We start from the raw sequence: 70,085 nt of genomic DNA on the forward strand, positions 1-70,085 counted from the left end.
AATAACAGCAAACGTGATAACAATAGCAATGTGATAGTAACAGCTCATGTGATAATAACAGCAATGTCAGTGATACTCAGATTTTTTTGAGATGGATGCCTGGCACCACTTTAAATGACTTTAAATGCATTAATGCAATTATCACATAAATCTTGGGATAACATTTATCATTTTTCCCACCTCACAGTTGGTGTCCTATTATTATGTTGAGTTAAAGGCCAAGCCCATGAGAAGTTATATTAAATTCCAAATATATTTTTCTAGTGAAATTGACTTATGGATATCTCCAGTGAAGTGAAGGAATATATGTTTTATATAAATAAATCTAAGCACCTATAGAAATATTTTAAATATAATTTACAGCTGCAGGAGACAAAAAATATATACACGTAGGTATTAGTTGTTGCACATCAACACAGTAAAAAATGTATCACAAGATATACGGCAAGTCCAAAAAGTCATAGAATTATTGATCAGATAGTCACTGAAACAGAAACTATGTTACTCCATCGGCCTTCAAGGACAGGAAATAGGAGTCTGTGCCATGAAGCATTTCTACAAATACTCTATGAAGTATGGTGTTCCTCTAAGTAGCAAGATGCTTCAATCCAGAATTATCATCTTAAATCACCACAGGGTCTTTCCTTCCCTCTTTTTCCATCTTTTAAGGCATTAAAATTTCAGAAATGAGAAACTGCTTCAATGGACACAATAGGAAAGGGGTGTTCCTCCTTACAGCAAAGTGCAAATAATGTTAAGGAAAATAGTGTTGGTGTCATCAAAGACCAGCCAGTGAGAATTAAAGCAATTGCTAGCCCTGGATTTTTTTTTTTTTTTTTTTTTTTAGTAAGAGGATATGAGTTTTGTTTCATTAGCAAAAACCGTATCAGAGAAGAAAACATCAGTTGTATAAATTGCAACTTGTAAAATTTCAAGTCACTGGAGGGTGGGGGTACATGTTTGGAGTGAAAGATCTGGCAACATTGCTATGCAAGCACTGCAACAAGATGTGGAAGTCAGCCATGGTTTCAAAAAAATACATGTATACACATAAAGATTGATAAGCATGATCTCGCTCTTTCCCTTTCACACACGCATGCATGCGTGCACACACTTATAAACATACTTAGTGTACAAACAAAGGCAGCATATGAGAGTGGAGAGGGCATAGGCAATACAGACATATGGATACTCATCTGGCTCCACCATTTGCTACATTATGTGCTAAGTTACTTTCCGTGTTTCGATTTTTTTTTTCATTTTTAACATGAAACTTTTCCTTATAGAATTATTGTGAAAATTAGAGATGCTTAGGAGTTTCTTCCTTATACTTAATGCATTTTAGACCACCATTGGTGTCATTATCTTTAATAAGGAATATTCAATATTAATGTGTATGGGCAGAAAGAGCCAAAAACAAGTTCCCTAAAAGAAAGGTAATGGAAAACCCCAAGCCCACACGACAGAGTAAAAGAACCAACGTGCAAAAAGGGGACAGGAGTGGAGCGAGAATGTTTAATGGTGGTCGATAGCACTTGGCAAAGATGTGAAGTAGGAAAGCTGGCCTTATACCCCATCCAAGCACTTTTGAGACACACCTGCTTCTTCCTTACCTGCTTAGAGCCCTTTGGCCTTTTTCTCTAGCCCTTAACACACTTGATTCACACAGAGATGTAAATAACCAATAAAGGAATCTTACTTCTCTGTGCTCTTTGCATTTCATTGTGGATCAGAGCCTTGGGTTCTTGTACTCACCGTCTCAAGATCCTCTGTGTTGGCAGTATAAAAACACGGAAGTGTCAGGCAGCAAAGGGTGATTATTGTAACATTAAAAACACTGCTGTGCTCATTCTAACCTGCAAAACTGTCACATACAACTCTAGGAACACAAAACTTTACCAGGTATTCCTAAGCAGATAATGCCCTAAGTATCAAGACCCACTGGAGACATAACATACAGTGATTTTGAATTTTAGACACTGCCCTACGACATTTCTTGAAAAAATAATAAAATACCCCTTAAATAGCCTGGGCAAAGAACAGATAAAGTTACCTGCAAAGATTATGTAGAAAAAAGAAAAAACAAAAACAAGGTAATCAAGGTAAGTAAAAGATGAAAGGAATGATAAAGAATAAAAGAAAAGAAAAGAAGTACAGTGAGGTTAAATGTTATACTGCAAATAAGTTAATAATCATGTATAATAAAAAATGCCTTTCATAATGCCTTAGAAAGGTACATTTTAGAGAGAAACTTGCCAGGTCTCAGTAAGTCTAACAACATCAGTTTTGTTTTGTTTTTTTCCTCCAGCATTGGGACAAATCAAAGCTTACTTGAGTTAGCTTGAAAGTGGGGCAATATAGTATAAAAAACATAGGTCTTTAAAACAATAGAAGCAAATTCAGTGTGGGGAGATGGTCCCAAGAAGAATCAGGGTAGTAGTACTCCTTGAGTGGAAAGGCATGTGTAATCAGCCATGCTATCTAAACTCCTTAAACTCATATTCATTCTCTCTCTCTTCCCATTGTGTACTTGTAGTTCAATTTACCTAAGTTTAAAACTTCTATTACATCTAAGATAAAAACTGAAAAAAGGAAAATCAGAAGGTCTACAATTTACACATCCTCCAAGAAATCCCAGAACCCTGTACCTGCCTTAATAGGACTTATTTTAGCCTAACTTTCATTATTAGTATTAAAATTTTTACTCATTTGCATATATAATAGATTGTAGAGCCTAGGAACTAAGGCATTGAGCATGAGCACTTATTTGGGGAGTCCTAAGTGTTGAATCTCTGCTAATTCATTTAACAACACTCTAGACAAGTATTTTCCATATAAGGAAGCTCTGAGGACGAGTGATTTCCTCCAGGTTAGAGCTTGCAAATATCAGAGCAAGAATCAGAATCCATAGCTGTTTGACTCCCAGGTGTACACTCTTCCCATTCCCTGAGTCAGTAAGGCAACGAGCCCCCCAAGCTAGGCTCATAGCAGATACACATAATTGAGCAGATCATTCTTTCCCCTTATCACAAATGTGGCTCAAGAAATCTCCAAGCCTCCTTTAATGGTGCATCTATAAAGCCAGAAAAACATGAATCCTGTGGGTCATGCTTACCACCATGCTGGAATGGTGTTCATTTTGGTGCCTTGCCATGCCTAGGGATGCTACAAATATTTGTTGAAAGAATGCAGTACTAATACCGAAAGAGAGAAAAACAAGTTTGGGAATAAAAATGCAATAGAAAACTAACAATGCATACAAATAGAAAGGAAGTCTTTTGTTCATTTCATGCACATTGGGATTTGCATGAAATGAATAAGCTGAATAGACCGGCAAGCTAAATCTTAGCACTGGGTTGGCCTCCTCACAACAGAAACACGATGAATATTGCAAACTAAGGCTCACCACGTTTACTTGGAAGATGGCTCTTCTTAGATCACCTCACTTTCATGCTAAAAAATGGAAAGGTCGGAGTATTTCTGGAAACATTTTCCTCTAGGGACACAACATTTCTTAAAATGACAGCCCAGGAAGACTGCATAGCATCCCAAAGATTTGGCAGCACCTTAAGTCCCCTTTCAGCAATAGGTTATTATAATTTGCTTCAAAAGATCTCTGTACATTTGCTTATTGAGTCAGGATAAATATCTCTGAAAAGTATGAAGTTCTTTGATTTTTTCTTTCCATTTGGACCTGATGCTAGATATGGAGGCTTGGGGGGAAATGGAGATAAAGGATTGAAATAGGTTGGACAGTTTTTTGTACATAACTAAAATGAAATAGCAATAATTATCAGTGCAACTAGTAATTATCTACCTTGTAGCTGGTATCATATATATTACTATCACTGGTTTCAGGATCAATATAAAAATAAATGTGTCTTTCCAAAAATGGAGTCTATAGTAAAATTTCTTCTTCCTTTCATAAAAGGATCTCTGAAATAATTCCAGAAAAAAAATGCATATTTCAGTCTTTTGCCTTAGGTAGGTCTCAATCAATTATAGCCATTAGCTGTTATAATGATCAGGAAAGCTTAATACATGATCTAAAGGACTTCCTTTACTCCAGGTCACAAGCAAGTATGGAAGAGATACAAAATGCATGCATGATATATGAAATTTTATCGTTTTTGAAGCTCTAGTAAATATACTGCTGACTGCAATGAAATATTCTTCTCTGTGCTTACCATTCCAAGGTATGGAACAGATAAATGGGAAACAGTAACTTGTGGTTTGCTGGCCCCTCCCCACTGTTGGTACCCCTCTTCTTCCCTACCTCACTCGCCCTGCGCAATTAGCCACAATAGCACCTGTATCATCATTGTGCTTACTCGCTAATGTCTCTTTCTTTCTCTACTGTAAATACCACAAAGGCAAGACTTTGCCTTAGTCATCATTTTATTCCCAGCCACTGGTCCATAGTTTATTCTCAAAAACTGTCAGTGGAATGTTGTTTGTGCAATGGCTGCTATACTACTGAGGTCCCTAATGCCACCTGTCAATGGAAAGTAGTGAATAAAAAGTCTGAGATATTCTCTGTCCCTGGGTGTGAATATAGAACCAAGGTCCCTAAGTTCTACCCTATTCCAACCTACCATAATGTCCCCAAAACTCCTTTCTGCTTTAGATTCTCATGAGAGGAAGGTCATAACCACAGTAAAGAGTGGGTTCTTCTGGTGTCCTGGGTGGAGAAGAAAAGGGTGGATGCATGATCAATCTTAGGGCTGCCCTGGGAGTTGTTCCTTCTCCAAGACTCACTATCAGAGATCAATTCTGCTACATTCCAGTGTCACCTATGACACTCCAGTGTCACCTATGTTCACGCGTTGAACAGCGCCTTCTATTCTCTTTCCTTCTATATGCCCATCCCACATACAGAGAGCACAAGATCCAAAAATCTCATAGATTACTGACAATCCCAGCACGGTAGAGTATTTTAACAAAGGAAACAAAATCTGACTCTTAACCTATTTACTGAAAATAATACTCTTTCATTAAATTTCCTTAAAACCCAAAGCATACTATTTCCAGAAACCTTTTCCCACTCATGAGTATTCTATATTCATTATATCACAAATATTGTATTTATATTTCAGCAAACAGGGGAATATTTCTTTTTAGGGTGGAAGAGAAATAGTTTTATCTTTACGGCTTTATTGTTTTCCTACCAGATGATTAGAAAACCCAAGTATGAGCTTTATAGATGTCGGAGGCAATCCTGTTCTGTCATTTTTTTATGCACATGCTGACTCAATGTCATAGAATAACTGTGTTGCTTTCTGCCTTCCCTGACAGTCCAAAGAAAGAGTAATGCATACAAATCATTTTACTGTTTAAAAGTTTTGAATAAAACATGCTAACCTTGTCATACTAAGTGACAGACAGAAATGTCACCATTGTTTGCCAGGGACAAATAATCCATATACTTCATGTATAATTCATCTGATCTTTAAGAATGCTTAACAATATTGAATTTAGATAAATTCCAATGTTATGATGCATCAAACTTCCTTTATCAATTTACACATGTGCCTCATCAATTTAAGTCTTCATTTGTATTGCTCTGTTTTTGTATTAACTCTGACAGACTAGAGAATATACTTATTTCCAGGAAAAATTTATAGGTGCATTGTCCGTATTTCAGCTGCCTCTCCATGTCCCTCTTTCCATAAGGTCTTAACTTGGAAACCTCAAATAACTCAAGGGTTGTAAATCTGCCATAGAACTCCCCGTTGCAAGTACAGGTATCTACAAGTCTTTTGACATAGAGCCTTTGGTCTCCAAACAGAGATTGAAGAACTCAAAGAGATAAGATTTCAATCCTTTCTAAAATAAGATTGCAGTGGCTTCTAAAGCCTTTCTGTCAGTCAAAGCTAACCAAGGGCAGGTCTGAAAATAAGATGGACAAGAGTATTCTTAACAGGCTTCAAAGTAAGCTGGAATTCCCCGTGCTGTGAATCAGGAGAAATGATGTGGCGCTCTACTACGAAGTAGGATCTCCTTGGCAGCTGTCTCTGCAGATGATCCTTTGGTTCCCCTAAGTCCGAAAAGGCTTTGCTTATCCTCACCATGTGAAACCAATGCCTTGAAACCCATTCGGTTGATAGAGTCCTCAATATGGTTAGAAAACAAAGTACTACAGCATCATTTAAGAAAAGATTCACAGAACTGAGGGACAAAGTGAGCAACCAAATGTAAACAAGATTAGTTTCTAGAAGCATCTACTGAAAACCTATTTCCTGTCTTAGGAAGAGTAATTTCTGTACAACTTAATTTTGCCCAATATCCTACCACTGTCCCCTTTTCCCACTGTTTCACAATGTTTCCTCCCCTGTGAGGATTAAAAAGTTCTTTCTGCCCTTGGATATCATTTTACTTCAATTAAGAATGTTTGCTAAAATAAAAAATTTCATGAATCAGAGGTTAAGAGGCTTTTTTTTTTTTTTTGAGGCTGGGGGGACTGAGTGACTCAGTCAGTCGAGCTCCAACTTTGGCTCAGGTCATGATCTCATGGTTTGTGGGTTTGAGGCCCGTGTCGGGCTCTGTGCTGACAGCTCAGAGCCTGGAGCCTGCTTCGAAACCTGTGTCTCCCTCTCTCTCTGCCCCTCCCCCACTCACACTCTGTCTCTCTTCAAAAATAAGTAAACATAAAAACTAACAATAAACTGAGGGTTGATGGGAAGTGGAAGGGAGGGTGGGTGATGGGCATTGAGGAGGGCCCCTGTTCGCAGGAGCACTGGGTGTCGTATGGAAACGAATTTGACAACACATTTCATATTAAGATAAACACATAAACTTAAAATAAATAAAAATAAAATAAGAAAATAAAAAAATTTTTAAAAAGAGGCTTTTCGTTCCCAGAACGAGATAGGGGAAGGGAGCTAGCATACCCACATGGATTACATTTCATAAATTAATAATGCACATGTTCTGTCAGGTTCCTACCTTCTCTGCATTACACATAAGTATGCACATGGGCACATACATAGAATTATTTTTTCCTTTCTTTGTACATTGGAAAAAGCAAACCATTTTTCACTAGTTAGGCTGTCTCCTTTGTGGCCCATTCATAGAGTAGTAGAAAATTATGAGAAATTCATTTAAATCTTCAAAGGGGAAAAAAGCCAATAATATAAATAGAGTTGGTAGATAAACCTAGGGGAAATTATTTAAATTTATATGTTGGACTCAAGAAAGATCTTCCTCCTCAGAAATGCTAAATGCATTAAGAGACTCTGTAGAACCCCTCTTTCAAAAAACTATTTGGAATATATTTTTTTTAAACCACCCAAGTTGCTTCTAATTTTTTTACATAGCATCTCTCTCCTGGGATGAATGTGTATATTTTTCATTTGATGTTCCAAAGGGTCATGATACTCACCAAAAATACTGAAGAACCACTTTTGCCAACGTGGGAGCTCTTATTTCTTTTGAAACATTAGAATTACTTCTACCTGGAGGTAGGAAATTACATCAGCTATAATATAGCAACTCAAGTTTTATTGGTCTAGAGGAGTTAACACTGGTCTTTAAGTCAGTAATTCACACCAGACACCATTGACACATCTCCCCATTTCAGCCACAGTATACATATGTCCATAGGTTTCCATTATTTTCCAATGGTTCTAATTTCATTGTGGAACATTTACCAGATGGAAAGGGGCCATTTAATGGGCTTTTGGCAGGTAAAGTTCTCTCTGCTGAATGAAAGCCCCATGTTTGAAAAGTCCATGAAATTGGCAATAATTGACTTTTGAACACAATTTTAAACTCGGTTTTATTTTCAACAAGACAAGAGAATCCTTTGAAGAGATATTTGTTAGCCCTTTAAACTTTTTGTTTTTATTGTTAAATCTTGACCTCAAACTGGCAACAATGTGGATAGAAGATTCATCAGTGAGTTCCAGCACAAATTCTCATTAACAGGAACATTGCAATCATTATTTTGCTTAGACTATTACATGAATATTTAAAGGACGGAAACTGCAATTCATTACATGATACTTTAGAAAGTCCCCATTTTCCAGAGTACTTTAGACAAGTGGCAGGATGAGTGAACTAATTTTACATTGTAGATCATATACATGCAATGAGTACTTACAAAAGTTATTTAATCCTACTTAATAGAGATATTATTTCTTCTCATTTACCATAATTTATTTTCCTTTCTGCGGGTTTATGGGTCTTTTAAAAAATCCTGTTATTTTAAAGCTACCTCTTCCTCTACTGTCATTTTATTTGGGGGATCCCATAAAATATGTAGCATTTCTTCAGGATAGTTGGATTTAGGATTTAGATTGGTATATTGGCCTTATGGGATCTTCCCCCATTATTTTCTACTTAACACACTTCCACTTAGCATTATTTTTTTCTGCTTGGAACTCGCCAGCTGGTGAAAAAAAAGGGAGTGAAAAGAAATATATTAACCCTTAAGTTGGGGACAGGTGGGAGGGCAGATATACCAGACCAATGCCAACCATCCAGCAGAAGGTTGGATGGCTTTGACTCTGGGTTTTTAGCATGTACTGTATGCAGTCAACACGGCAATGGGGAGAAAAGTGTATTACAGTTATGATTCTGATAAGTATAAACAACATTAATACTTTTTAGGACATCCAAGAGCCAGGAGGATAAAGGTGGTAATGAATGCTTCATAGCATTCTGTTTGTCATTTTAATGGTAAAATAAAGAAAAAGCGAAACTTCTCCTTGCATTTGAAGGAATACTTCCTATTCATCAAATTCTAAGATAAATATTTACAGGAGTGGTTACATCAAGAGTATGAGTTCATCTACTGTTATTAAAATAAAAATTTTTGAAACCTCATGCACCTCAAAATTTACAGTATTCATTAGTTAAAGCCCATCATTGTTCATGCTGTCTCAACAATGTCATGAGACCAATTCACTCAGTGAATTTCATAAAATGAAGAATATTGGTCAAGAAACACGGAGCATGAAGCAGGCAACCCTGCCTGTCTTGCTCAACTCCATCTTGGAAACCCAAATGTTAAAGCTACATTCCCTATGCTCACATTCCTTTTGGTTTGGTTTAGCAAATGGTCTTCAGAATACCCTAATGAGATGAGACTACTTGAACAGAGTAGGAAAGTACTAAAATAATCATCAAAATCAAAATCAGGAAGACAAGAGAGGAGGAGGCTTATAACCAATGTAACAGTAAGTGGGCTACAGAAGACGGCAATGTTCAATGTAAGTTTGCAGTGCAGTGTTGCACGATCCTGCAGCACGGAGGGGCAAAACTATTATTTATAGAAAATAACTACACAATGAAACAAAAGTTGACAACTTATTTTTGATGCACAAAACACATCGATGTGTAATTCGGAGGTGAAAAGATCAGCTCATGGAAAGGACTGGATGGTAAGGAAGAAATGAAAGAAATCTGAATGACTTTAGATACAGAAATGAGCTAGACTTGGAACTTGAGGCTTGGGGAGAGTCGTAGGAATTCTTAGCCAATTATCAGGGAAGATTTCTCCTTGACAATGCCCTCTAAAGTTAGTTGGCTCCTTTTCAAGGGATTGAGTAAGAGATTTAAAACTCTAAGGTACAAACACCAGTCGAAATGTTTTTTTTCAATAAAGTCTTTTAAATTTTCTACTCAGAGGAATATTAAAGAATAATCAGATACTACTTGGACAGCTGTTCTAATAATATGCTGTTAAGATTTGTTCAGTCTCTCCTCAGTTGCAATTTATGTAAACTCTTTTTTTTTTAAAGTAGAACCATCTCTGTCCTAGGAGCATTAATGATAGCAGATCAAATCTGTCTGTATATGAAGGAAGACTTGTCAAGCCATAAATCCTAACAGCCTTCTTTTCCAAGAATCCACAAATAGACGACTAAAAAATAGGAGGAGAAATGAGAATTTGGGTAGCTGTGACACAATCTAAAAAGAACAGAAGCTGCTTGTTCAGGAAGAAGGTTGAAGCCCCTGAGAAAGATGATGATCATTGAGAAACACCTGTGGTGGTAATGCCTGGGGACTTGAATAATAGTAATGTCTAAAATGTAAACATACTTCATTTGCAGTGCTGGGAAACGACATAACAAACTTCTGATACCCTCAAACTCTCAGAATCTTGACGTGCAAAAATGCCTTTGCTAAGGTTACTTTGGCAAAAGCGCCTGGATAGACTTGATACAGATAAGAAAAGTTACAGAAAATGAGGTGCATAAGAAAGATATAAAAATTTAGAGGGAAATAAGAAATCAGGGCAAGGATGTGTAAAAAGAAATTTACACTGTCCAGGAATTCTCAAGGGGGTAGAAGCAAAGGATGGGATTTCCATCAAATGGGCATGTCGCCACTTGCCGATGGCCGTGGCAGGATTTTGTTGATTTGGTTTCCTTGTTTGTTTGTTTATAACATTAAAGGGCATAGGATAACTAGCAGCTGAAGCTGGGGTAAAGAATGTAAAACGGGTCTCTTAGTCTGGTGATCATAGCAAGCTCACAACAACATAAGACAGATGACCAAATTGGAGATATTAAATATGACTATATTATGTGCTGGAAAGAAATGCATAAAGATGGATACCTTCTGTCACATTGTTTTGGCTAGATGTCACACAGCGTGCTTGGTTGGTTTTTGTTTGAACTTTCTGTATTTTTGCCTGAGGTGCAAAGTAGAAAAATAGCACATGGAAAGAAGAAATTGAACAAGAAAGCCAGATGTCTAAAAGGAGATGTAAGCAGAGACTAAGAATGAGGGCTACAGGAGAATATATCAGGCCACTAATAAACTTAAAGCACTGACATCACAAGTATTGTTTTTGCAATTCTATAACAACTGTTGCATTTGCCCATGCCTTTGCTTTAAGAAAGGAGCATCCTTGAGAGGCACATTAAGGAGTCATGTGATCAATGTCCAGCGATCCTTGTATTCCTCAGAAAGCAGTTCAGTCTTTTATCCATCTATACACAAATTCTGAAGGACACTCTAAATGGACACCCAAGTCTATTATTTAAGAAAGTAGTTGAAAGCAGGGACGCAAGGAGAGTGCATTCTAAGAGGTATCTAAACTCAGCCATTATTTAGTTCTGTGATGCTAGACCAAGTCACATAACCTGTCTGGGTCTCAGTTGGTTCAGCTCTAAATGTGGAACTTCATAGTCTCGACCTTGCAAGGTTTTTACAAGGACTAAAATAGTTAATACATATAGGATACTTAGAAACAGTGCCTGACATATTAGAAAACACCATAAAAGTGTTAGGTATTACTATGATTTTTTAATGTTTTATTTATTTTTGAGAGAGAGAGAGAGAGAGAGAATGAGTGGGGAAGGGATAGAAAGAGAGGGAGACACAGAATCCAAAGCAGGCTCCAGGCTTCGAGCTGTCAGCACAGAGCCCAATGTGGGGCTCGAACTCATGAGCTGTGAAATCATGACCTGAGCCAAAGTCAGATGTTTAACAAACTGAGCCCCCCAGGCATCGCTATTAATAGTATAGTAAAATAATTGTCACACAGTAGCGACTCTAAGTAAAAAGGATCATCCCATCTTTCCCACCACCTCTCTCACCTAATTGTGAACAAATACAGGGATCCCATGGTCTTCTCTTCCATTTACACGGTGCTTGGCACATTCCCCATCTCTGACAACCACACTAATATAGTTATGCCAGAATTCAAATGTACATCCTAGTTTGATGGAGACAGGTGGTCAATGAAATGGTGCAGAGTTATTGATGTCAGTGCTACTTAGAGACTTGGAGTTTTAAAGATCACAGATTTCAAATCTATTGCCTTTCTCATCCGGTCTTCAGGTTGTCTCTATTTAGTTTAGTCCAATGATCCCTACTAGTCTATACTTTGCCCCCATCTAACTTCCCAACTGCTATCAAGTAGTTCTCATTCCAGGCTGAACAGTAGAATCGTGAAAGTTTAAAAATACCAAACTCATGCTTATAATGGTTTTCAAATGCAGCTGATCACTAAAAATCATCAGGTAAGCTCTTCAACATTACTTGTTCCAGCCTGACCAACAGCATTCATGTACTTGGTGTGGGGCCCTAGAGCTCTCTCCCTCCCCCTCCCTCCCCCTCTCTCTCCTGGAAGCACCTAAAATACTTCTTGGAAGCATCTAAAATACCGCTGTTCTGTTGAGACACACGATGGTGCCATCCATCTAACATCAAGTCATACCTAACCCATGAGTCTGGACTTAGGGAAATGAGCAAAAAAACATTATATTCAGGGGGGAAAAAGACATTTTTTCATGTAATTTTGGAGTCTTAGATAAGAAGACATATTTAAATATACCTACTATCTGCTTGGAAAAGGTTACCATCCCTTCTGGGGTAGTGTTGGAGTGATTCTGACTTGTCTAAACTTCTCCTGGAATATCATCAAGTGATCAGACTGTTGCCAATTCACAGAAACCCATTAAACAAGTAGAATTCCCCTTGCTCAGACAAGAACACCTATAGACAGAAAAAAATGGAAAACACTGAGCATGAAAATTTCAAATCAATATGCCTAGAGCCATGATACATATGCAAACATGTGGTATGAAAAAGGAAAGCAGGTATGACAATCATCGAGGGATGTAGCTATACTAAAAAAGACCTTTTTTCTTTAGACTCTCCCATCTCTTACCTCCTTCAACGTTTATTTGTGTACATATCACATTCTGAAAGGAAACCAACTATCTTGCCAAACAGGTACGTGGTAGCTGGCTGGTTGCCAGAAAATAATACGTACACACATACTATGTAAGATTTTACCTTCAATTAGACTGGATAAGTGCCATTAGAACAGATTTCTTCTTCTTGTGGATATTCACTTATTATTTTAGGGCAGTTAGTAGGGAAAGACTGGTGAAAAACATCTTAATATGAACCATGAAAGACGTTAACTTCTGTCATACAGAGTCTCATAGCTATATGGCTATTTCTCTCACTTTGTCTAAAGATATTCAACTTAAAATACAATGAGTCAGATTTGCCCACCTGCATTCTGTCTCGGGCATACCGGACCTTCCTCACCTGGGTCTGAATGGCAGAGTATCAAAGCTCTCCTCCCTAAGGTTTCATTTGATCTACAGATCATAGTCCATGAAGCAGCCCCTCTGATTTCAACAATTCAAAGAACCAAGTAACAGAAAAAAAGATATAAATATGAGACTTCGGAAATCATAGGCTATTTAGGGCCTAGTTCCTGAACCTGTAACAGGACTTCTTTTCAATTATTTAATTTCTATGGCATCAAAAAACAGAAGAAATTCCCCCTTGCAAAGAACACTCTTAAAAGAAAACCTGCGTGTACAGGAAATAAGTTTGTTCTCCCACAGCAACTGTGACTGCTGGAACGCCAAGGCTTGTCATGCCGCTCGCCTGCTGCCTACCTCCCCCACGAGACAGAGACTCCCTCAGGGCAGAGACCACATCTTGCCTGGCGCACTGACATCACCTACAAGCATTTGCTGAACCCGTGAATGTAATCACCCCCCTTTCAGTTTAGAAAAAAAAAATCCTCCACTTACACAGGGGGGAAATAAATGAAGAAGGCAGTGCTTAAACACATCTGCCTGGATTCAGGTCCCAGTTCCTCCACTTACCAGCCATGTGAACTTAGGCAAGAATAATACAGACTGAATACCTCCTGTGCCTCAGTTTGTCCATTCTAAAAATGTTATAATAATACTTATCCCACAGGGCAGTTCTAAGAATGAAGTGCAAAATATGTATGTAGCACTGAGAACAAGAGCCAACACATATCACATACCAGAGTACCAGCTATCAGTATATGCTGCTTGTATATATCTTCCCCACAGTCATCTGAGATAGACACTATCAGCCCACTTTACAGATATGAGGTCTAATTCATCTCTTAATTGGCAGGTATCTTATTTAACTTGATTATACCTTTTCCCAAAGTTTTCGCTCTTTGCTCTCCTCCAGAGTGTCTCTCTTTGGACCGTCTATGTAACTAAAAATCATTTTGTCAAGATTCTACTAGATATAAGGTATTATAGGTCTATGTGGTGCTACTTAGAACATAAAAAGATGAGCAAGACATCATGTCTGTCTTTAAGGGGGACAGAGTTAACAATGGAAGAAAATGTGGACACAACTAATAGAGTGCCAGGAAAACATTACCAGTCATATAAGTTTTTGAGGTTTTAGTAATGAAAGAAGATTCTAGCTAAAGGCAGGAAAGACTTCATGCTAGAGGTAGTTTTCCACTGGCCATTTAAGACTTGTGCATGAAAATGATGGACAACAGCGGGAGTACAAAAGGAAGACCTGGCAGATGGAAAGCATAATGTGAGCAATACTAGAGATGCAAAACATAGATATACACACACCTTGCTCAGGGAGTGAGACTAGTTAAGTTTGCTGCCCTGAAATGTATCTAAGCTTGGAGAGGTAGTACATGGCCACTTTGGGGAGAGTCCTAAAAGTTATGCTAAGAACTAAAACTGCTTTGTAAGTCATGGAAGGTTAGTTTCAGTTCCTGGAAAAACTTACGAGAAAGAGTATGGAGGTGGTCATATGACCAAAGCTACATTATAGGATATGTAGGACATGCAGGTAAGGGAACGGACATGAAATGCTAAGAGGCAGAGCCAGGGAAAATGATTCAAAGAAAAATAATGTCCTAAATCAGGGCACTAAGAAATCTAAGAAGAAGGCTAAAAGAAATATAAAAGGCAGGAATTAAAGAATGACTAGAAGTAAAGAGTGAAGAACAGGATGGCCAAATAGGATGCCAAAATAGAGCATTTATATAGTGGTTGGAAATATACTGCATTATCTCATTAAATTGTTACAACACCTTGCAAGAGAATTTAATACCATTTCTCACAAAGGAAAGAAAGAGGTCTCACTTTGGATATTGACTCTTGGCACTCTATGAAATTGGAATTACTTAGCCTCTCCAAGACTCAATTTATTTTTATTTAATACATATATGACAATATCTCACCATGGTATTATGAAAATTAAGCTAGATAATGTTTATAACTTGCCTTAAATGATCACATACTGTCTGCTCATTAAATTAAAGCAATATTGTGAGTAAAATTTAACTGTACAAGAAGGTTATGTAGTCGACAACCACATTTCTAGTAAGAATCAAATGTAAAACTCAACCTCATATCCTTTTAATCCCAGTCTCTTGATTTCTAACATTCCATGTTTTACCTCATAGGAAAATGAGATCACCTGAGTCCTCAAATTAGTCCCGAATTAACATTTAATTAGAAGATAGTGTGTTTCGTTCTAAATCTGGGCCTGACCCTTATTTATCAAATAGAGTCTTTATAAATTACATACCATTCCCTATGTAAAAATTATAATTCACATACTGTATTAGAAAATTGGGATTCACTGCGTTATATATCTCGCCAATGATAGTTTCATGAAGCACAGAACATTTTGGGGAACTCTTTTATGGGAAATACCCACTCATCAGAGGTTGCCTTGTTTTTCAACCCCATTAGCTATATAATATTTAGAAATATTTGGCACGTTTTTAACTTTCTATCCCAAGAGGTCATCAAAATATTAAAGCTGGTATTCACTATGTATGTCAGGTTTTGGAAAGGGAACACCTGTCTTTTAATGACATCTGGAATTTTCTTTTTTGTAGACGTGCAATATTCAATCAGATTAATTTTTAATTTTCTAATTTCTTAAAGGGCAAACCTTAAAACTGGATTTTCTCTTCACAATACTGAAAATGTAAAAATGTCAAGACCATTGATCAAATAGCCATAATTACAGAAGGGTAAGACTTTCGCTTTAAATCTAAATCATTTCGGGTGAGTAATTGATGTTTGTAGAATAGAACACCAGCTAACCACTCGAACACCAGAAGGTAAGGGCAACCATAGTTTTAGGCAATTCTGATTAAAAAACGTAATTTTTCTGCTTCAGCTTATTTGGTCTCATTCCCATTCCAATGTTCAAATAAAAAAAAGGGGGGGGGATAGCCTGTTGGAGCCACAAAATGGATATACTCAACAACAAAAGGAACTCAAGAGTACACTGATGGTTATCAGACATCAGAATAGCCAAATAGTTCACCCTATATTGAACACTGCCATGTTGTGCTTTCTTTCTCCATATGAGCACTGGAAACGAGGAAGATGCACATACAAATCCAAGAGGAAAATCATTATCACCAGATAAAGCCAAACACCAAGTAAGAATAGAAGAAAGCCACTCCCCCACAAACAGGTCATCCAATTGATAAATCTGCCACCTGTGGATGACAAACAACCAAAAATAAAGGAGAAATGAACCAGGAAAATGGATTCATTAGGAATAATTACAATGTCCTTTCAGAGAGGTGATATGAGGGCGCTTCCATAAGAAGCACTATTCACAGGTGACTTCCATACAAATCCAGTCCCGCTTTCTAACCTGGTTCCCACTGTAATACACTAAGCACAAAGTGGCTGGCCAGGGTCAAGATGGGAGTCTCCAATTCCAGAAAAGAAAGCAAACTGCCATAATCAACATCAGTCAATGGCTAACCGGGTGTTGAGGATGAAAAGCGGCAACTTCTCTTAGAAGGGAGAGAAAGCCAGGCTGAGGTGCTGCAATCACGAGTAGCAATACAGAGAGAAAAAGTTACTGAAGGAGCATTCTTAGAATTCAAGCTAATATAGAAAATAGTTTTGAAAATAAAGTTCCATATTTAAATTGAAAACTTTTCCTCCAATAACCATATTTTGGTAGTTAAATACCACACCTTCCCCTCCATAAAGAAAAAAAGAAAAAAAAAAAGAAAGTAAAAGAATTCATTTTCATTCTGACTCCATTTGCCTGAAACCAAAGATTTCTATACAGAACATAAAGTAAAAAGCTGAGGTGACAATTGTCTGAAACAACAACCAAAAAAAACCACTAGGTTTCAATGTGGGTTAAAGTAACATAAAATAAAACATTTTGTTTTACTTAAATATTATATACTCACTGCTTTCTGCTTCTCACGTATTTCAACTGCATGGTGTTCTCTTTTGCTTCAGGACCAGGGGTTTTGTCAGTACCACAAATGGCCAATCTGGAGGAGACCGGGCACAGACGTTAGACCGTCCCACTGGAGCCAGAATGGACAGATGGAGAGGCTGTTAGGAAAAGCCTCGAAGCGAACTAAAGGAAGACTGGACTGATACTGAAGGAAGTTCAGGCAGGCAGGCAGGTGTTAAGCATTAAATAGGTCTAAAAGTAGAAACAGGTGGATAGCCCTACAGGTGAACAGAATTTCTCATCCTGTGACTGTTGGCCGGCAACAAGCAGAGGTTCAATCAATCAGATAGATAACATCTGGGGATCCAGGCACTCCTGGTGGAAATACAACCACAACAACCAAAGATCAGTAGCAAAACCCAGCTCAAACATCCCGGTCCAAACCCAGAAGCAAAACTGACTCAAGGCTGATTTCATGAGCTCTGGTTCCAGAAAGTCTAAAGTTTCCACCCCTAGGGCAAATATTTCCCAGAACTAAAGCTAAGGCTAACATGCAACAGCACTAAGAGTCTCCATGAGAGTACATGAAGCATCTGAACAGTATCTAAAAGATAATCCCTAAGCAGAAAATAATTTCAGGAAATTTATATGTGTGCACATATTTGACCAAATAAGAGTTAAGAAAAAAAAGAGAGAGAGAAAAGAAAAAAAAAAATACTAGTCTAGAACAGGACTTAACTAGAGGAATAAAAGCCCATACTTTTTTAAGGCTCACCAATTGTTGACCCCCAATACCCAACAGTAAGAAAGACTAGCAAGTGTCTATTGATTACACCTACCGTTCTGGAATCTGGCCTTCAACAGCCAGAGGAATCAGTATGGGACTAATGAGCTGTCTTTTATTTGAACCAAATAGCAATGGCCTGCAGTGTTATGACTTCAGCAACCCTAGGAACTCTTAACATTGAAGACTCCCCCCGCATAATTTTAAACATAATAAAGTATAGCCACATATCACCATAAATAAAATTTATAACATTTTAAGAGTTCAGTGAAATTTCATTTGACTACATAGCATTGTTACATTTTCTAGATCTATTTATTAAACATTTATCAATTTCGATTCTATAGGTTTTAAATTATTTTCAGGTGTTCTCCTTTTCTCTAATTGCAATTACTTATGTAGGCTCTAGGCCTAATGATGTTTTGTTTGCTTTATTTTTTTTCCAAGTGGCAGAATTATGTCATCCTCCAATGAGGTATTTTAATGTTATAGGATTCTTATTATAGGAGAGGGATTTAATAGATAAAAAAGGACTCTGAGTAACTTACAAGTAAGCTTAGTCAAGCCTTAGTGAATAGTTCTGATGCTATAGGTAGCAAATTGCTATGAAAGAATTGGTCAGCATTTGGAGATGGGCATCCAACACGCAGTGAATGTCCTCTGTGAATACTATCGCACAAGGTTAGAAATGTAGCTGTGAACACAAAGGCATGAATTTTTGGTCATGAAGTTTTCAATCTAGCCGTGCAGAAACCCAGAAATATATGATCCATTACTTAATTGTATCCAGTATTTCTCCTTAAGTGATTACTGTTTCTGCCGAGTTCTTATTCACCTGATGAAATAGCATGTATTCACTTCAATAAACAATGAGAGTGGTATTTAAAATGTGCACAGCATGAAGTTTTGGTTCTTCTGAGGAACACGGTGAAAAACTGTCCATAATTTCAGAGAGTCCATACAATTAAGCTGTAAAGTGCATCATAAGAGTAGGGCTTAACATCCAGTTCTACCATTTTCCTAGTGTGACCTTAGGCAAGTTACCCAACCATCTTAAACCTTCCTTTCTTCATCTGCAAAGTAGGTGCAATGGTAATGTCTACTTTGTGGGATTATTATAAGAATCAACTATCATAATATAAATGAAGGGCTTGGCATATTAACATAGATACTAAGTACAGAGTTGTGGCTACTGGTAGTGATGTTTTTACAGATGAAGTTGACTTACCTAGTTCCAAAAAAGGGAAAATAAGAAACACAACTGAAAGGGTATTTGAAACTATTCAATGGATAAAGCTCTTATAGAACTATCATGTGAGCTCACAGTTTCTCCTTCTGAGACTCCATGGCAATTCAAGAAGAAGAATGTTATTAATATCAACCCTTCAAAAGTCAAGCAGTGATAATACCACTCTGTGAATTTCTTTTAAGAAAATAAATCAAAATATCTATGCAAAACTATTCATTACAATGTTATTTAAAATATTGAGGAGTTACAGGAAGCCCAAATGTCTAAGAATAGGACATGTTTAGGCAAATTATGCCATATCTATTAGCTAGATAATATCATATTGATACTTTAAGACCTCTATCTTATAATGTAGGAATATTTCTGAAATGGTATCAAAGAAAAATCAGTATACAAAATTGTGAATACAGCTACTTAAAAATACATGTACAAATAATTTAGAAGAGTCCACATCAAAATGATACCAGATGTGTTAGAGCAGCAGTACAATAGTAATTTTCTTTTTCTTATTTTTCTCCCATTCCATAAGGTCTTCCTGGTACTGCTACACTTAAGACAACAAAAATGATATTTAAAAAGTAGCACCTGTACATCATGGCCCTTACATTAAAGTTTGGCAACCTATTACAGGGTTAAGGAATCTTTTGAATATTTGAGAAGCTAAGGAGGGTCGTAATTACCTCCAACATCACCTCATCCAGTTACTGCATATTCCTTCTTAGCACTGATGGGGGTGTAAGACCAACATATTACCCAGACTTAGCTCTGTGGGTTATACTGATTCCAGAGAGTAGAGTGAGCTGGAAACAATCAGATTAACTACACGATGGAAAGATGTATTCCGTCTCCAATAACATTCTCATGCACACTGAATCCTAATTAGCAGAAGTGTAACTGATTTGCCAGTACTCTGAAGATTAATTTTATTCCGGTCCGTGTTTCATGAAGTATTGACTGACTGATAGCACTCATACCAAATTTGTCAAAGGAAATTCTCCCCCCAAAAGAGAAAAGGAGAGATCTCTGAGCAGCCTCTTTACTAGTCTACTGAGGACTTATTCATCCTCTGAGTTAACTGGGGTAGCAAGGAGAGAATGAGGGAAGCAAGCTCTGAACGCTTTGGAGCTGAAGGTGCAGAGCTGAGCAGATTTGGAAAACAAATGCACTTGTTAATTCCCAAAGTGATTTTAAGAGCAGAATCCTGGAAGAACTGCCAAAGAAAATTAATCCTTTAAAATGATAATGCAAATTTTTAAATCACAATGGAGAGCTGGAAGTTTAAAGAGAATATTTCAATATTGCATGTGTCTTAACTTTGAGCTAACCAGGCCACCAATGGATAGATGCTTCCATCGTTTCCTACAGTTGTGAGTTCAGATCAGGAAGTGTATATATGGGGGGGGGAGGGGGAGAAAGGGAGGAGGAGAGAGGGAGAGGAAGGAAGCAGGATAGAGAAGGAAAAGAGGAGAAAGAAGATTTGGAAAGCCCATAGTTAATATCATTCTAAAAAAACAGAAAGGAAGTATTTACCTCTGTGTATATGTGCCCTTGTGAATTGATATACAACCTTAAAATGTTTTATAAAAAGATTAATTCTAAATATCAGTAGTTTGCAATAAACGGTGCAGACAACAGAAAGCAGTAATGACTAATTCCTATGCTTGGTCAATGAAGGCAACAGGAAAATCCAAACATGAAAATTGTTCTTCAGCTATAATGTAATTAAGAATAGATTATTGCACGTTTGCTGTCCTTTGCAGATCAGATTTAAAAAACTTAAAAATAAAAACTAAATGTTAAAAGATAGTAGGGTACTACAGACCATATAAATTCTCAGTGTTTATGAAAAAAATTACTTATTCAGTCAGTCAACACCTTACAGATATAGTTTCTATCCACCTGGAGCCTTCAGTCTGATGTGAGGGAGTTACCACATGCACATTAGAAAGATCATTATAAACTATGATAGATCAGGAGTGGAGGCACACACAGAAATATAAAATATGTTGTCAACAGGGGGAATTGTCCTCACTTGGTGCATCAGAGAAAGCTTCTCTGAGAAAGTTTAATCTGAGATACGAAGAACCAGTAGAAATTCACCAGGCAAAGAAAGACAGGAAGTGCGTTGGAATACCATAAACATAGGCTCTGTGCCTGGGTGGATCTTGGCCGTAAAGGATATGAAATCAAGGTAGGTGATGTAATAAGAGTTGACTTTAGGATAATGAGAAGTTATTAAGGACAAAAAATAAATAAATAAAACTGTGCTTCTCCTGTCCCATCTGACATAAGGAAAGAGAGGCCAGGATTATTTATCCAAAGGGCTGAGTAGCCATTTTATCTCTACCTCCCTGCCCTTTCCCCACTCCCTGACTCCATCATCAGGTCCATTATGTGGTATTGACTAACAGAAGGGATGAAGTTAGAGGTAGAGGTGTGGGGGGTTGCATTAGAGCAGAATCCCAGGTCTCAATTTTGCAATATAGGATGCCTACCAAAGGTGGACAATATAAATCATGACCAGGAAGACCACAGCAAGAGTTCCTGTGGATTTGGCCAAGCACTGATGCTATGGAGTTTGGGGACAGGCAGCTAGAACTGCCCATGGCAGTTCTAAAGGATGATCTGCACGACCTCACATCCAACATATCTTTACTGGGATTGTCTCTTTGGATACTGACAACCACCTGTGAGTTAAAGACTACTGCTGTCCCTATTTTACACATGAGGAAAGAGCAAGAGGCTTTAAGAGATAAGTGATCTGCTCAATATCACGTGGCTTACAAATTCAGCACTTGAGCTAGAAGAGTCTGAATCTGGCCTCTAAATCTAAATCTACTCAGTACTATCTCATCTAAATCTACTGTACTATCTGAGACTCAATTTTCCAGGACCCAAGGTCTGTGAGCAGATTCAGTTTGTTTCTAGAAATAAAAATGCCTTTACCCTCTAGTGTTGTGGAGAAGGATGTATAGCAGCTTCATTTAAAAAGCTCATCAGGATAATGAATAGGAGAGGGGCAAGAGTAGGAAAATCAGTGTAGGAAAATCAGTTATGACATCATTAAAAGTCCAGGGAGAGATTGCTAGCTTGGTTTAAGGTTAAGCCTAACGTTTCTAACAATGGACCCAGAGTGATATGGTAAGATTTTAGAGATGATTTAGGGAGTAAATTATCTCTACTGGGATAGGTTGTTATAGCAGAGTCAAAAATTAGCAAATATCAATAATGACACCCACCTTTCTTCCTTATTCCACTCCAAATCTCCTTTTGGGTCAATAAATATGCTCCAGAACTCTAAGGAGGTGCCTGGCGGAAGATACAGACTTGGAAGCCAATCACACAGTGATGAATTCCAATTCATATTTTAAAATGGTCCCTCCCAACTATAAAAATGTATTAGAGCAATTTTATAAAAATTTCATTGCAAAAACCTCTGGTAAAAGAAACAAAATAGCAGGTCATAGAGTTCCAAATCTAATTTTAAGGTAAGAATATGGAAATTTCTTTTTTCACACTAGAGTTATCTATGTCTGTTTCAATGCCAAGATTCAAAGTGGAACTGAATGACTCATCACCAAAGTGGGCCAATTGTCTGCAAACTGATGGGAAAATATCAGTACAGTTATGCACCTAGGGATAGTCAGCTTCAAAAATAATTTTAACTGCATGAGTCTTATATCATTTTCTTAAAAGCCAAAAGACATGTCTTCTGATGTGTCTTTTAAGATAGGATACTTCCTGTGGTTGATAGGCCTAAATTATTTACCATAATATTAATGCTCTCCTAAAATAACTTACTTCAGCAATCAATGCTCTCCTTATAATACTGAGGACAGACTGTCACCTACCTGATATAATGTCAGGAAACTAAGATTCCCTGCCATATTACTTCTATTTCAGATCATCTCCCCTTATTTCTCCTTCATTTTACCAACCAATATTTAGAAGAAGTTTGTTACCCAGTGCCTTTACCTTCTCATTTTCATGCATCAGTTTTTCTAAATAGATTTCACCTAACCCAAACTCTGCAAGAGTTTCTAAAGGATAAGTAGGGGGATTGGTGATAATAAATAAACACACAGACTGGGAGAAAGTTCAAGGAAATATATACCTGTATCATAATCATCTGCCACATTTCAAAATCAGAAATCTAGGTAAAGGAGTAGTTCAATTAAATTCGTGCTGATCAAGCGGCTGTTTGTATACGGTGGCTGATAACACACCCAGTCCACACCCCTGATACAAATTGTTTAGCAATACCAATTGTAAATGAGAACTAGAGGGACAAAAGACACTTAAAAACAACGTACTGTCATGGTCAATTCAGGCTGCTATAACAAATTACCATAGATAGGTGACTTATAAACAACATCAGTTTATTTCACACAGTTCTGGGGCTGAGTGTCCAAGAGCAGGGTGCTAGTATGGTCAGGTCCTGGTGCGTGACCACGTCCCCTTTATAAAGAGCCGTCTTCTTGTGTTTTCCTCACAAGGTGGAAAGAGCAAGCTGGTGCTCTGGCCTCCTCTTCTAAAAGCACTAATCCCACTCATGAGGGTTCCACTCTCATGACCTAATTTCCTCCCCAAGGCCCCACCTTCAAATACCATGGCATGAAGAATTTGATTTCAACAGACAAACAGGGGAGGGAGGCACACACAAATTTTCAGTCCATAGCACCCACATTATAGTACATTCTGGGTTGCTCTGCCCACATAGAGAACAGACATCACTAGTCAATTACTGCCCTCTTTCCCTCAGATACTCGCCACTGAGCACAGCACTGTAGACAGCCACTACTTATTAATCAGAGATGGAATGTCTGCTGAAACTCACTTGCCATCCCAGAAAATGTGGAAAAGCACCAAAGACGTTTGTTCTAAATTACACACTGCCACTTAACAGCGGGGTAGTTTTTGACAAGTTACATAACCTTCCCAAACACACAGGTTCTTCCCACCTCACAGGGCTGTTGTGAGGAGCAAATTAAAGAATGCCCGTGAAAATGTTTTGTAAACACTTTAAAGTGTTGTATAAAATTATTTCTTGTTATCACTTTTATCTAGAGCCGCACAGGACATGGAAATAGAATGAAGTCAAATTTAAATTAACTCCAAAAAATATTTTATTCAATGTTTTGGGGACACAGTGGCTTTACTTGAAAATACATATTCTAAAATTTTGTTCCACCTGAGATGGCAAAGGTTCTGAGAGCCATCTGGGGGCTGGATGTGATGTGAACATCGCTTTCATGCTGTTCCTTTTTCCTATCTGCGTTTACGTGATTGACCATGTGTGCACTAAGTAAACAAATCTTTTTGCCAAGTGTGTTCCTTGATTGGTGGATGCATGCTCAAAAGGAAATGGTACTGAGTAAATAGGAATCTTAGCTTCCACAACGAAGATATAGGAAGGAATCAAGGAGAAAAATCTCTGCTTTGAAGAGATAAAGAAAGCCTATAATCAGAGTTACCCAGGCAAAGGCATTACCTGTGGGAGGCTGCTCTACTTTGTCCTCACGTAGCACCTTTCATCCAGAAAGCTCAAATCACATACTCTTTATTAAGCCCCTTCATGTACACGGACCTCATTGATCCTCTCAGCAGGGTTATAAACGCATATTATGGACCCCACTATGTGAATATGAAAACTAAGGCACCAGGAAGTGAAGTGCCTCATCAAAATGCACACATGTAAACAAGTGGAAAAATTAAGAATATAAGGATAATTATGGGTGTGATTCACTTTCTTTAGTGTGAGCTCTGATTTTGAGCTATTTATTTCCATTAAAAGGCAAATATTTCCAGCAGCAGCCATGCATACAACAGAGAATCTCTGTGGGTGAGGGACACTTTTTATTAAAACAATCTGTTACCTAAAACACTGCTTCCTCTTCATTTTCATCCGACTGAGAGACGCCTACCATTCTCGACCAGGGGGAAAAAGCCGACCAGACCCTTCACAAAAATCTCAAAATTACGTTTGTTTGTTTGTTTGTTTAAACGTGGAGGTAAAATAAGGACAAACGTCCACAAAACTCACTCTAGCCATCTTGGCAAATAAGCAATTCACTCTTCTAGCATAATATGCTTAAAAACCCAGTGGGTGTATTAAATCAAAACACAAACAAAGCAGACGCTGCCGTTGCTATATGTCAAACCTTTCCCACCTTAGAACTCTGCTTCTGCTGTTTCCCAAAACATTTCTGACACCTTCAATCAAACTGATACAGTTATTCTTCTTTCACAGCCAACAAGATCTATAACGTTATGCCAGCCTTTTTCTTAAGCAAGAAAAGAGACAAAAACATGTCTTCCTTCCTTAAGGAAACTGATAAAAGGGGATAAAGGGAGCCCCCTTCAGAAATTCTTCTTTCTCTCTCGGTCAAAGGCTAAAGATCTCAGCGCTGCAAACTGAGTGATAATAAACTTTTGAGAAGGAAAGGGAATTCAAAATTAGGGTTACTTCATCTGTACTGTGACTGTTAGCTTGAGGAGAAATTCACATTTTCCCTCCATTTAGACCCCCGTTGTGATCAATAACCTGAATGACAAATCCCTGAGCTAATTGTCTGTTCCTTGCACTTTAAAAACAGGGTGTACTAGAGTTTCTCATAAACATTTAATAAATCACTCTTTTTCTTCCTTCTACATACATGATTTATAAAGTAAACAACAAAAAGGCACATTTATAAAACAGGCCACAAAGCCTGTGGATCCACACCAGGCAATTTTTCTTGTGATGCCATTTCCAATTCAGCAGCAATGTGTTTTGGCAGGATTTATAAAGTTTTCATAAATAATATATATGCAAAATAAAATTAAGTAACAACAACAACAACAACAACAATAACAAGTAACTCTGAGGTGCTACTGTCCCAGACTTCCTGGGTGGTAATTATATGTCTCTTTTTTATATAAATGAATCATGAAAACAGACACAATGCTGTGTAAAAAAGAGCTCATATTCCAGAGAAGGCTCCACCAAGCAAAAATAACACACTACAATTGCTAATCAAACACACACACACACACACACACACACACACACACACACACCTGAAAAAATAAAACAACACAAGTTGAAAAAAAATCAATGAATACATCATTGGAACAAAATCTACTTATGGGAAAGTACTTTTCAAATTAAGCTAATGTCTTTTGACAATAAGACAGCATGCTTGGCTTTAAGAATGATGGTGTTGTGGGAGGCAGGATGGGCTAAATGGGTAAGGGGCATTAAGGAATCTACTCCTGAAATCATTGTTGCACTATATGCTAACTAACTTGGATGTAAATTTAAAAAAAATAATAATTAAATAAAAATTTAAAAAAAGAAATTAATAAAATCCAGAAAGTTTATTTTGGATTAGAAGATTTCCCTGAATGAGCAAAACACACAGTAAAACTGTAGCAAAGAGCTCTTTGTGCTCACATTTCCAATCTTAATCTTATAGACGAAGCTGGAAAAAAAAAAAAAAAGCAGAAGTGGAAGGAAGGAAAAAGTTCCCCAAACTATTTCTGGTAATCCCCATGGGAGGTTTGATTTCTCCACCTAGATTTGTCCATTCCTACTTATTTTTACTTGGTTACAACTTAGCACCTGCTTCTCCCCATACCTTAGCAGTATGGAAGTTAAAATTTTAGTTTGTCATAAATGTTAAAACACAAGGTTCTGTGTTTTAATATTAACACTTATTATATGCTGGTCTACACTTTTGTCGGGGAGACAGGCACCTGGGTCAAAGTTGGAGATCAATAAAAATATAAGTTATTACCCATCTGGAAAGGGCAGGGCCTCTTAGAAATTTTGGGATACACAAGGTAAAGCCGCCCTTGGGCAAAGGAAAGTGATGTGGTGGGTAAACCAAGGTCTCCATAACCCTCTGGGATTACAAGAGTAATATTTGCACATGGATAAATGTTAAAACATTCCCTCACTTTAGAGAAAAATTGAAAGCACAGGCAAAATGCTTGAGCTTCTTAAAAAAAAAAAAAAAAAAAAAACCAGAACATATATCAAGTCTCATAGTCCAATTTCAGAGTACAAAGTCAATCTCTGTCTAAAATGAAAGTACTCAGGAGAGAGGGATCTCTGTGGATTACTCAAGGTCTTTGTTATTTTTCACTTGTCTCCACTAACCTTTTCGATACTTAATGCTTATTATCCATACTACACATAGGATAAAGTGCAATTTTCTCAGTTACTATAAGATTTTTTAATATCAATGCGGAGGTTGAAATGAAGACATAAAAATCAGACTTTAGAGTTGTACAGAAATTCATTTTATGTAAGAAATTATTTGTTAGTATATTCTTTCCTTTAAAATTGTTTACTTATCGAATTTTCAACACCTATACCCCTTCTTACACTCAGCTATGGAACTTGCTTCTTGTTCTATTGAGAAAATGGAGGAAATCAAAAAGAACCTCCACAAGCATGCACCACCACATCCACAAACATGTACATACCTGTTCCTGAACCTGTTTTTCCTTACATCCCATTTTTTTATGAACTATCTGTATATAATCTCTCCATTTGTTCACTCAAGACCACTCCCTCTCTGTTAAACAAGAATATTATACCAGCAATTGTCCCTTTCCAGAATCATCACTTTCCCCTCTTCACTGGAAAATTCCAATTTGTTTTTATAAATAGATTTATTGTAAGGGATCGGCTCACATGATTATGGAGACTGGGAAGTCCCAAGACCTGTACTTCAGAGCCAATGATAGAAGTTCCCATCTAATTTTGGGTTCAAACGCAGAAGAAGAATGATGTCCAGGCTTAAACATACCAAGGTAGGAAAGAGAATGAATTCTCCCTCACACAGCCTTTTCTTTTTCTAGTCAGGTCTTCAGTGGATTGAATGAGGCCCTCCCACATTGGGGAGAAGAATCTGCTTTACTCAGTCTGCAGATTCAAATGTTAATCTCCTCTCAGAAACATCTTCACAGACATACCCAAAATAATGTTTAATCAAATATCTGGGCACCCCATGGCCCAATCAAGTTGATACATGAATTAACCATCACAATCTCCCACCTGAAAAAAATAACACAAGCTCTCCCTTGACTTCTACATTCTTTCCGACTACAAATCCCTTTCACTCTCATTTATAGCAAAATTTCTTTAAAGATTTGCCGATACCCACCATGTCTAATCTTTCTCCTCCCATTGTCCTCTGAAGCTTGTTCATTCAGCAGTCCAATATAAGATCATAATCTCTCCATCAACCCCCTTATTCTGCTTAATTTATCTCCGTAGAAATTATCACCATCTGACATAATTACCTGGGGTTTTCTGCCCCCCCAAGTTATAGAGGTGCTCATAAATATATTACAACACACTGTTATTTTAAAGCACATGGTAGGTGCTCAATGTTTCAAATGAATAAACGAATGAAAATTACAATCCTCAAACAAGCACTCATTACCTGTAGTTTTACTCTTAAAATAAGCCAAATAAGAATACAATGATGCTATATAAATTCAAAAACGACAGGTATCTGATCTCCTTAATAGTGCCTGGGGCAGACAGGCATTTTTGTTTTAAGTTTATTTATTTTGAGAGAGATAATGTGAGCAGGGAAAAGTCAGAGAGAGAGGGAGAGAGAGAGAGAAAGAGAATTCCAAGCAGGCTCCACACTGTCAGTGTGGAGTCCAACATGGGGCTCAAACCCACAAACCGTGAGACCATGATCTGAGCCGGAACCAAGAGACAGACACTTCACTAATTGAGCCACCCAGGCACTCTTGGAGCAGGTAGACCTTTGAAACAACTCCAACTCATCCAGAAATTCCAGGGATCATTAAGATCCATAAAAAGAAGCAAATTTTCACCTCTCTGAAGTCGAAGGATGGGAGAAAACATACCAGACCCGAGACAGAAGACCTGTGTAAGAAGCCGAGACTTGTTACTACCTAGCTATGGGGCTTCATCGAATTTATTTCATCTTTCTGAGCATTGTTTCTCTTCTACAGGAGAGTGTTAGTATCTTGACAATTGTTTTACCCATTTTCCAATTCTTTGGGAATTTTTTTACACCCCCTCTTCTTCCTCAATTCTCCAAAAATCTGTCTCCATGCAGTGTCCCCATACAATGACTTGACTTCAAACATCATAGAAAGCATAGATGCAGAGGAACCTTCTCACCTTCTTGCCACCTCATTCACAACCAGAGGTATCCACCTACCTGCCTCCCATCTGTCTGTTCCTGAGTCCAACTGGCACATGTGAGCTTTTAATCTCATTTCCTCTTGCCTTCTTATGGGCTTTATTTCTAGTCTTATTTTCCCTCTCTATATCACCAGTTCAGCACTTTCTTTTCAATTATCTGCATCAGCATGCTAGTCTTTTCTTACCCTTCTCATCTTAAACAACAAAGCAAAACAAAACAATAACAATGCAACAACAATAGCCACAACAGTGACAATGAGAAACCTTCCATTGTATAAATATATCGCAATTCATTTCATTATCCTGTATCAATGAATATTTTAGCTATTTCCAGATTTTATTTCTTCGTTTGAATATTTTTTTTTATTTTTAAATCCACTGTAGATGTTTTAGCCATGTCTTCTGATACACAGGCATAAGAGTTTCTCTAGATCACATATTTACTAGTGATATAAACTGGGACGTACATGGTACACATCTTCAGTTCTACTAGATAACACCAAATTGTCTTCCTATGTAATTGCACCAGTTTGCATTCCATGAACAGCATAAATTGTTCCATGTCCCAACCAAAGCTTGTTATTGCCAGATGCTTTTATGTTTGCCCATCTTCTGGGTATCAAATGGTTACCTAAGTAACCAAACGATTGTAATCGGTATTTCCATAATTATCAAGGAGATTGAGTAACTTCTAGGTGATAGATGGTTTACATTTTCTCTCTGTGAAATATGCCTGTTCAAGTCTTTGGCCCTTTTTTCCTGTGAAATTCTTTGTCTTTTTCTTATTGATCGTCTTAAGAGCTCTCTAAATATTCAGGAGACTTATCATCTGTTGGTTACATGTGTTACAGATGTACACTCCCAGACTGTGGTTTGTCTCTTTCTTTTCTCTACGATAACTTTTGATGAAAAATGTTTAGTGAAACGTACTGAAGTCCATTAATATTTTGCTTTATGGAATGTTTACTTGTATCCTATCTTAGACTTAATAAGGAATGGTGTTTAAAGTGTATGGTTATCAGAGTTGTCGTGCTGGCCTGGGTCCTGGCTCCACGTCTCATCAGCTGTACAACCCTGGGTACTTAGCCTTATATGCTTCAGTGGCTCCATCTGTAAAGTAGGGATAATCTTACAGGATTGTTGTGAGGATTCAATGTATTAATATCTTTAACTTATTGTAACTGCATTTAACATTTTAAGTACTTAATAAGCATTGGCTATTTTCATAAAAGAAATTCTTTCTTACTCCCAGCTCATAATATATTCTCTTAGATTTTCTTCTAAAAGATTTAAAGTTTAAATTTCAGAATTAAATCTTTAACCCACATAAATTTTATATTTTTTTGTAGAGCATGAGATGTGGGCCCACAAAAATACATGAACCACTTCACAGATTTGCATAACACCTTTGCTCAAGGATAAGAGCTCATTTTCTTTGCTTTGTTCCAATTTTAACACATCTAGTGGTGATCTTGTAACATTTGGTGCATCAGCCTCTTACTTACTCATTAACTTACTTATCTGGGCATCCACAACTCACCAGCAATTAGACTTCCTCCCTCTTCATTGACCACCTCTCCTCAGTTGTCTCACAAACCACAGCTCCTCTAAGTTGATCTCAAAAGGTTAAATTGCTTTAGGGGGTTTCTGGGTAGCTCAGCTGGTTAAGCATCTGATTTCTGCTCAGGTCATGATGTCGCAGTTCACAAGTTCAAATCCCATGTCAGGCTCTGTGCTGACAGCTCAGAGCTGGAGCCTGCTTCAGATTCAGATTCTGTCTCCCTCTCTCTCTCTGTCCCTCCCCCACTTGTGCTCTGTCTCTGTCTCTCTAAAAAATAAATTAGCATTAAAAATTTTTTTTAATGTTAAATTGCTTTAGAATTGAATCCTATTCCCTCTTTTCTCTCTATACTCTGGTGCCTGGAAACTGAGGCCAGATTACTTACAATCAAATTCTGACTTTTTCATCTGACTATGTATATAACTGAGCAAATATTTAACTTCTCTTTGTCTCTGTTCCCCATCAGTAAAATTGATATAAGAACATCTCTTACCTTGTCAGATTGTTGTGAGTATTAAATAAAGATGTTAATGCATACATCACTTACAACAGTATTTGGTATTTAGTAGGTGCTGAATAAATAGTAGCTATTATTTTCTACAGGATTTCAGTTGATCCTATGATTTTAAAAGTCACCTAATTGCTGATAATTTCAAAATGCTTGCATTTAGCCCTGGAATCTCCCTAAACTCAAGACTTACATAGCCAACTGCTTATTTGGCTGTTTCATTTTTTAGATGTGCAAGAGGAATTTTAACTTCACTTTAACTTAGCATGACCCAAGCATAACTATCAACTCAATCCAAGTCTTCCTGCTCAAAGAAAATGACACCACCACTCATCCATTTGTGCTAGTCAAAACCCACCACCCCTTTCCACATCCAACCCCATAAGTCCAGTTTTAATACCCTCAAAAAGGTATCCCACATTTGATCATCACTCCCTAACTCCAATCCAGTTAGCAACTTCTTCTCTCACCTGGACCACCATCACAAAGGCTCCCTCTTACCACATTCTTGACCCTATTATGGTTTTTTTATTCCACTCTGAAATGAAATTAAGTCAACCCAATTCAATGTTACTCCAATCACTACCACTTAGTTTCCTTAAAAGCATCCTGTGGCTCCCCACAGCAAACACAATAAAATTCTAAATCCTTCCCACAGAGTGGAGGGTCCTAGATGATCTGGCCCCTGCTTACTTCTCCAAGTTCCTCTTCCGCCATTCGCTCATGGTTACTGTGCTCCAACCACATGCCTTCTTTCTGGATCTTAAATATGTAAACTCATTCTCATCTCAGGGCATTTGCACTTTAAGCTTGGAATGACTTAATCCCAACCTGGCAGCCTCCTCATCATTCAGGTCCCAACTCAAAAGGTCACCTCATCAGAGATGCCTTCCTTGATGACCCCAGTGAAAATTTTCCTATCTCCAATGGATTATCATTTTATTTGGTTCATTGTACTTATTGGTAATTAAATTTTTATAATTTCTGCACTGTGTCTGTCTCCTTCTACCTGAAGCAAGTTCTTTGAGGACAGCAGCATTATGTCATTTTCATACTCCCTAGAAAAGTGCCTGACACACACACAATCAGTTCTCAATACCTAATTATTAGCTGACTCCCAGATATTGTTCTAAGACCTTAATATGCAGCACTTCATTTCATTCCCCATAGGAAACATATAACTCTCATTTTATAGGTAACAAAACCCAGGCTCAAAGTGGCAAAAATGAAATTCACGGGCCACCTAGGTGGCTCTGTCAGTTAAGCATCCAACTTCGGCTCAGGTCATGATCTTGCAGTTTGTGAGTGTGAGCCCCACCTCGGGCTCTGCACTTGTGGTGCAGAGCCTGCTTGGGATTCTCTCTCTCCTTCTCTCTCTGCCCCTCCCCCACTTGCACTCTCTCTCTCTCTCTCTCTCTCAAAATAAATAAATAAACTTCAAAATTTTTTAAATGAAATTCAAAATTATCTCTTGTTTGCCATGTTATGCCCTATTGCTTAGTACATTGCTGAATGTTAAATAAATATTTGTTTAAAGGAGAGGTGTATAAAAACATCAAAGGAAACAATTCAAAGGAAAGTTAAATTTAAAAAGAGAAGAAAGAAAGAAAAAAGCTAAAGAGTGCCTTTTTTAGTCTCCCACTCCATCAAATGAGCTTTAGAAGGCCAGAACTGGGTTTCAGAATTCACACCCCAATAAGACCTATAGGAAAAGTCTGTGTTGCTACTTCCTGTGAAGTGCCTCGGGATACAATGGTTGTGAAAAACGCTATAAAAATGTAAAGTTGTTCTTCACACTTTTACTTAGTGCTATTGTCTCTGTTCGTCAAGTTGCAGCATACACAAGACCACAAAGCCTTAATAATTCAAGTTTAGAGAAGTATAAATAAGATTTGTCAGAGAAAAAGAAAGGAGACTTTCAGAAAAGCAAAATTCAAATATCCCATCTGTTGTGTCCTATGTATTCATACATCAGAAATCCACATGGTATCTGGTCCCTACAGCAGCAGGTGACTTATTTTTGTCCAGGACCTGCTCCCACCAGGAACACAAACAACCCAGGTAGGAGCTGCCTCTTGTGAGGTCCAGGAAAAGGAGGTCCCCCAAAGTACACAGACAGGACATTGCTGCCCTGAAGGACAGAGGTCTGGCTAGCTTACAGGAGGCTTCATTTTATTTTTGTAAGTTTTAAATGCTTTTTTAATAAAGTTACAAAAATGTTTTAAAATTTCATAAATTGTAACATGGGAAATCAATTTCCTAAACCACTAGTTCTGGAGTTCTAAGCCTAGAAGGCTACTAAACCCTTTAGGAAATGGAATTGAGTTTGTTGATTCTCTCAACTGCCTTCAGTGTGATTGGTTTCCAAGATACAGGGTAATTCAGTCCTTGGGTCTGTAGCTGTTAATTGAGCCAGGAATAAGGAAAGACAGGCTCGGGTAGGGGAATCAAGAAGAGGCAAAACGGGGTATTCCCTCAGATCCCTTTACTGTTTCTGTGCACTCTCCCCAAATTTGATGGTGGTTTTATCTCCAACTTGACCACACATGTGACTTTTCTTCCCTGGGCTGCCCTCAGGCTACTGGAGCTTCATAAATGCCTGGGAGTTTATATGCCCCCCTTTCCCAAATACCAGAACAACACTCACCAAGGGTAGAAAATGAGCGGCTGAGGAAAGCACTGTTCCACGCCTCAGGCTGGGATAAACCCTGAGGCATGCCTTCCTTTCCAGTGGCCCTTATGGGATCAGGCTGAAGTCACTTTCTGTGAGTGAATTCTTGCCTTAATTTGTATCCTTGCTTTCCTTCTTCCCTGCTCTGCCTGCTTTCCTCAATCCCTTATTGGTTTCTCCATAATATATCATTTGCATTTGAATCTTTATATTAGAGTCTGCTCCTGGGAAACCCAGCCTATGAAAATAAACTACCTCAATGGTTTCTGTTGGGAACTAAATGAAAGATTATTATACCCAGGAATGGTACTGACCACATAACAGGCCTTTGATAAATGGCAACTACTATCTGTTCTTGAAGAAGGGAGCTGAAAGTCTTTTTACCTTTGCAGCCTTTTATAGATCTAATTTGGAGCCCACCTGATGAAATACACCTGATAAATACAGTTCTTGGCCAGGCAAAGTAATGGTTTCTGTTCCTTTCTGAGCAGGCCCCCTGTTGTAGATAATATTCTCCTTCCCTCTCCTGCCTACAAAATATATATATATATATATATATATATATATATATATATATATATATATATATATATAAATTTAGAAGATAAATACCACTGGCTTTGGAGCCGTGTTTATCTGAATTTTTAATTTATTTCTGCCACTTACTAGCTTAGCTATTTGATCACAGGTACATTGCTTAACCTCTCTAAGTCTTGTGTTCCTCATCTGTAAAAGAGAGGGAAAAAAATCCCACCAATTGTGCTGAGTTGTGAAGATTACACAATGTTTATTGAATCAGAGACAACTCAGTGTGTTAGTTAAGAGCAAGGATGCTGAAGTAAGACTGCCTGGGCTCCAAGCTCTGTTTCTTGCTTATTGTATTAGTCAAGGTTCTCCAGAGAAACCAAACCCACAGGAGCTAGCCAGATAGTTGATAGATGGATAGATAGATAGATAGATAGATAATTATGAGCAGTTGGCTCACACAACTATGGAGGCTGAGAAGGTCTGGTCTGGACTGGTCTTATACACAATAGTATAAGCTCTGATCTGATTCTGAATCTGAAAGCAGAAGACTATCGTCACAGCTTGAAGACAGGCAGAGAAAGAATTCTTTCTTACTCAGCTTTCTATTCAGGCTTTCAACAAATTAGTAAGGTCCACCCTTGGCATATAGTAAGTACTCAGTAAATGTTAGTAAAATGCCTCTCTGGCAGAGAGTAAAAATCCAGAAAATATTCCATCCTTACTACTTGGAAGTAGAGAATGAACACGGCAACTATAAATTTGAAAACTACTCCCTTACAGACATCTTGAAGAGAATGATAACCAGAATTTTTATTTTTTTGACTACGGAACAAGAATAGCAGGTTTCATCTTAAAGCAGCCCACGATACTTGGTTTAGAGACATAGAATTCCAGGCTGTAAGTATCAGTAGATGTTGAAATGGACTGAGAAGGTGGTGGAGTCTCCTGTTTTTGGAGGTCTTGAAGAAATAACATCATGTGTCTGGAATAGCTTGGGTCTGGTTTTTCCTAAAGGTAAGAAAAAGAGGGAAATTACAACCTCCCCCCATGTTTCCCTCTGTTAATTTCATCTCTTCAGTTTTCAGAGATTATAAGCAAAAATATTAGAATTCCCTTTCCCTAACCATGATTTTCTTTCTCTGTGGGATTAATATTTTTTGAAATAAGTCAGGAAATGTCTTTTTTTTTTTAACCAGAGGGTTACCCTGCCTACCACCATGAATAGAGCAAACAACACTTCAGGTTATTGTCCCAGTGCTTGCCATCACAGACACCTCCTACAGGTGCTGCATTCTCTGTAACACGGTGGTTCTTCAGGGACTTTGTATTTGTTTTGTGTTGTTGCAAACCACTGTCCGGATCTCTATTCTGAGATGTCTGCAAATGCCCTTATGTCATGTGTATTTTGATGTGCTATACTGATGCAATTTAAAGATTTTTTTTTAATCATAAAATAGGATTGTTGCAAGGATGTTAAAACAGGCTTTCAAATTAGAAGGGGCTCCCACTAGCAAATATGGAATAATTTGAACGTCAAAGTAAATAATGACTCTAACAAATTATAAACCGCTGAATAAAATAGGAAATCATAGATCTATAATTAACTTACAATCCTAATCCTTAAAACAACTTTTTAAGCTATTAGTATGCCCAGGGGCACCTGGGTGGCTCAGTTGGTTAAGCTTCCAACTTTGGCTCAAGTTATGATCTTGTGGTTCATGAGATCTAGTCCCACATCGGGCTCCTCACTAAAAGTGTGGAGCCTCCTTGGATTCTCTCTCTTGCCCTCTCTGTCTGCCCCTACCCCACTTGCCCATGTGTGCTCTCTAACTTTCAAAATAAGTAAATAAAAACTTTTTAAAAAGATATTAGTGTGTGGTAACTGAGCTCAGAACATTGAAGTTATTTTTCCAAGCTCAAACAGTTGCCAAGTGATAGTCTTTTTTTTCCTTCTGTTTTTTAGAAACATTTCAAACTTACAGGAAAATTATAAGTATGGCGCATAATTTTAAGTACAAAAAACTCTTTTCTTCCTGAACTATTGAGAACTGTTGACCTATGTCCCATCACAGTCAAATGCTTTAAAACAAGGACATTTTCACACAAAACCACAATACAACCATCAGTATCAGTGGCCCCATTAGGCAAGTAGAAAGAAGCACCTGCACATAATAGACATTCCGTTAATATTTACAAATTTCATCTGAACAAAAGAAGGTAAAATGTAAAAATATCCATTCCCAAGCTTAGGTATAATGAGTGAATATCTTAAGAACAATGATTTTTACAAAACATCTTGCAAAGACTTGTTCACTCATTTATGGGAATATATATAAATAGGAAACATATGCAGTAAATCTGCATATAGATATTTCTTTTTTTCTTTTTCTTTTTTTTTTTTTTTTTATGTTGAGACAGCACAGGCACACACACAAGCAGAGGAGGGACAGCGAAAGAGGGAGAGAGAGAATCCCAAGCAGGTTCCATGTGCAGCACAGAGCCCGACTTGGGGCTTGATCTCATGACTGTGAGATCATGACCTGAGCTGAAATCAAGAATCCTACACTTAACTGACTGAGCCACCCAGGAACTCCTGCATATAAATATTTCATTCATTAAACCTCCAAATTAATGTCTAATTTCACAAATATAAAGATGCAGAAGTAAAGATATGACAATAATGAAAGATACTGCCATTTGTCTTATGGACAATTATACACATATAGATACACATATAATATCATCTAAATATAAGCAATTATAAATTGTGACTATATTTTTGTCTAAAATAAATAGAGGGTAAAATACCTTAACATTCCTGGACATTTAACAGATCTATCCACACTTATAAATTGACCAACATCTTACATTTCTTAAGGTACCAACATTTTCATTTTGTCTGTCTGGGTTTTATTGTTGTCAAATGTATGAAGACGTTTTGTAATAATAAGTGAAGACTTCAATCTATAGAAAACAGTAAACCATTAAAAAATTTCCACCCAATTGTACAACTGCCAATTAAACTTTGGTAATATTTCAGAGAGGCAGAAACAGTTACATAATTCCATGCTCATGAAAATTCCTACTGGGCATGAGCAAAAGCAATTTTTCAGGCACTTATAACCTCATTATTCTTTAATATTTAAATTTATATTCAGTGAATTTTCTGCATCCAAGTGTCGGCTTCATTCATGTCAATATGCTGGATGCTACCTCATTTCAAACAGAACGGGGTTCCTGACCGATATTCAACAAAATCCTCTACAGCATTTGTCTGATTACTTGTTTCTTACACAAGCTTAAAAAAAAAAAAAACCTACCTTAGTTTCCATTCTTAGACATCACACATTCTGAATTCCCACAAAACCCAAAGTACACATGCACATACCACACAGAGTGAAGGGAAGGAGGGAGAGGAGGTGGGAGTGAGAAAGTCAGAATTGTGATGCCCAAAGGGTGGCTGAGAATGGAAAGCCATAAACAACTTTACAGTGAGAAACATAGATCCCACCCTAGATCGTTTCTCAGAGGATCCTCAAAATACACCATGTGGAAAGTCATATATGGAGTCAATTTCAAACCCTTGGAACAGGTCGGAGAATAGATGACAAACATGAAAGGAAGGAGAAATGTACCGGAAAACCAAGAAAAATCCTGCAAGCGCAATTAATTTACTAGGAGAGATGAACAAAAAAGTCAGCACAATCCGTAAAACAAATCTTCAGAAATAAATTCTAAGTCAAAATCAGAAGAAACCTATATAAATTCCTCTGATCTAAGAAGTGTGGATTGCACCTTAAAAGTCGCAAACCTTTCTTAAATACCTATTTATGTATGTGTGTTTTAATTCCTCCATTGTTTCCAACAATTTTCATTATTTGGGGGCAGACTGGTCTAGAGCAGTATTGTCCTTAAATATAATTTAAGCTGCACTTATTATAATTTTTTAAAGTTTTTTTTAATGTTTATTTCGGGAGAGAAAGCACAAATAGGGGAGGGGCTGAGAGAGGGGGGCTCAGGATCCAAAGCGTGCTCTGTGCCAACAGCAGCGAGCCCAAGGAGGGACTCAAACCCATGAACCGCAAGACCATGTCCCGAGCTAAAAGTTGGTTGCTCCACTGACTGAGCTACCCAGGTGCCCCTGCATGTATAATTTTAAATTTCTATTAGATACGTTTGAAAGAAAGCAAAAGAAACTAGTGACATCAATTTTAATAATGTATTTTATTTAACCCAATATATCCAAAATAATACCATTTCAGCATATAACATAAAATTGAGATATCTTATATTTTTTATCATTATTACTATCACTTCAAAATCCAGTATGTGTTATAAACTTAGAGTCAGCACATCTCAATTTCACAGTAGTCCTATTGACCAAAAAGATCATATGGATTTTTGATGTCAAGGGCCTGCTTTTTTTAAAGACTATTTTTTCAAGCAGTTTTAGGTTTACAACAAAACTGAGAGGAAGGTACAGCGATTTCTCATTAACTCTGCCCCCACACATGCATAGCCTCCTCATTATCAACATTACTCAACAAAATAGTATAATTTTTCACCAAAGATAGCCCTATATCGATACATCATAGTCACTCAAAGTCCATGGCTAAACTTAGGGTTCATTCTTGGCATTGTACATTCCACGAGTATAAACAAAAGTATAATGACACATATCCACCATTATAATATCATACAGAGTATTTTCACTACCCTAAAAATCCTCTGTGCTCTGCAAATTCATCTCCCTCCACCCCCAAACTCCTGCCAACACTAATGTTTTTACTGTCTTCATAGCTTTGCCTTTCCTAAAATGTCCTAGTTGGAATTATTGTGTGTAGTCTCTTCAGGTTGACTTCTTTCACTTAATAATTTGTATTTAAGTTTCCTCCACGTCTTTTCATGGCTTAATAACTCATTTCTTTTCAGCACTGAATACTATCCCGTTGTCTGGATATATCAGTTTATTTCCGCATTCAATTACTGGAGGACATCTTGGCTGCTTCTAAGATTTGTCAATTATGAATAAAGCTGCCATAAACGCTTGCACGCAGATTTTTGTGTAGACGCAAGTTTTCAACTCCTTTGGGCAAACACCAAGGAAAACAATTGCTGGATCATATAGTAAGAATATGTCTTCTTTTTCTAAGAAACGGTCCAACTGTCTTCCCAAGAGGCTGTTCCCTTTTGTATTTCTACCAGCAATAAATGAGAGTTCCTGTTGCTGTACATCCTCATCAGCATTTCGTGTCAGTGTTCTTAATTTTGGCCATCTTAATAGGTATCTAGTGGTATCTCATTGTTGTCTTAATTTCCATTTCTTTTAAGTATATGATGTTGAGCACCTTTTCATGTACTTATTTGCCATCTGTGTCTCTTTTTTGATGAGGTGTCTGTTAAGGTGTCTTGGGCCAATTTTTAAATCAGGTTGTTTATTTTCTTACCACTGAGTTTTAAAAGCTCTTTGTATATTTTGGGTAACAGTCTTTTATCAGATGTGTCTTTTGCAAATATTTTTCCCAAAAACTATTTTGCAAATAATTTGTCTTCTGCGTCTCTTAATATTGTCTTTTGCAGAGCAGAAGTTTGTGATGTTAGTAAAGCCCAGCTTGTTAACTGTTTCTTTCATGGATCACATCTTCAGTGTTACATCTAAAAAGGCATCACCATACCCACATCACCTAGATTTTCTTCTACGTTATCTACTGGGAGTTTTATAGTTTTGCAGGTTTAATCCTTTATAAAGTGGTAGGATTAATTATGATTACCAATCAAGTATGCACATGTCTCTACAAAGAAAGACATATAACCAAATAGGAGTTTATTTCATTACCTTTTTTCAGAATTTAGACATCAATTTTTTTCTTCACTGATCTCATCTAAACATGATGCAAGGATTGATGTATAAATGATTAAGTGAGTGAATGAAGGAATATCAGAAACATTAATTTTTTTCACAACAGGCCAAGATTTTCTGTTTCATAGCTCTTCATGCAGTAGCCTGGAGTTTGGTGCATTATTTGCAATTATCTCGTTTCCAGTCATTGAGACATCGTCCTTTTTTTTTCATTTTTCTATGATTATAGTTGCTAACCTACATGGTCATACTCTAAGGTTTTATTTTCTTGCTGTAATCTATTGTAAATCTCTTTCTCTCTCTTTTCCTCTCATTTTTTCTCTGACCCTACTGTAATCACCCCACCAGCGTAAACACTTAAGTAAATTGGATTCCCAGTATGGCAAACAATCTATTTTTTAATAAAGTGGTATAATAAAATTTTACTATTATAATTTATTATTTTTAATATATCCTAGAAGTTAAATTAAGCCATTTTGATAAATAGATCCATGGGAAAGTTTCAAGACAAATCCATTTTATAGCAAATGCCGATTTTTAATAAAGTGGAGTAATAAGCCCATGAAGAAGAACCAATCAAGTAGCAGAAATGCAGTATATAATGCAAACTTAGGCACTTGTACTAATAGTAATGTACATTATAATAATTTAATTTTGTATTTTGAAAGAAACAATGATTATTATAGGTAAAAGAATCTACATTTTCTAGGTATCTACCTATGATGTAGGTACCATAATACTATAGCATTAACTTATATAGAACTTAAAATCTATAAGATAGGGCCCCTATTATTTTGTAGGTATGTTCAAGCCACATTAAACATGTGATCTTTAAAATTCATTTAGCAAGGTCCTTAGACCACAACTCAACGCTAAATGTTTTGGAAACCTCAGAAAATTACTATTTAAAAGTTAGTTGTGGTGGAGGGGGGGGCACGTGGGTGGCTCAGTCAGTTAAGCATCTGACTCTTGATTTTGACCCAGGTGATGATCTCATGGGCTCATGAGTTTGAGCCCCACATTGAGCTCTGCACTGAAAGCTCAGAGCATACTTGGGATTCATTCTCTCTCTCTCTCTCTCTCTCTCTCTCTCTCAATAAATAAATAAATAAATAAATAAATAAACAAACAAACAAAGTCACTGGGGTTATCTATACATCAACATAGAAGAGACCTCAACTCTTCTTTGTGGAAGGAAACAGAAACCCTTTGTTGTAGTTATGGCATGGGGGAGAACCTCTTGAATGAGCCATAATTCTGCAAATGTAAAACCATCACACACATATTTTCTTTAGGGAAAAATATAAAATATTCACTGCCATGAATTCTATTTGGCAATGTAAATTGCCCTGCATAAACTGTGTTTCTGCAAGCTGTATTCCTGGATGGTGTGTAGATTAAAAAAATACTATTGCTCATTGGAATTGTATATGTTCTTAAGTAGCTCAAATAGGAAGTATGAAGCTGAAATAGAGAGAACTACAGAAAAAGCATACAGATATGGCTTTGCCCTCAAGCTACTATTCATTGACTTAAAAAAAGTATTTGATCAGACTCAACCTGATGTTGATGATGATGATGTTGATAGAACTGATGTTCTATACATGATGTCATTTAGAGGGAATAATCCAAATGCACTAATATTGTTATTTTATTCAGGCCATTAAGTAAGACTACATCCATTTTGGTTAAGACAGACTTTCTTCAATGTGATTTGATATTGGGGTGCCTGGGTGGTTCAGTCGGTTAAGCAACTGACTCTTGATTTCAGCTCAGGTCATGATCTCACGGTTCATGGGGATCAAGCCCCATGTCACGCTCTGCACAGTGCAGAGCCTCCTTGGGATTCTCTCTCATTCTCTCTCTCTCTCTGCCCCTACCCTGCTCATGTGTGCTCTCTCTCTCTCTCTCTCTCTCTCTCTCTCCTTCTCAAAATAAATAAATAAGCTTTAAAAATGTGATTTTATATTACTATTGTCAGTCAACCTGGAAAGAGGAAAATTCTAGGGACAAAAAATGGAGATTGGGAAACACCTCAGGCTGGGATGAGAATGAAGTATTTTCATCTCTCTGGGCCTTGGCGTACCTGGTTCTTGGACACAGAACAGCCACTCTCAAGGGCATTCTCTTTGGAGAGGGTAAACTGACCCTTACTACCTACCTGGGAGCCAGTCGACTTACAAGCATCAAAATGCTCATCAGACCTTCCTTGAAAATTCTCCTGTGAACTGCAAGACTAGCTATGTTCAAGAATACTTTTAAATTCATACCATCATGGCTTCCTTCCACCAGATCCAAAACTTTGTTAAAAATTGTAGCCTTGCTCTGTGGATGTTCATTTTATGCTTGGAACGTGGTCCCAAAGGGACTAGTCCCTCACAGAGCACCTCTCAGAGCAGCCGCCAGCAGTGTTTTGTGGGTTGAATAGCACTTTCGAGAGCGTGTGCAGGAGCAGAGGCACTCCACCACGCTAATAGGTCTTACTTTAAATTTGTTTCCTTCTCTGAGGGTACTCAAGCCTGCCCAGCAAGACCAGAACATTTCCTTAAAGACTGGCACTGCCTCTCCCTTCAGAGACTATTTCACATCTTTCCTCTCCGCAAACCCTCCAAAACCCCTCTTCCTCCCTGCTCACTCTTAAATAATAACCTTCCCTTGTACTCCACTGAGATAATAGAATAATCAGATGGAATTGTCTTCAGTTTCCCCCAAAATGAACGTGCAGTCACTGCTTTCTCTTCCCCTACCATGAAAGACCAGTCCTTATCTATCAAATGCCAGCAGAGCACCTGTGTTCTATAGACATCCTCTCTTGGCTTCTCAAAGATTTCACTGTGGCAAAGATTCCCCCTCTCTCCAAGACCATCAATTATTCTTCTCCAAGGATTATTAACATTGAAAAGTATACAGGTTCTGGATCTGCCGTTTGGAAAAAATAAACAAACAAACAAAAAAAGTTTTTTTTCTGGACCTTTCATGTTCTGCCAAAGAGTGTCTCCTTTCTTTACTTCATTCAATAGCCAAATGTCTGGAAATACTTATCTATATCCATTTTTTCAGGTCCTATCTTATCTTCACCTCACTTCAACTGGGTTTTCACTCTTTACGTCAATGACTCAATGAACTAGCTCCTCAGGATCTTGTCAGTGATCTCCCTGCTGCCAAATTTTGTAATCCCTTCTCTGTCTCCTCTCGCTGCACTTCTTAGCCGTACATTCAAACACTCTTACCTTTTTAAAAGCCTTTTTTTGTCTTGAGTCCAGAACATCATACATTATTCCATTTTCCTCCAGCTTCGTTAATTCTCTTTCTCAATATTCTTTACTTTCTTCTCTTCTTTAGCTGACTTCTAAATGTTAGCGTACTCTAGGGATTGATCCTATAACCTCTTCTTTTATCTCCCATTCATATTCCCCAATAATTCATCCACATCCATTGCTTTAAATACTATATATATTTTCATACCTCTCAAATTTAAATCTCCCATCCTCTCTAAACCCTAGATTTCAGGCTGTATATCTAACTACTTGACATCTTCAATAGTAAGACTAGTACCAGCTTATGAAAAACAGAACTCATGCTCTGTATCATACCCGCAAGCCACTGCCAGAAAAAATATTTTTAATGTTTATTTTTGAGAGAGAGAGAGAAAATCTGAAGCAGGCTCCAGGCTGTCCACACAGAGCCCAACGTGGGGCTCAGGCCCACAAACTATGAGATCATCATCTAAGCCAAAGTCAGACGCTTAACCCACTGAGCCACCCAGGCGACCCCTCCTATCTGAACTACAATCATAGCCAAAATATATTCCCTATTTCCACACTTGTACTCATATTCTTACACATCCAGCAGCCAGAAGTTTTTTGGGTTGTTTTTTTTTAACGTAATTTTTTTAAGTAAATTAGATCCTGTGGTTTATCTGCTTAAAACATATCAATCAGTATCTTCCAGTCATTCTAATTGCCCTTTGATGTCCTGCAGGGACATACATAATCAGGCCCCTGCACAATTATCAGACTCACCTTGTACTACCTTACCCTTTCTCACTGTTTCAGTTATACTCCCTGTGATTTATAATAAGAAACATATATTTAGTCTTCATCCCTCATTTCTGGCACAAAGCTCCTAGAACCCTTGTAAACAATGAGAATGACAAAGAGTGCTTTTTGTTATTTAATGAGGTGTCCTTTGGAAAGCCCCTAGGTCATCTAAGGATTGGGGCTGGCCCTAGAGGAACCAACCACATGATTAGAGGGTTGGACCCTTTAGTCCCACCCACCTGACTTCCCTGGAAAGGGGGAAGGGTCTGGAGACTGAATAAATCACCAACGACCAATGATTTAATCAACACTGCCTATATAACAAAGTCTCCATAAAAAAAAAACAAAAGGACAGAGTTCAGAGAACTTCCTCACTGGTGAACACATGGAGATCCGGGAAGAGTTGTGTGCAAGGAGAGGGCGTGGAAGTTCCGTGCCCTTTCCCTATACCTTGCCCTATATATCTCTTCACATGTAGGTTGACTCATGTCCTTTGATATCCTTCATTATAAACTAGTAATCTAGTGAGTAAACTGGTTTCCTGAGTTCTGTAACCTGTTCTAGCAATTAATGAAACCAAAGGAGGGGGTCATGGGAAGCTCTGATTTATAGTCAGTCAGTCAGAAGCACAGGTAGCAACCTGGCATCTGAAGTGCAAGTTCAGGGTGGAACAGTATCGAGTGTTATGGGACTAAACCCTTACCCTGTGGAATCTGATGCTCTCTCCTGGGTAGATAGTGTCAGAATTGAGTTGAATTGCAAGACACCCACCTGGTGTTGATGAAGCGCTTGGTGGTGTGGGAAGAAACCCACATGTCAGAATTGATGACCAGAAACATAGTCCTCTTCCCTCAGTTGCTCTAACTCCGTGGCTCTTTCTCAAAACTGTCTTTGTAGCTCCTTCAATCTGGAATGTCCTTCCTCTACTTCTGATCTTCACTTAGTAGGCTCCATCTCACCATCTAGGTTTTAGCTCAAATGTCAACTACCTATCATCTCTAATGTTGTTCCTCTATAACAGCTTGCTAGTCAATTTCTACAGGATTTCTCTGCTTTATTTCTTTCAGAGTATCCTTATCTATAATTATGTATCTATTTGGTCTGACTCCCTCACCCCTCACCTGCGACAATCTGTAAGTTTCTTTTTTTTTTAAGTTTATTTACTTTGAGAGAGAGAGAGAGAGAGAGAGAGAGCGAGCATGTGTGCATGGGGAAGGCACAGAGGAGAGAGAATCCCAAGAGACAGCTTGGGCTCTGAGCTGACAGCCGAGTCCAAAGCAGGTCTCAAACTCTCAAACCTGGGGAGATCATGACCTGAGCCAAAATCAAGAGTCAGACACTTAACCAACTGAGCCACCCAGATGCTCCACATAATCTATAAGTTTCACGAAAACAAGGACCTTGTCTGTCCTATTCAGCAATAACCCATGTGCTAGAAAAGCTCCTAGCACAAAATAGGTATCAATAAAAATAGTTGTTATATAAATGAATATCTTGGGAGCTTGTCAAAAAAGGACAGAATGAAAAACGTGAATAAATCTGTTCTTAGCCTATGTAAAAGAGAACCTGGTGTCATTTCCAGAAATAATTAGAGCATGCTTTAAGGGGATCTATCATGTCAGCGTTAACTCCACCATCATAACATGGATATGAAAGGAAATGGACTTCATTTTATATTCACAGACAGCGAAAGCCTGGCTATACCAGTTATATTTGCAACAATTCAGGCAGGTAGATGTTATTATCTCTACTTTAAAATAGCAATATGAGGCCCAGAGAGATATAATAATTTGCCCAAATCCACATAGCAATTAAATGGTAAAGCTGGGATTCCGACCTCTGTGTGTTTGATTTGAAGGTCTATGTCCTTCCTTGTATTCTAGAAATAATAGACTGCTGAGCATAATGGTGAAGCATTTTCTTTTCTGAAAACACTTATTGCTATTCATGAGCCCAAAGGGAGTTAAAAATGTGAATATAGGAGTTGGTCCAGAGGGTTAAGAGGAGGAGGAAAAGAAGAAACTGTGTATATAAAAAATGCAGCTGATGGGTGTCTTTTCAAATACTGTGGTGTCTCAATAGGGCCTGTTGAATCACATATACACATAATCAGTGTAATTCCAGGAGCAAGCCCGCTTGGCTCAGCAGTTTTAATATACAGATCAATTTTGCATTACCTCCTTCTGGCTGTGAGTGCTCATAGAGGGAGGTCATAAAACATTTATTGGGCCAAGGATGCAAATTGAGCAAAGAGTGAATCTTCAATCTGTGGACAGGCTCTTGAAAGAGACTTGTCAGATAAGTCTGTGATGAGCATTTGCTCTGCCCTACACCCTATGAAATTTTTATTTTCATTTCCTCTACAGAATTCACCTCTTAGGGGGTAGGAAATTATATACATACACACATATACATATATATATGACTATAGCATAATAAATCTTGTGCCACTTGTATCTTAAAAATAACAATGCATGTGACAAAGACTGTTTGAAAACTAAATTTGGAATATTATGGCAGAATTATGACAGTCTCCAACTATATCCTATGGGTAAAACAGCAATTGGAGACATCAAGAAAAAGCATAGAATAAGTATTTACTTCTACCATGAACTAGGACTCTGGGCCAAAACTCTATACTGTGGCACAATATACAGATAACCAGTTAGTTAATCACTGGTATAGGGGATTTCAAGGTCTGCACTGGAACCCAGAGAAGCGAAGAGACCAGGATAATTTCCACACTTGCTGTGTTAACTCCCAGGGTGGCATGGCTTGTTGCTGCCAACCTTAATCTATATTAACCATTTCTTCTAACGCAGCTAATGAGAAATGAATGATGTTCACCATAATTGGTCATCGTGGCACAAAAAGGTGAGAAAATGAGCAATACCAAAGAAAACAGGGGGGTGTTTAATAAATTGAGCTGGTCTAGTTCAACCCTCGAAAACCCTGTGAATATATAAGGTTTTACTTTTGGTGCATAATCTGAGGCTTTCTTCCATGAGGTTTCACCTCTGGTTCCAGTTGGAAGCGATTGCATCCTTTTCTAATCTCCCTGAGAATTTAAATCTGTAACATTCTTCAGAACAAACTGGGGCTAACTTGTACCATTGTTTTTTTAAGGATAATACACTGGGTAAAAAAGGGATAGAGTATGTCTTACATTGGTTTTATTTGCCTAATGGCTGGTAAAAGTGCTACAGAGAGCAAAAACTTAATCAACATTTGTTAATGAAGGTGATAATTTGTGTTTATATTTGTCATAAGGACAAACTTATGACAATGGTCATATTGCCATAGCTAGACATCTCCTGCCATGCCAGATAAAATGCAGTATAAATTGGAGGAAGAGAAATAGTTGAAAAGAAAAACTGCTAGGTTATACATATGTAAGGTCACCATCAGCTAGGTCATAAGCTTCTTGAGGGCAAGAACAGTCTTCTTTATTCAGTATCCTCAGTAATTACTACAGTGTCTAGTCCACAGCTAGCTAGCTGTTCAATATTTATTTGCCTAATAAATGTCACCCTGCCAGCTCAAATACACACACACACACACACACACACACACACACACACACAATACAGTATCTTCAGAACATTTACAAGATAGATTTTACATTTAAAGAAGGTACAGTAATCATACAAGATTTTCTATGACCACTAACCCAAATCCCCTTGGGCACTTTAATAGTTTTCTATGTTTTTAAGTTCATCCTGGTTTCACTTCATTCTGCTTTCTCCAAAAATCCAAATGATTTTTATTTTTATCCTATTTGTAAACCTTACTTAGCCCCTACTGCTCTCCCAGGCACTGTAGTTTTGCCTGAAGTCAGCATTATTCCCATGAAGCCCCAGGGCAGGGGGAGCCACATGAGCAGAGGCCTTTGGTGCTCCCTCCAGCAGCACATATACTAAAATTGGAGCAGAGGCCTTTGCCTGCTCTTTCTCAGCAAAAGGTTTCACTAAAAGAAGACTCAGGTTACCCTAATCTGTCCTCTTACTTTGGAGTTCTAAAAACACAAAGAACTGCTGTGTGAAAAACAATGTTTTTCCCTAATGGCACCCCTTTCAAGTCATTTAATCAGGACACACCTAGAAAATAATGTAATTAATTGTCAACCAAGCAACTCACCACCCCAAATTACCTAGAAAGGATCAGAGCTTAATCCAAAATATAACAGGCAACACTCTCCTATATATCCCCTGTGCTTTTGGCAAAAAAATACCTCCTTAAGAATCACAGAACTAGTGAAATCCAAATAAAGACTGAGTTTAGTTAATAGGAATATACCAATGGTGGTTCCTCAGTTGTGACAGGTGTACTATTGTAAGATGTTAACAACAGGGAAAACTGGGCAAAGAGTATGAGAAGTCTATACTGTCTTTTGCAGTTTTTAGGAAATCAAAGTATTAAAAAAAAAAAAACCTTTAAACATTTTTTTTAACGAAGTCATAGAATACAGAGAGGAACTTTATCAGACAACTAGATCCCTCCCAAAGTTTTCCTAAGAAACAAAGTTCCTATGGGAAAGGTCCAAGCCCTGTTCACAGTTTTAGACCAAACAAAGCTATAACTGAAGGCTTGGCTGAGAAAGGATAGCCATGGTGGTGGACAGATTCGGGAAGACAACACAGCATTCTAAGGGACAGACACTGAGACATGAGGAATGAGATTCATCAGGCCTTGTAGGATCTTGAGTGGAAGCCACGTAAAATTGTACTTGAACTTAAACCAACCCATCTTCCTTTCCTCTCTGCAGACTGTTTATCCCTTTAACAGGACAGAGACATAACACAGAGACAATCCTATTCAAGAGAGCTGAGTAATAAAATTAAATCAACTGCATTGTATCCTGTAAAAGAAACATCTCCAAGAAGAAAAGCTTTTTTAAACAGGTTAAAAGATGAATAATGGTAATCCTAGGGACTGTGGAGAGCAATGGTGAAAATGGATGACCCACACCTCAGAAAGATAGTGTGAGGGTGAATCAAAATTACAGATGTGAGAGGGACGCCTGGATGGCTCAATTTGTTTAGCGTCCAACTCTTGATTTCAGCTCAAGTCATAATCCTAGGGTTATGGGATCCAGCCCCACACTGGGCTCCAGGCTGAGGGTGGAGCCTGCTTAAGAGTATCCCTATCTATCTATCTATCTATCTATCTATCTATCTATTATCTCCCCCCACTGCCCTCTCCCCTGCTCATGCTCTCTCTCTCTCTCTCTCTCTCTCTCTCTCTCAAAAATAAACATTAATATTTTTTAATTAAAAAAAAAGAATTATAGGTGTGAGAGAAATCCGAGGCAGGCAAACTGGTCCTGGAAGAGTGGGAGTTACAGGGAATGATACGCAGGGCCTGTGCACTGTGCAAAGAACAAAAGAGCATGGCAGCTCCAGAGGACGAGAGTAACCATCAGTCTTGGTAAGAAGCTGCTCAAGTGACCTTACCTGGGATCTTACAGTTTTGTGGGGTCTTGAGGATGTTTGGGTATATTGAAAGTGTTGGAATTTCACCAAAGCATCATTAGTTAGAAGTCATAGCACTTAGGAATGAAACTAATGGGCATGTTTCCTCAACTTCAGATGAAATTTACATTTCAATTTACATTATATAAATATAATGCTCTTTCAATTTACATTATATATCTGGACGAAGCCAGACCATGGCAAACAGCATTGCCTAACAGTCTAAGAGAATCTGAAATCTTTATAGACCTGATGGAGCCCCAGTTGGGCTATAATGGAAGGAGAATGTCGCTAATTATGTCTTTTATTTCTCATTAATTACAGAAATACTTTCAGTCATAGTAACAGTCTATAATAACAGAAGTGTTGGGTCCACTGAGGTTAGGCTGAGCTTTCCATGAATTTGACTTCAGGGATAAAAGAAAGTCCAGACGGACACGACACCTAAGTGGTGGAATTTTCCCCCAAGTGAGATGCAGGGAGGATGGCATCCTATTTGAGGATGCCCCATCCAACCATATAAAGGCTAAAACTTGAAATGAAATATTGAATCTAATTTTCCTTTCAGAAGTCAGGACATTACAAATTGTTAAACAATAAAGTACATTTTAAAAGACACTTACATGTTTGTTCTCCTAAATAATCTGAGCTCTGCTATCCTAGGCTAAGACGTAAGCCTTTTCCAAAATGCTGTTCAAATCCACAAATTAGAATCTGCTATCAGGAGAATCTTTTATTCTTCTTTAAGGAAAAAGGAAGGATCAACACTCACCCTATCCCTATGATAAGCCAAAAGTTTTTAAATTATTTTTATTCTGTAATTAACAAAGAAGTACCTTTTGAAAATTTAATACAGAACCATATAAAATAGAGTAAACTTTTTTTTTTATTCTCACTCTCCGGCATTTGCCACTGTTAACACAACTCAGTGGCTATGTTCCCAGGCATTTTTCATGTGAATAAAATCGTAAAAATAAACATGTTTTTACAAAGATGAGATTATACTCTACATTCTACTTTGCAATCTGCTTTGACACTTAAAACTTTCTTCACATACAGAATCTTTCTGACTACGCTATGACACAGATAACATTATACCTATTTCAAGAATGGGTAAGTATGCCTCAAGAACATTCTGTATTCTACCCAAGTTCACACAAGCAGTAAATAGGATTCAAGCACAAATCTATTGTTTCTCTAAGGCAAGCTGCATGGAATAGAATTGGTATATGTTTAGATATCTTAACCATCATTGTATAGGTCAGGCATAGACAAACTCTTCCTCCAAATGGGCAGATAGTAAATATTTTGGACTTTGTGGAGCACATAAGGTCTCTTTCATATTCTTTGCATTTTTTAATTTGTTTGTTTGGTTTTTAGTTTACAACCCTCTAAAAATGTAAAAAACCGTCTTAACTTAGGAAGCCATGCAAAAACAAGTTCAGATGATGGAGATTGGTCCGAGTGGCTGTAGTTTATTCATCCCTGATACAGTCTCAATTGCACAATTTAACAATATGGGCTTTTAAAATGCCAAAATTTGCTTCTTTGCCACTGACTGTATCTTTCCTTTTGGCCAGACATATACATTCTTAAAATACAAATTAAGCTTTGGAAAGTTTGAGATCACTGACTCCATCCTTGTACATGCCACTCATCATGACATCATCCATCAAGCAGTAAGTGACAAGGCTTCACACAACCCGTTCAGGTCAAACTGAAATGGAGATTTGGTTTTCCTGAAACGGACACTTTGGGAAAACAAAGAGACAAAAGTATAAATCTCTCCGACAGAAGTATCAGTAGAAGCCTACTTCAAAATGTTTGTATTTTGCTTCCTTTTGTTAGTTGCCAAGAATTTGCCATCATCAGAACTGAATTCTTTATTTTGAGACACTAATGAGCAAGCCACTGAAAGACTGGCTGCCATTTTTTATTACAACAAGGTCTCATTGCTTCATATCGTCAAGACACAACTCCTCCATGCCTCATCCTCCTCCTCTGAGTAGAAGAAGAAAAATAATTTGGTGTGACATTTATCTCTGTGAAAAAGCAGCAGGGTATATCAGAAAAAAATAGGATCTTTGGAGGCAGACTTAAATTTGAATATCAGTGTCTTTATTTACCATTATGTGATATTTGGCAAGTTACTCAAACTCTCTGGGCCTCAGCAACCTTATCTCTAAACTACAAGGTTGTTAAAAGAATGAAGATTGTAGCTACATATTTAATTTTAATAGAACAATATTATTTTAATTGTTATGACAATAATACTGCCAAAAAATACTGCAGATAAAAATGGCAAAATCATCCTAGAGAAGCAATCCATAGCTGGCCCATGAAACACAAAATCCAGTGTATTCTTTTTTTATCATAAAAACTCATCAGCATAATAGTTTTTATAATTCTATTAAAACTCCCAGGGAGCAAGAGGCAGATTTTAGAGAATTTGTGAGATCATTCTCTACAATCTAGTGTTAAGATATACACTTTTCTCACCTAAAAACAACTAAAAATACAGGATGTCTTTTTAGAAATCTTGTTCTGTTTGTAAATGCACATAATTAGAAAAGTAATACAACTTCTTTTAACTACCTCCAACATATTTTTTTCTCCATCAACCTGAGCAAGAACAAACAATGCTACTAACACAATGTCTGTTCTCTGTTTAATAATGGATTCAGCAAAGGAAGAATACATCCTAAAAGATTAATAAGAAGCAAATATCCAGGACAGTGAAAAGACAAACAGCAGAGTGGCTGTTTTGCTTAACCGCCTGTCAGTAAATATTCATGCCTGGCTTTGGTCTTTCTCTGGGCCCATGCTGCTAAACTTGGCCTCCTTCTCAAATTTCTGTCAATAGCCTAAAAGCTATATTCAAACAAACCTTCAAATATACGTTACTCTAGTTCCTTCAGACAAACTGACACAATGGGTTTCCATTTTAATTAGGGAGGCTTCTAAAATGATTTACATCAGAACTGTCCAAGGCTCAGGAGCAAATGATAAAGACGAGAACTTCCTTACATATTTACATTAATGTATTCTTCATTTGTGAGCAGCATAGTTTGAGGGAATCAAAAGCAAAAAGTCAGAACATAGAATGCTTAAGGTAATAGGAAAATCAGATAAGGGACCCCAAATTATGAAATGAAGATCGATTGTTGTTAATTAGTAATCTCGCAATCCTATCAGATTCATTAAAATTCTCCAGTTGTTAAGCTTTTCCTAAAAGTAAAAAAGAAAAAGAAAGAAAAGAAAGAAACAACAACAACAACAGAGATTATCTTTAATCATAGGTGACATATCTGAGACTCTCGAATACCATCCCTTCCCAGATATTATCTGTTCACTGTGGCTCAGTCCATAACTCTCCTCGTTTCAATCCATTTTCTCAGGTTTCTCAAAGCAATCTTACCAAATAATAGATATCCTCCCTGCCACAACATACCCATTTCAGTGGCTCCCCTATTACCTACAAATTCTTAGCAGGACACCCCTCAACCTGTAATCTGGGTCCACTCTATTTTTTCCACTCCATTCTACCTCTCTTTGTACTTACTGTTATGCTCGCCCTTCCCTGAGAATATGACACACATTCATGCCTGCATGTTTTGTTCATAGCGTTCCTTCGGCAAAGCTGCAAGAACAGAATTAGTAGCATTTCAAGTGACAATAGTGTTTGGCAGGTATTCTCTTCCAAGATATTCAATTTTCATCATTTTTGTATATATGTTGAAGTTTATGCTCAAAGACCGGAAGTAAATATGATCTGCCCTGAAAAATATCAGCACATCCTTCTTTCCACCTAGCAACGCCAACTGGAAGCATAAATAAAAATTTAAAACAATACACTGAATATCTAAATTTACTTAGTACTATACAACAAAGAACCGTCTTTTTCTCTATCCCTGTGCTATCCACCTATGCCATTAAATAGAGCAATGTTTAAAATAAAGGACATCCTAGCCATACAATATGTAGGCTTGTGGGATATGTCTTATATACTGGAATTTTATTAGTGTGATGATCTCATGATGATTAGAAATGTTATGCTACATAGTTGTAGCACACAGTTGTAACAAAATCATTCACCTTGCTGATTATTCAGAGTAATGATAGAAATTGCATGTAACCTTAGGTGAAATATCCACATAACGAGGCTTTGTTTAGCAACTCCCAGCCAATATGTGATCTCTCTGTGCTATCACAGAGGCCGCACATTTTCTTGTCAACAATTTTCCGTTTGTAGATTGAGGTAGCATTTTATGTCATTTTATTAATATCTGCTCCTCTCCACAGAACAGTAGGCTCCATGGGGACAGAGATCATGTGTGTTTTGCTCACCATTGTATGCCTAGCACGTAGCACAGAGCATGGCACTGAGTTAGCACTCTAAATATGTGTTGAATGAGTGAACAGCATATATACATTGAGAGTCTGCGCAAATGATAATTTATCTAAGTGAATCCAGAGGATGAGCCTAAAGGAAACTTAGGCTTAACAGAGCAATATTCCTAGCATCAGTGCTTCATTTAGAAGTCAATTTTTTTTAAATTAGGTAAGGAAGGGACACCTGGGTGGCTCAGTTTGTTGAGCATCTGACTTTGGCTCAGGTCATGATCTCAAGGTTGGTGAGTTCACGCCCAGCATCAGGCTCTCTGCTGTCAGCACAGAGCCCACTTCAGATCTTCTGTCCCCCCGCCTGTCTCCGCACCTCTCCTACTCACACTTTATCTCTCAAAAATAAGTAAACATTAAAGAAATAAGTAAATAAATAAGTCTCCTTTAATTTCAAGAAGTTTCAAGTCAGGTTTGAAGTTTTAAATATTTTCTAAGATTTTAGAACATAGTAGAATATATATATATATATAGGGAATATTACTCAAAAAAATAAGAGCAAGATAAAAACAAAAAATATACTTCAGACATAAGGACTTTGACTTCCTTCTGTCAAGCCACTTCAATTTCTCTTTGGAATTAGGTATCATTTATATAAAAACTGATACATACCTTTGTAGAAATGTGTAAGGGGACAATTTTCTAACTGCATTAGAGTTCCTCTTAAAGTGGGAACTATCCTCACATGAGAGTTAAAAGCTTGGAATGGACAATGGGTCCTGCCAGTTAAGGTGACTACAGAGTTCAAGGATTAAAAGAGAGAAAGAGACAGAGAGAGAGAACAGCAGTACTCTGCATAAGGTAAACAGAGGAATTTTTTATTGCCGAAGAGGAACAGAAATAAAATTACAGAAAAGAAAGATAAGGGATAGGAGGGGCCATAAAGATGGAGAAAAGCTGGAACTAGATACCAACTAGGACCAATGAAACTCCCCAGGTGTAGCATGTTTAAAGGATTATTTTAAGAACTATGACTTCATTCCACCTCTGGCATGATAGCATATGTCATGCATCAGAGTAATTCTCTCTCTCTCAGATCAACAATAAAAGCAGATTATTTTGAATAAATACAAAAATGAATGAATGAATGAATGAATGAATGAATGAATATTTGAAAGCATAATAAATGATCCAAAGAGGACAGGACTTGAAAGATCAACATCACAGAAAATAAGCTAACTGAGGTGAGACTCAAATTTGCCTCTGTGGGGTTTTTTTTCCTGAGGAATTTACCAATTTGCAGCTCAGGAAAGAGAAGCAGAAAGCAATCTGGAGCTGGAGGCAGTTCCATCAGGCTGGGGAGACAGAAATTAGAATTTGGAGATGCCCAGATTTGCAGGGCCAAGATCACAGAGGAAGGAATGGCACAAAAGTGAGTTAGAAAATTCTATATGCAATCTCCCCACGAGATGTTAGCTGACACCAAAGCTATATATGCAAGTCACCAAGAATACAAGTGGAAAGTAAGTCTGAGAGGCTAAAACAATGAGCAAAAATATCCAAAGTTTTTTGGTACTGAAAGACAGGGTTAGAGCTCAGGATCTGCCAAGGTGAGGTTCCTTCTGGTAAAGAACCCAGAATTTCAGATGAAACCCTAAAGAGTGTGGTCCATAAAAAATAGGAAAAACTGCCCTATGAAAGGCTGAAACCAAGCCTTTCTCAAGGACAAAAATGTACTAACAATAAAGGAAAATGTTGATAAGCTGGATTATATTAAAATTAAAATGTTCTGTCACTCAAAGGCACCATTAAGAGAATAAAAACCTAAATGTTACATAGGATAAAGATATGTGCAATACAAATACCAATAATAGACTAGTATTAAAGGTATATATCAAGAACTCCTACATTCAATAAGAAAAAGATTTCTACCAAGCAATAAGAAAAAAAGATGTTTTTCTATCAAATAGAGTCAATAGAAAAATTGAAAATCATCAAGGATACCAACATATCCAATAAGCATATGAAAAGGTATCTATATCATTATTCATCAGAAAAATCTGATTAAAACCATTATGAAGTCCCACTGAATCCACCAGAAGAGCTTATTTTTTTTGTTTTAAATAACAATAATGACCTCACCAAATGCTGACAAGGGTGCGGAGATCTGATAATTGTCAGGTTTCTGAGAGTGTGACTTGATAGAAATCCTCTGGAAACTTGTCAGCACCTGCTAATGTGAACATGCATGTTATGTTCAGTTATAAATAATTAGTTATAGTCAATTCCACTCTGAGTATAGGGCCAACAGAAATCAGTTCATATGTGCACCAAAAATATTCATAATAGCTTTCTTGTAATGGTTAAAACTAGAAACAACCCAATAGTATTGTCCTTAGACATGCAGCATTCTACCTACCAATGCCTCAAGGAACCCCATGCTTTGAGTGATTTCCTTGCAATTATCTCTCTTTCAAGTGGGTAGTATCAGCTGGAGCTGGTATTGCCATCCATGTAGGGTGTCTGAGCCCAGACTAGGACTCATGGGTACTGCTCCCTGTTTCCCCTCTCCTAGGTGCTTTCCAACACTCTACCCCACTCATGGGGTTGACTGGATGTCCCAAGGAGGTCCAGGACTCCTTGTTTGGCATTTTTTTCTATAAAATCACATGGGATTGAGTCACCAGAATGATGCTAATACAGTAATTTGGGGTGACACAAGATAGACACAGGCTCTGGGCTACTAACAGTCCACTGACAACTTCACCACCTATGTACATCCATGTATCAGCTCTTACTTCAGTGCCACATCTAGTCTATTGCACCTGGCAGTGGTGAGGGTGGCAGCACTCATCCCATATGAACAGCCAGTACAATCTCCACCCTCTCCATAGAATGTGTATCTCATATCCGCCAGTCCTCCAGCGCTGCTCATAGCTATCTCCTCCATGGGCTAACCAGACTGATGCTCTGTAATGCCAGTGGGTCCTCTTGATGCTTCCCTTGATTGTTCTTAAGCCATACCGAACATGGCAGGGATATACCTTGTATGGATGGGAACCACCCTGCTTGTACAAACTGATCGACTCCTAGCTGATCATTCCCAATGGTGGGAAGAAGTACAAGGCAGGGGTTATAACCAACACCAAAAGATATCACATTCTAGGATTATACTGATTCTAGTCAAAAGACTTCAAAAGAAGACATAGCTAACAAGATGTGTTGCTCTATGTTTATCCTATAAAATTCTGAATGGTAAATTTATCATGGCTAGAAATGAATTCTTGTTGACACTGCACACTATGGATAAGACTTGCATGTGTGGTCACAATCAATGAAGTAAAGTAACAATCTTTGGGAGAGGCATTGGAAGCCAATATTCACAGATGTCACATGGGTGATGCAACATCATGGGTAATAAGGTAACCAGCATTTAACAAAAAGGTATTAGGAATATGCAAAGGCAAGAAAATCAATGGTGTTTCAATACCAACAGGTGCTGAAGAGCCATGGCATTGCAGATAGTAAAGTCTTGCTCACTTTTCCTTATAGTAAGAAAAACATTAGCCAGGAATAAGACATGTGACAATTAAGAACATTAAGACATAATTCCTGGGTCTTATTTAGAAGATATTTGGATATTATGAAGAATCTTTATGATTACCAACTGGACAATAAACAAATTTGTAAGTACCTCTTCTCTACCTATTATTCTAAATGTTTATTGATAAATCAGTATCACATAGGCCCATAAATTTTGTAATTCATTTTTACTCAAATCATTTGTGTAGGCAGAGACCTTGGGGGAAAAAAGGTTTTCCAGGATTCCACTTACCTGGTTTGCAGTCCTACAAAGCAAATATCTTTCAACAGTCAAATTAATAAATAATGTGTAGTACAGTCACACAATGAGAACAAACATACTAAAACCAAATGCAATGACATGGGTGAATCTCATGAATGAAAGAAGAAAGACATAAAAGAGAACATACTGTATGATTCCATGTGTATAATTTTCCAAAGTAGACAAAACTAATCTATAATGGTGGAACCATCAGGATAGTAGTGACCTTTGGCTAAGGTGTGTGGCAAAATGGTTATTAACCAGAAGAGGTTTTGAAACTGAACCAATCATTGCAAGCAAATTTAATTTAAATGTACTGACATTTTTTTTTGTTCCAATCCTTTCCTCAACCCTTAAGAGTCCATTTCATTGTCACATAAAAATTATTCTTCCCTTATTTTATCTTTGTCCTACAGAGGACATGTAAAGGTAACTCACAAAAATATTTTTCAATGGTTTCAAGTTGCGTGAAACAAGACTTTACACACTGGTCAATGCTTCCAGAGACAGCACATTTACTGTGCGTTTGTTAAAGGACACATTCTAAAAAACATAGAGATCAACTCTCAGTAATCGCTCATGTTACATTACAGGGAGGTCACATATTTGAATTTCCAAGCAAACTGATTCTCCACTGATGTCATATGATTTGTGTTTCCAGTGTTAGAAAGTACCAACTTTTCTGCCTTTTTCTATTGTTTCTTCCCCTATATTTCTCTCTCTTCAAGACTAAGAAGTAACAAAATTAGGAGGGTGAGCAAAAAAATAGGGAAGGGAAGGATGAAGCATTCTGACACTGGAAGTATTCTAATGGTTCAGGAACCTCGTTGGGCTCTTTTTCTCACCTCAGACTAATTACAATATATAAACATGCCTACCAGTATAACAATATTTAGAATTTAATTATGCATTTGTTTTTGTAGTTAATTATTTTTAAAACAACCATTTCAAATCGATTGCAGCATTCACAGCTGCTCAAGTTAAGCCTGTAAGTTTTCTGTAACAACAAACCCATTTTCTGTTACTTACCAGTCAAGATGAATTTGTCCTTCTGGGGCCTAAATGACTTCCTTCCTGGCCTCAGACTCAGGGCAAATCTTTGCCAAAGTTAAAGCAAAACGAAGTCCTAAGTGCAAACATCTTGCTGGGAAAGCAACCGAGGACATTACGAAGGCACAGACACCTAAACATCAATTGGATTTTAAGAGACAAAAAACTTTCCAGTTGTTGAGTGCAGGCTAAGGAACAGTCTCTTAGGAATTTATGGGGAAGAAATCTTTTATAAAGAGTATACATAAAACACAACTTAAAAAAATGCAATTAGAAGTTCCCAGAGCCTATCTGAAGTTTATCTGAAGCTTCCAAACTTGTCCTCCACCTCTTTGATATCCATGAACATAATAAATACATAACAGAGTCTTAAGATACCTCCAAGATGCGCGTTGCCTCGGAAGTACTGCAAAGGATTCCTGCAGCAGGTGCGGGCTGACGACAGTGCTCTCGACAAGGCTTGCCTATTTCAGTTGGAAAAGGCAATTTCAGCCAGCTACTGTTGAATTGTCAGTATGCCTCAGTCCAAATCAATCAGATCTGTCCTACTGTTTCTTAGAAGTAAACACCTCTGCCTCTGCCATTTGATGTTTTTTTTTTTTTCCCAGGATACAACTGAAACAAAAAGTCAGAGATGGTATTGTTACCGTATTTACAACATGAACAAAACCTGTTGGGGCAGCACAACCCTGTTGTCTAAAGAAGTACATGAAGTGGCCCCAGCTGGTCCTTCTGCTGCTTTCACTCTAAAGGGGATCCAAATCCCAAAACCGTTGCCTGCAAGCTTGAGATCACAAATAAATTGGTTAAACTTTCTGGAACTCAGTCTACCCATCTGTTAAATGAGAAGAATTGTAATTAACTCAACAGAGATTGGAACTTGATTGGGAGAGTGCATATAAAAATTGTAGCATATTATCAGCCACACAGTAGGTGCTAGAAAGTATCAAAATATGATTTAAATGATGATAAGCCTAATATTTGTTTGTGTGTACATTAATTAAATCTCTTAATCATATTTTTAATCACTTTAAAGTTCCAGTTTTCCATTTATCTCCATCAATGGCAGTTTTATAGTAATCTACACCACTTCTTTCTTATTTTCCTACCAATTAACTTCAGTTTGAGCACTGAACATTTCATTAATATCACCATCGTTAGATAGATCTATAATAATAAAGAAACTCAACTCGATCAAGTTTGCCACTAAAATTTAATTAGATGGTATATATGAAGATGCTTCATACTGTGAATTATATATGTTTAAATTTTCTTGTGGGAAGGATGATTGGTTTCTGAAAATGACGGGCATGTTTAGCAGAATCTGGTAAACTTTTTCCATAAAGGGCTAGATTGTAAGTATTAAGGCTTTGTGGAGTCCTACTGTCTCTAGCTAAACTATCCAACTCTGCCATTGCATCATGAATACAGCTATTAACAATATATTAATTAATAGGTATGGGTTTTTTTTCCAAACAGAACTTAATTTACAAAAACAAGTTTTGGGCTGGATTTGTCCCATGGGTCATGGTTTGCCAACCCCTGCTCAACCTTTCTACTGAAGACAAAGAAAATAGTTAGATCCTCCCCATCTTCCTTCAAAATTTCTTGTAAAAATATTACAGAAAGTGGGTAATCAGGTAGAGATCAAACAACATTATAGCTAAGTCGTGCTTATGCCCTGGAGGCTTTACAGATTGACTGAAGACAGCTGAAAGGTGGAGCTTTACTTTTAGGGACTCAGTAAGCAGAGGATGGCATAGAGAGCCCATCAAGATAGGAGACTCCAGTTGAGTCACCATCCCTCTGAGTTTAGGCCTAGAGGCTCTCCACCCTGACAGTGAAAGATTGGACTTCATTCCGATAAGTTACTTACATGTCCCAGAAAAACTCAAGTCATGGCCCCAGCAAAGAGCAGGAGAAGCAAAAATACACCCACTGTATCTGTTATTCCACATTGGCTCTCCAGATTTACTTTCTACCCTTCTCTTCCCTGCTCTTTGTTTCAGTATCACTAACACCTAATTGACTACATCATTCAGGCTCCCATGTCCTCTGGCTTCTAATCGGTTTTGGACAAAGAGAAGCATGGTCAGGACAGCAGAGGCAGGGAGGATAGAGAAATCAGGGCATTGCCTCCCCCACCTCCATTTCTGCTATAGTTCATGCAGTGGCTGTGCTCATCTCCAAGTAAAGCTTCACAGGTGATTCTCCACTGCTACCTCCCCTTGTCCTTTTAAACTAGACCAAGTAACTCAGTGTCCCTTGTTGGTTTCCTGCCCCAGAACACTCTATAAATAGTTTCTGAATCCTTTCAACTGGATTTCTTTGCTGCCCTGGCCCTGACTATGCTATCCTCTCCGGGAAAAACAAATAAACAAACAAACACCATTGTCAGCCTCAGATTATTTCTAAAAGCAATTTTTGAATACAATGTCCAACACTGAAAGATAATCAGACTCATAAGACAAAATAAGCCAAACCAGAAGGAACAACAGAAAACAAAAAGAGACCCATTGGGAATCTGGATATTGGAATTATTAGGTGCGGACAATAAAACAACCAATCTTACTACATTCATGCAGATTTTAAGCTCAGAAATTCAGGAAGACATGATAAGTAAAGAAAACAGTACATATGTGGCAAATTTAAATAAACATTGATAATAGAAAATAAAATGTAAAGTGTCTTATGGGGGTTAATGTATAGAAAGAGAATCAAAACACATAAGAGTATATAAATTGAGATGAGGTAATTGAGTAAAAAGTATTCTAAGATCCTTACATTTTCTGAAAGGATAATTCAGGTAAAGATAGTTATTAATTTATGATAAAGCATAGGTACAGTATTATCTCCAGGGTATGGCCATGAATACCTGTATTAAAACATTTGGAAGGGAAAAATTTATAACTTCCAAACTCTTAAATATATGTGTGTATATTTATACATTGTGACTATGTATGTATTTATGTGTATGTGTGTATATATAGCAAAAAAATGAAAAAAGGAATATAAAATAAGAAAACAATTTTTTTAAATACTTATTTATTTTGAGAGAGAGACAGAGAGAGAGAGAGACTAGGGGAGGAGTAGAGCAAGAGGGAGAGAGAAAATCCCAAGCAGGCTCTGGAGTCAGCACAGGGCCTGACTCAGGGCTCAATCTCACGAATGGTACAATCATGACCTGAACCGACATCAAGATTTGGATGCTTAACTCACTGAGTCACCCACGCACCCCAAGAAAAAAATTATTAATGACATAAGAATATAATCAACTGAAAGCCAAATATTTTAGTAATTGTGTTGAATGTAAATTAGCTACATGCTTAAGTTTAAAAAAATCGTTATACTGATTTTTAAAAATAATATTAACTATAAGCCCTTTTACATACACAATTTGAAATTGGAGTGTATAAAAAGCTTTGAAGTAAAAATATTTTTTATTTTATTTTTTTTACTTTTTTTAATGTTTATTTTTGAGAGAGAGAGAGAGAGACAGAGTGTGAGCCGGGGAGGAGCAGAGAGAGAGAGACACACACACAGAATCTGAAGCAGGCTTCAGGTTCTGAGCTATCAGCACAGAGCCTGACATGGGGATTGAACCCACGAACCGTGGGTGGACACTTAACCAACTAAGCCACCCAGGTGCCCAAAGACTCTTTTTAAAAGATAAATCCAACACCCCCAAAAAGCTAATGTAATTATGGCAATATCAAACAAAGCAAATTTTAAGGCAATGAGAATTATTAGAGAAATGGTCTACACGATGAAAGAATGTTAAATTCACTAGAAATATGTATTAATAAATACCAATACTCTTGAGCCAGCAATTGCACACCTAAGAATGCATTCTACATCAGTGGCTTCTCAAGTGTGGACACCAGCATCACCTAAGACCTTAGGATGCAAATTCCCATCAAGACCTTCTGAAACAAACTCTAGTGTTGGGTCCCAGAATTTGGGACATTCTAACAAGTTCATCAAATGATTCCTAAGTGTGCTGAAGCTTCAGAAGCACAATTCCACACAAAAAAGGAGACTAAATGCATCAGGACATATACACAATTATTCTCATAATTGCATAGTTTGCAATAGCAAAAAAAGTAGACACCGTCAAAACCAACAATATTCCAACTAAAGAGTAGAATGAAAAAATAACTCATTAGTTTGCATTAAATAAAATATTACAGAAAAATACAAATGAATGCAACCACAGGCAAAGCAAAACATGGATCTTGAAAACATAATAAATGATTTGAGAAAACTGGAAATGCATAGAAAACAAAAATGGGAGGGTAAAAATAAAACAGACACAGCAAACATGCAATGTGTGATCCCAAATACATAAAATCCAAAAACAGCCAAAACTAGTCTAAATTGCCTTGTGATTGTCGTTTAACCAACAGGATACAAAAAAAGTGATGGGATATACATGATCATGTTGCATAAGGATGTAGCACCTGTCCTGCTAGAATCTCTCTTTCTTTTCCTTGCTGGTTTTGATTAACCAGGGGACCATGTTGGCAAGGAATTCCAGTTGAGTTCCTACAAAGGTTTCTAGCTGACTGACAGCTAGCAAGAAAATGAAACCTCAATTCATAGTAAAAGGAAATGAATTCTGCCCACAATCTGAGTTAGCTTGGTAGCAGATCCTTCCAGAGTCAAGTTTTAGTTGAACTCTCCCACCTAGCCAACACCTTGATTACCACCTTGCAGAAGACCCTGCTAAGCCATACCTGGACTCTCTTGACCCCCAGAAACTGTAATATCATAAGTGAGTGTGGTTTTAAGTCACAAAGTCTGTTCTAATTTGTTAAATGACAATAGAAAACGAATACAGAAAGTGTCTTAGTTCTGACTCCCTAAAATCAGAGCCTGAGATGGCGATTCTTGTTCAAGAGATTCATTTATTGGAGCTAAGCTGTCAGGACAAGGGAGTAAAGGAAACGAAACAGGCAGGGGAAAGACTACTGCAAGAATAAAATCTTAGCTAGAGACTAGCTTTAGTCTGATTGCAAGGTGAAGCCCTGGAACATCAAACAGTTAGATCCACCCTGAGTTCAGGGATGGCCTCTTGTGCCACAGGGCCAGTCAGTACTGAGGATGCAGACATTCCCATTTGGCCAATGGCAATTCTCCAAATAGGTGGACATCTGTGAATTTTTGCCATGCAGCAACTGCCCAAGGAAATGTGAGAGGCAGGGTAGAGGACTAACAGCATCAAGATTATACAGACTGCATAATCAAGGCAAAATTTTAAGGAAAGCTAGGAAATGGTTAGCATAAAAATCAGCAGCATTGAAATGGGTAATGCAGAGATTTTCTAGAATTCTGGCAATGTTCTCTTTCTTAACCAAGGTGGCATGACACAACTGTGCTTTTTGCACTAATATTATTTATTTTATGTACTTTGCTATATACTCATTATATTCACAATAAAAGAGAATGTTAAAAGTTCTGCCTGGACAGAAATGGCATCTCTATGCTAAAGAAATTTGAGGAGCATTAAGAACTGCTTTTACCTCTCTGATATGGTGTCCTCTTATATGGCACTGCACTGTGGCACTTCTAATCCATTTTTTAACTTTACTTTCTCCATTTCATATGCTCCGAATCTTACCAGACCAAGAACTCAGAAAATTTTGTCACAATAACTATTAGGGAAACAAAGGAGAGGCCACATAGACAGCCCAGATGGAGAGCTGAACTAGAGGTGGGGAAGAGGGAAAAGATGCACAAAGTATAAATACGTTAACTAGAAAATAAATGATAATATATGATCATGCAAGCTAGTGAACAAGGACAAAAGAATGGGAATTGTTGGCTTTCTGGAGGAGGTGATCCTTTGCGTTCTAATTATTCTAATTCTCTAATAATAAAAAAAAGAAGAAAGCATAGAAATAAAGAATAGACAAAATAAAGCTCAAGTTTTTAGCAGGACGATTTTTGCCAAATAAAATTTAAATCACAAATCCCAGTATTCATATTAAAAATGAAAAATATCAGACAGGATCCAGAGTAAGCCACTTGGGTCATGTTAGCTTGAAATTCTTAGTAGTTTCCTACTATTTCTCACACTGTTTCCAAACAGCATGATGGAAACCCATGAGACAGATTCTAATGTGATGACCAGCCATAACCCTCATACTCTCTGGAAAATTCCAAGTAGTTGCCATCAATTACAGGCAGATAATTATCTCTCAGTGACTTTCATAAACCATTATTTTTCTCTAAACACAGAAAAGGAATTAAAAAGGTGAAAGATAATGAATATCCAAGGAAATGAATATATGAGAAAGTTTCAACATGCTTAGCAAACAATTAAGGAGGTTTGATTTCCTTATAATTTTTTCCACTGGATCATCAAGTCAAAATGGGTAAGTAAAATACACAGGGACAGAAAAATATTTTAGATGAAAGAAATAATACAGAATATCAGAAACAGTGAGTCCTTAGAAAGCTTGGAGTCAGATAGCACATCCTAGAACACTTAAATGCTGAGCCGATGTAGAAAAGTCACTTCTTGGGTCTCTTTCATAGGAGCACTGCCTATAAAATAAGACTGTATACCCAAAGGTATTTTATAAAGTTTATTCTATAGAAGTCAAAGGCATTTTTGGAGACTACTGGAATTCACTTCTAGTTTATAACTTGGAAAGGAGACAGATTTTTCTAGACTTACCAATCTTTTTTCAGAATATTTTATTTTATTGTTATTTTTTTTAATTTTAGAGAGAGAGAGCAAGCAGGGAAAAGGAGTAGAGGGAGAGAGAGAGAATCTTAAGCAAGCTGTACACTCAGTGTGGAGGGGCTCAATCCCACGATCCTGGGATAATGACCTGAGCCAAAATCAAGAGTCAGACACAACCGACTAAGCCACCCAGGCGCCCCCAGAATATTTTAAATAAGAGTGCTGAACAACAACAACAACAACAACAACAAAATTAAGCTGTGAAGATAATCCAAAAAGAAATAACAACAACAACAGTTCATCCGTGGTACTAGATTTTCACCCAAAGGCATCAACCACTATACTGTAAGCATGGGAAAAAATGTTTCCATTTTGGAATGTTTTGTGAAATTATTCTGAGCCACAATCCAGGACACAATGTTAAAGGAAAAGATAACTCCCCCAGGCAAAAACTTCCTTCTCCACTAAGTGGATCATGAATCAGTTTTAGGCTGTGGTGTTCTACTCCATTGAGCCCAGAACATCCAGCAGCTTCCAGAATCTGCCAAACCATCAAGCACGACAGACAATTCCCTTTAAGCCGATTCAAGTGCCGAAAAGCAGTGAGCTAGAACTTCTCCCCCAAATCTGGAGCTCAATGATGTGTAGGCTTCATTCTTCTTAAGAAAAATAACTCAAACTCTATAGTACTTTTGCAAGGTTCAGTTAAGTTATACTTCTAATTGTAGTACTTTTTATTCTTTGCTTTTGTTTTATTTTTCAGTGAATACAAAACATACTGTTGGGATTCTGATGGTGATTTTTGCTTCTTAGCTTTCTAAGTACCCTTCAACTATATATTTGTAAAATAGTTTTATTTTAAGATAGCAGGAAATAGAATAGAATTAAAAAGGTGACAGTGGAAAGAGTTCAAATTAAGAAAATGTGTCAAATTAGATGCAGTGCTGGGCAGTAGTGATACACTATTTATAGAGAAAGAGTGTGTTAATGCATGTGTATAAGTATATGAGCATATATGTATGTATATTCTATGCATATATTAATATGCATATACATACATATAAATATACACAGAGAGAGAGAGAAAGACAGTTCAATATATATTCAGTGAAGGAATGGATTTAATGGGATTCAAGTAATAAATATAAATGTATCATGATTCTAATAGAATATTATATCATAGAGAGGGATGGTCATTAGCAAGCTAAATGGGAAGTACAACTCTAAGAAAGATTAGAATTTATTCTCTAACCAGCTATGAAAAAAATATGTTAGGGAGGACACACATGGAGTAATCAACTATTTCTTTTTTGTTGGTTTGTTTTGGCTGATATACAATGATTATTATTAACTACTATGATCATTATTTCCTTTTATAATGGTATTTAAACATAAAAAATGAGATAACTGGGGCACCTGAGTAGCTCAATCTGTTAGGCATCTGACTCTTGATTTCGGCTCAAGGTCATGATCTCACTGTTAGTGGGATCAAGTCCTGCCCTGGGCTCTGCACTGGAGCCTTCTTTGGATTCTCTCTCTTTCTCTGCCCCTCCTCTCCTCATTCTCTCTTTCTCTTAAAATAAATAAATAAAAACTTTTTAAAAAATACAATGACATCGCAAATTATTTTTAACAATTGACAGAATTTGGGGTGCCTGGGTGGCTCGTTCAGTTAAGTGCCCAACTTTGGCTCAGGTCATGATCTCGCACTCCATGAGTTGGAGCCCCACTTTGGGCTCTGTGCTAACAGTGCAGAGCCTGGATCTTGCTTCCAGGATTCTGTGTATCCCTCTCTTTATGCCCCCCCCCAAAAAATAAATTAAAAACTTAAATTTTTTTAAAATAAAACCTGACTAATTTTAACTTTATGGAGAACATACTATATTATTTTTTGTTTTGTTGTTTCTAATTTCTTGGCTGACCAGAAAAGTCTGTCAGACTCTCATCTTTGGGCTATCATTTTGGTTTTGGAACCACCATCATAGACTATATGAGATACAAGGTCTTAAAAGATAGGTAATTGTGCCAGCTTAAATTCAAGCTGACCTATGAAATAGTCCTGTCGTTTCAAATACGTGGTTGGGTCAAAGACCATCCACAGATTGGAATTTTGGAAGCATAAAGAATTTGGACTTTCTATGAAAAGATTTATTTTATATTTGCCATATACCATTTTTAATTATTAATAAGTATATAATCATAGTTATCTGGCTTAGTATGCTCAAATTTTATTTTTATATATTCCCAGTTTTCTAGAGAAGTGAGCTAGGTTTAAGTCATGAAAGCTAGTCAAAGTCCATGAAAGTAAATATTGGAAATTTAAGAATGCACTGACATGAGGGAACTCATCAAAATAAAAAGCTTCTGCACAGCGAAGGAAACAATCAGCAAAACTAAAAGGCAATCAATGGAATGGGAGAATAAATTTGCAAATGACATATCAGATAAAGGGCTGGTATCCAAAATCTATAAAGAACTTATCAAATTCTACACCCAAAAAACAAAAAAACCAGTGAAGACATGGGCAAAAGATATTTCTCTAAAGAAGACATCCAGATAGCCAACCGACTCATGAAAAAATGCTCAACATCACTCATCATCAGGGAAATACAAATCAAAACCACACTGAGATACCACCTAATACCAGTCAGAATGGCTAAAATTAGTAACTCAGGCAACAACAGATGTTGGCAAGGAGTCAGAGAAAGAGGATCTCTTTTGCACTGCTGGTGGGAATGTAAACTGGTGCAGCCACTTTGGAAAACATTGTGGAGGTTCCTCAAAAAAATTCAAAATATAACTACCCTATGACCCAGCAGTTGCACTACTAGGTATTTATCCCAGGGATACAGGTGTGCTGTTTTGAAGGGGCACATGCACCATAATGTTTATAGCAACACTATCAACAATAGCCAAAGTATGGAAAGAGACCAAATGTCCAATGACAGATGAATGGATAAAGATGTGGTGTATATATGTGTATACACATATATACACAATGGAGTCTTACTGGGCAATCAAAAATAATGAAATCTTGCCATTTGCAACTATGTGGATGGAACTAGAGGGTATTATGCTAAGCGAAAGTAGTCAGAGAAAGACAAATATCATATGACTTCACTCATATGTGGAATTTAAGATACAAAACAGATGAACATAAGGGAAAGGAAGAAAAAATAATATAAAAACAAGGAGGAAGACAAAACATAAAAGACTCTTACATACAGAGAACAAACTGAGGGTTGCTGGAGGGATTGTGGGTGGGGAGATGGGCTAAATGGGTAAGGGGCATTAAGGAAGACACTTGCTGGGATGAGCACTGGGTGTTATACATAGGGGATGAATCATTGGAATCTACTCCTGAAATCATTATTGCACCAGATGCTAACTAACTCGGATGTAAATTTTTAAATAAGTAAATAAATAAAATTCAAAAACAAAAGAATGCACTGACATGAGTGACATATACACAAGCTTCAAGTCAGTTTTGAGTGAAATCCACCCAATAATGCGGCTTATTAAGGCATTAATGATATGGGTCTAGATAAAGTGGTAGCTAGTGACTAAATGATTTAATATTCAAGATGTCAGTTTGGCAACCAATAATAGCTAAGACGCTGAAGGAATCTGGCTAAACAAATGCAAATTTTCTGGTCCTCTTTGAAGAAAATCTTTGTTACACAGCCCTGACTTATTCAGTGAAACTTTATTTCCCTTTTATACTATAAATGAAAGTAATAATGAAAGTTTTGAAATTCTCTCCCTCACTATAAAGAAAAGCATCATCATGAAAGTTAATGTTTATTGAACTTTACTATGTGCTTGGCAAGTTACAATGTATTTTGCCTGCATTATATAATGTAAATTAACAATTCTTATATAGTAAATACTATTATTATCTCCATTTTATACATGAGGCAACTGAAGACCAGACCAGTTAGTTTGCCTAAAGCACTCCATATACCTTTATTTGTTCTTTTATTTAATTCTCTGACTTATTAAACAGATATTTACTGATGACCTACTATGTTTAAGGTGCTACAGTAGGGTGGATATTTCTAAAAGTGTTAAAGGAAGAATCTGCCTAAACTTGAGAATTTGTTCCTCTGCAGACTACCTTCCCTATTCCCGTTAATAGTAACTGAAGGATTAAAAAAAATTAAACTAAGCATAAGGTTATTTTTAAATTTTCATAGAAATGGCATTCCCTCTATGCCTGAAATTTTGCTTCCAAATCAAACTGCTCACTAGTACAGCTATATCTTAGAAGTAAAACCTGAGGGCTTCTGGGAACCTCTACCTAAAGAAACAAATCCTTGTGACCTGACATTGAAAACCGATGAATATCACAAAGCCATGA

At 37.3% G+C, this 70,085-nt stretch overlaps 1 long non-coding RNA gene across 2 annotated transcripts; it reads right to left on the reverse strand.

Moving 5' to 3' along the window:
* Positions 1–35,213: 35,213 nt before the first annotated feature.
* On the reverse strand, positions 35,214–59,644 carry LOC106983154 (uncharacterized). Of its 2 annotated transcripts, none has more exons than XR_008290773.1 (4): positions 59,413–59,644; positions 56,283–56,370; positions 53,362–53,439; positions 35,214–35,436 (listed from the first exon to the last, which is right to left on the reverse strand). It is a non-coding gene; the product is annotated as an uncharacterized LOC106983154 (long non-coding RNA). The 2 variants fall into 2 exon arrangements; XR_001431475.3 differs by having other exon boundaries at positions 56,283–56,373.
* Positions 59,645–70,085: the final 10,441 nt, after the last annotated feature.

Source organism: Acinonyx jubatus, chromosome D4 (genome assembly GCF_027475565.1).
Source record: "Acinonyx jubatus isolate Ajub_Pintada_27869175 chromosome D4, VMU_Ajub_asm_v1.0, whole genome shotgun sequence".
Lineage (NCBI taxonomy): Eukaryota > Metazoa > Chordata > Mammalia > Carnivora > Felidae > Acinonyx > Acinonyx jubatus.